This window comes from Mizuhopecten yessoensis, unplaced genomic scaffold (genome assembly GCF_002113885.1).
Source record: "Mizuhopecten yessoensis strain PY_sf001 unplaced genomic scaffold, ASM211388v2 scaffold6799, whole genome shotgun sequence".
Taxonomy (NCBI): Eukaryota; Metazoa; Mollusca; class Bivalvia; order Pectinida; family Pectinidae; genus Mizuhopecten; species Mizuhopecten yessoensis.
Window position 1 is genome coordinate 80504 of NW_018406730.1, and position 59471 is coordinate 139974.

Here is a 59471-nt window from a genome sequence, read left to right on the forward strand (position 1 = left end):
ATATACTTGTAGATGTATAAAGATACACGACATACATGTATATACTTGTAGATGTATAAAGACGAAATATATACTTATAGACTTAGAAAATGGAAATGGAGTCGATTATACTAGTCTTCGTGTTTTGTTTTATTTATATTTTTACTGTCACATGGACATTTAAAACTATTTATCGCTACTTATAGATGTATAAAGTTACACGAAATATATACTTGTAAATGTATTAAGATACATAAAGATACGTGTATGTATGTATGTACTTATACATGTCTACATATACTTGAAGATACATGATTTCTATCAAGAAACATATATGTGCAGGATTGTTGGTAAAAGTATTTTTATTATTGGTGGCATAAACTATTAGTTATATTTTATAAATAGGAAAATTCCATATTCTATTGAAAATACACATTCTAAATAATACATATGTTTAGATTATCAATTTTATGACACTTTTCTTATATCAGTGAAAAGTGAAAAAGTTATAACTTATATAAATAGATATATTCCATTAAATATTGTGAATACTTTTTTCCGGATTATATCTAATTAGGAGGCACGGTAGTCTAGTGGTAGGACGCCGGGCTCGTGACCGAAGGGTTGCGAATTCAAGTCACGGCACGACACTGTGTTGTATCTTTGATCAAGATACTTTACTCCGCTTGTTCCAGTCTACTCAGCTGTAAACGAGTACGTGGTTTGGCAGTGTTAAAATAGTTGAATGCTAGCTGTGAGCGCCGAAATGGCACCACTGGCTGCATTTTCCACAGGGAGTTGGAAAAAAACGGATAATAATTTGTGAACCGCTTTGAGACGACCTACGAATTGAACTAGGTTGTGATAAAGCGGTATATAAGAACTTCGAAATATTATTATTATTTTTTTTTACAGCTTTCTTATACATTGAAGATACAAGTTATGTACCTGTATTTGTAATGTATAGAAGCGATAAGTGTGTTCCGGAATTAAAAGCGTATCAATACTAACTTATGTACAATTTTTCGTTTCTACCGAATTTTGTGAGGTTCACCATGTGTTTCCTTCGATCATGTTGTCTTGTATTTTAGTCCTCTTTAGATTTTGATTGTTTTTCTTACACTTGGATATGTTTTTTTTTTATTGCACTACAACCACTTTTTCATTACCAGTCAGCAGAATTATTTCGGAAATCATCAAATTTCAGTTTCCTGTTTAATGACGTTCAAAAAGTTTATTTCGATATATATCCTGATTGTTATGTCACGTGGTTTTTGAGTGATATGGCACGATCACTTAAGTATTTTTGAGTATATCGCCATAGCGACGTTACAAGAAAAGTCAATGGCGTAACATGTAAACGGAAAATACAGTTCTGTTATGTTTTCCATTAATGTCTCTGGTCAAAATATTAAAAAATGTATAATTGATTATTCTTAACGTATAGCATGTTCAAAAACAATCTTAATTTCGCATCATAATTTTCTGACGTAATGGGAATACCGTCTCATGAGCACTTTTTTAGATCCTGTTTGTATATTATACAGTAAATAGGGTATACAATTGGTTGCTTGTTGAATACCATGTATACTCTACGAGAGAGTTAATGTACCTTCACACGAAATGCATGGAAATAAAGTAATCCTCCCACGGGGACCATGCATAAAGATAAAATGCGATGATCTACCGAATTTATTTCCCCCAACTTCTGATCCACGAGGGAGCCATTCTCTATCCACTAACTGTTACATATACAAGAGTATTTTTCTCCCACTATTTTCACTATTGGAAATTAGAATAGTACACCTCCTTATGCTGACTAAACGTGTTAACAACTTAATTTAATTTAATGTATGTTTTTTTTTTTTTTTTTTATAACATGATGTCAGACACTCAGGGTTGATACGGAACTTATCCCTCAGCTGCATTTGTGTATGGCGGCATGTATTCAATTTCTATTACAGTAAATAATATAATCAAAATACAAAATATATATATTAAATAAAATATTAAATTATAGGATATACTTTATCTTCCTGTATATTACATAATTTCTATTTCTATCAATTACCGGATATTATTTGAATAAAATGTATTGTATTATAGACAGAACTGAATACAGGCTTTAAGCCTGATGTTCAATCCAATTGATCATGGTTATCAATACCATTCATTAAAATTGAAATTGAAATTATAACATGACAGAGAATTGGTAGTACATGCGCAGAATGTATCTGGGTTGTTGAACCACGGAATTAGATTAGAGTCCGTGGTTGAACATATATTACATAATTTCTATTTCTATCAATTACCGGATATTATTTGAATAAAATGTATTGTATTATAGACAGAACTGAATACAGGCTTTAAGCCTGATGTTCAATTCAATTGATCATGGTTATCAATACCATTCATTAAAATTGAAATTGAAATTATAACATGACAGAATTGGTAGTACATGCGCAGAATGTATCTGGGTTGTTGAAGCACGGAATTAGATTAGAGTCCGTGGTTGAACATGTAACAGAGATGATAGGGGCGTAGAGTCTGCATCCATTGATGTGTTTGATAAAGAAACGAGCATCATAATAACTACAATAAATAAAATCGTTTGTATCACTGCGAACTAGTGTGAACAGTAAAGGGAGATAATACCATATATCCGGGGAGGTTGCGTCCCTTACATCGTTGATCGAACTAATAACCAAAGAAGTAAAAACGACATTGCAGACAAAGGATTATGTCAAATTGTAAATAAACGTAGCTGATAAATCTATAAATCACTACGTTTTTTGACACTTGTTATCTATCTTGAATACACATTATCACGATTTTTCAAATTGCGTTCTACACCGTTAACAGTGTACAGGCGAATGGTTAATAATAACTGGTTTACTGTTAAGTAATTTGTGATGTTGAAGTCCTCGTGATGACTGTTTATCTCTGTATGTTACGTTGTGATATGTAATTGTTCATTTTTTGTCTTGATAAATGGTGGAATGCCTCGAAAATTAGACATTTTATTTCTGGTACTATCGCCTGTGTGGGTTTGTCACGTTCATCTTTGTCTGCCTTGTCGTTATAACTTCTTTGTTTATAAGTAATTCGCAACCAACGAACATTTGTTTGTTCGGATTCAGTGCCCACATTGGACCTTACTGCCGTTATTACTTATGCTACATCTTTATATATATTAGTTAATTTATATATTTGAATGCAGTCTTAAAGAATATCTGTATAGGCCTTGATTGGATCCGGGTCATTTTGATTCTCTTTAACAGAATTTTGTTGAAATTATATGAAATTATATGAAATTATATAAAATGAAAAAAATATGCATTATTTACTTATAGTTTTTTTCTTTTGGTGCTTTCCTGACTGTCCAGTCTATAGACTGTTGGGAAGTACCGAATTGACCTGTTCATTTTGCTTGTGTTTACATTCCAATTTCGATTTGCAAACACGTGAAAAAAAGAAACTTTGCTACAGACTCGTGCATGACCCCTCTTCCACATTTAACACAAACGCTACGTAACGGGGAGTTAACTTAGTGTATCTCCTTACTTGTGTATGAAATTTAGTCCTGGTGTATAATTCATCAAACCATTTTTTTAATATCAATTTTCTGGACATATTAATAAACGTAAACAATTAGGATTTTAAAGGCGAATTCACGTACGCAAAAAAAATATAAATTTTGATTCGCCTACAGAAAAAATGATAATATCTAGTCGACTGTCATCATCCTATCATTTCCCCGCAACCCACATACTTCATGAAGTTGAAGTTAAGTCCCGTATTTTACTTTGACCAGCCTACGTCATTAACAGGCTGACATATCACGACAAATGCGCCACACTGGTAATAGGTCATGATCTATAGAATAATCAATCCTCTGCTTATCGAATGAGAGGCTGATCAATATAGCGGCCCAAATCGCGCTATTATGTATATTTTCCTTCAGGTTCATCATCTACTTCTAATATTTGCCATTGCCTCGATCAAGTATTTATTATACTTAATGTAAACGTCGAATTTCTCTGTAGTTGGTTTATAACGAACGTCATCAACATTTTGTTTCGCAAAAAAATATATAACGTAAAATATTCAACCGAAAGATTTACAAACGGTCTTTTAGTGGGAAACTGTATGCACAAAAGCTGCACATTCTACCCTTAAAATAGAACAGAAAACGTCTTTCAGATTGCTGGTCGTCTTTATAATTGAAACCGTTAGGTAGTTGTCAGAATCTGTCGGTCATCCACAAAAATAATACAGTCAGCATATCAGTACTTTTTTACTTAGGAATGACCTTCAGTTGCTATTGAAAGGGAAAATACTGCGTATTTGTCTTTTTTTTCAAACCAGAATACAATCGTGGATCAGATTAACTACCACGACCTTAAAGTGATCGAGTGATGGTTGATGCTTACGATGAAGTCGAAGCAATGATCAGTTGATGTAAAATGTTTACCGTGAAGATTCAATCATGTCAATATATATATAAAAAAAACATACGTATGCCAAGACATCATTTGGTGGTAGAGACTTACCACGACATTTGAGGGTAGGAAGTTACTATGTAAATGAAAACATTTAATGAACTATACCTTTTAATGACGTTGAGGTGAATATTTGATGGTAGAAATGTTAGCGCAATTATTTCTATGTGCAATTTCACAAGGAAAACATTATTAGGGCTTTTGGGTATATTTAAAACATACCAAGTTTTTTCTCCAATATAGTTTTAATCAATTGCCATTTTCATTTACACATTGTTTATACAGGATTGTTTAAAAAAAAATCTCACAAAATCACGGCGTCCCATTTGAAAACGAGTTTGTCTTAAATGACGTCATTCAAATGTAAAGTCATAGCATAACATCAACCCTTATCCCTAGGAATAGCAGAAATGCAGTAAGCAATAATATGCCTTTTCTGGGAATTATAGTTTTAACAGAGTAATATTACACCATAAAGTGTTATAATTTTACAGAGGTGAAAGTTCTGCTAAATTATTCCTGGAGCAAGTTCGCTGATACCAAAAATCAGTTTAACCAGATTTTTCACAGATGTAATACATTTTGATGCCTGAACATACACAGTCAACCATGTTAAACTCCGAATCCCGACTGACACACCCACAATCATTTCTGGTCGTCTCATCCGGTTTGTTCCAGGACCGCAGTGAAAGATTAACTGGTTCCTCATTGGTCAGAAACACCCACATGTTGGAGTTTGACAGTTTCCTCCGGCCTACATACGCGTAGTGATACACGCCTAGATAAAACAAAAATAAGAGTAGCGCGGAGCGGATCAATATACGCCCGGTCGAATGCCATATAGTGTAATATACTTCATTACATTGAAATAAGATCTGCCTCATTCTAAGAGTACTTAGCTGACATGCTATAAAAAAATTAGGAGAAAATCTCCGGACAGAATATCAAATACTGAAACGAACAAAATAAAGGGCAATAACTTTTGGAAAAATCGTCAAATCAATTTGTTAAGGGGGACAAAACTTCATATCATGATTATAATGTATACCGTGTTTCAAAGAGATTGGTCGAAAAATGTAGGAGGAGATAGCCGGACAAACAAAAGTTTAGGCCAGCTGGACAGACGGACATCGCCATACCATAATACTCCCGTCAAATTTGACGGGCGTAAATAAACAATGATGAAGAGAGAGAAAGAGATGATCGTATATATATCTAGAACAAAGGAATAACTGCATCCGGCAGGGTTGATATTATTATTTTATTTACTGAGAGGGGAGATAACTGCATCCGGCAGAGTTGATCATTATTTGTTTACTTACTGAGAGGGGGGATAACTGCATCCGGCAGAGTTGATCATTATTTTTTTACTTACTGAGAGGGGGGATTACTGCATCCGGCAGAGTTGATATTATTAGTTTACTTACTGAGAGAGGGGATAACTGCATCCGGCAGAGTTGATATTATTAGTTTACTTACTGAGAGGGGAGATAACTGCATCCGGCGGAGTTGATCATTATTTGTTTACTTACTGAGAGGGGGGATAACTGCCTCCGGCAGAGTTGATCATTATTTGTTTACTTACTGATCATGAGAGGGGGGATTACTGCATCCGGCAGAGTTGATCATTATTTGTTTACTTACTAAGAGGGGGGATAACTGCATCCGACAGAGTTGATCATTATTTGTTTACTTACTGAGAGGGGGGATAACTGCATCCTTCAGTACTGCTGCTTCAGCATCTGTCTTTATTTCTACCAGTTTTCCTCCTTTTTTAAAGCAAGCGGCCTTTAACATTAAAAAAAAAATGAATCACCAATTTTTGTCAGTGAAATTGAGTCGGCTATGAACCAAAGTTATCTTGTTTATTAAGAGGAGAATGTTCCAATAATATTCCACGTGTATGTGATGATGGAAATAAAATCAACGGTGTTATTAACAATGTCCTCAATTTTGTAACAAACAAAAAATGAAAAAATCGTCAAAATATTATGAGGATATTCATCCGTACACATTTTTTGCGACCAGAAATAAATTTAGACTTCCACATACAAACGCAAACAGATGTTTTACAAACAAAGTCAATCTTTTGAAAGTTGATGGAACTACCTCACACACGTCTTTATATAAAACTACTGTGAAATCGCGAGGTAGACGTTTTTCGCGTTTGCAACGGTTTTGAAATCTATATAATTTGTAAAGATATATTAGCGAGTTGACTTTTAGGCGATTAATTTTTCAACATGAAAAACCCCAAGAATTTTCAATGAAAATTTCAACTTTTAAAGTAGTATTTAACAAACTGTTGTTTGTACGAATTTAAGATACTTGTAACTGTAAAGTCTTGTTCTATTAAATAGATCCAATATAGAAAAGGTTAACCGGAAACAAAACCCTTATTTGGTAAACCGTATAATTCTAATACATATAGATGGTTTGTCAATATTTCCTCTCAAACAAGTTGTTATAGGGATAAAAGCAGGATTTAATAAAAAGAATGTAATGTGTAGGCAGCTTACATTAAAATGTTCACAGAAAAACAACAATTGTCAGCTGGCTCATCCAGACACTTGTCATGGAGTTAAGATCCATACCTATGACATCAAAATCTCGATTTAAATTCTTATAAAATTTAGTTTTTCTTGAAAATACCTTGATAAAATACGTGTGCGTCGCCTGTTGACTGTTAGCGACATGTATAAAATATTCTTTGTATAATTTAGAAGATTGCTTTTTGTTTGGTTTTGTAATCATCTTTATGCATCAAAAGTACAGATTTAAGATTTTGGCTCTAAAACGCTGACGTCGCAAGTGAGAAAGCTTAAACGACGCAAAGAAACATATTTTTGTTTCAGAGAGAGGTCGCCCTGAGAGATCATATTTGAGATCATATACCCTGACAATCAGGCCAGACCAAGGCCTCTGTCAACGGAAGTATAACCATGTATAACCCCCTGGTAGTTCTGAAGTGCAACTTGTGACGTCAGCTGTGGTTGATATCAATATTTTGCCACATATCGTTAAAGTTGTATGTGTTTACTATGCTGACAGTACATATGTATGACACATTATACCTTTGCAGTGTTCCAGTTAGCTTTCTCGTTTCTCTTTGCGACGTAATAACATTTTGGGAAACCTTCGATCGTTATCCAGCCAGGAGGACAGCTAACTGCCACGCCGTCTGAAATTTGAATGAAAAATCAGACAGTGTCACATGAAGTCATACGATAGAAACTACATCAGAGCAATATCGCACTCTACACAGGAGAAACAACAAGTATATCATATATAGATACATTACAGGACGTAGAGCTACACAGGAGAAACCACAAGTATATCATATATAGATACATTACAGGACGTAGAGCTACACAGGAGAAACCACAAGTATATCATATATAGATACATTACAGGACGTAGAGCTACACAGGAGAAACCACAAGTATATCATATATAGATACATTACAGGACGTAGAGCTACACAGGAGAAACCACAAGTATATCATATATAGATACATTACAGGACGTAGAGCTACACAGGAGAAACCACAAGTATATCATATATAGATACATTACAGGACGTAGAGCTACACAGGAGAAACCACAAGTATATCATATATAGATACATTACAGGACGTAGAGCTACACAGGAGAAACCACAAGTATATCATATATAGATACATTACAGGACGTAGAGCTACACAGGAGAAACCACAAGTATATCATATATAGATACATTACAGGACGTAGAGCTACACAGGAGAAACCACAAGTATATCATATATAGATACATTACAGGACGTAGAGCTACACAGGAGAAACCACAAGTATATCATATATAGATACATTACAGGACGTAGAGCTACACAGGAGAAACCACAAGTATATCATATATAGATACATTACAGGACGTAGAGCTACACAGGAGAAACCACAAGTATATCATATATAGATACATTACAGGACGTAGAGCTACACAGGAGAAACCACAAGTATATCATATATAGATACATTACAGGACGTAGAGCTACACAGGAGAAACCACAAGTATATCATATATAGATACATTACAGGACGTAGAGCTACACAGGAGAAACCACAAGTATATCATATATAGATACATTACAGGACGTAGAGCTACACAGGAGAAACCACAAGTATATCATATATAGATACATTACAGGACGTAGAGCTACACAGGAGAAACCACAAGTATATCATATATAGATACATTACAGGACGTAGAGCTACACAGGAGAAACCACAAGTATATCATATATAGATACATTACAGGACGTAGAGCTACACAGGAGAAACCACAAGTATATCATATATAGATACATTACAGGACGTAGAGCTACACAGGAGAAACCACAAGTATATCATATATAGATACATTACAGGACGTAGAGCTACACAGGAGAAACCACAAGTATATCATATATAGATACATTACAGGACGTAGAGCTACACAGGAGAAACCACAAGTATATCATATATAGATACATTACAGGACGTAGAGCTACACAGGAGAAACCACAAGTATATCATATATAGATACATTACAGGACGTAGAGCTACACAGGAGAAACCACAAGTATATCATATATAGATACATTACAGGACGTAGAGCTACACAGGAGAAACCACAAGTATATCATATATAGATACATTACAGGACGTAGAGCTACACAGGAGAAACCACAAGTATATCATATATAGATACATTACAGGACGTAGAGCTACACAGGAGAAACCACAAGTATATCATATATAGATACATTACAGGACGTAGAGCTACACAGGAGAAACCACAAGTATATCATATATAGATACATTACAGGACGTAGAGCTACACAGGAGAAACCACAAGTATATCATATATAGATACATTACAGGACGTAGAGCTACACAGGAGAAACCACAAGTATATCATATATAGATACATTACAGGACGTAGAGCTACACAGGAGAAACCACAAGTATATCATATATAGATACATTACAGGACGTAGAGCTACACAGGAGAAACCACAAGTATATCATATATAGATACATTACAGGACGTAGAGCTACACAGGAGAAACCACAAGTATATCATATATAGATACATTACAGGACGTAGAGCTACACAGGAGAAACCACAAGTATATCATATATAGATACATTACAGGACGTAGAGCTACACAGGAGAAACCACAAGTATATCATATATAGATACATTACAGGACGTAGAGCTACACAGGAGAAACCACAAGTATATCATATATAGATACATTACAGGACGTAGAGCTACACAGGAGAAACCACAAGTATATCATATATAGATACATTACAGGACGTAGAGCTACACAGGAGAAACCACAAGTATATCATATATAGATACATTACAGGACGTAGAGCTACACAGGAGAAACCACAAGTATATCATATATAGATACATTACAGGACGTAGAGCTACACAGGAGAAACCACAAGTATATCATATATAGATACATTACAGGACGTAGAGCTACACAGGAGAAACCACAAGTATATCATATATAGATACATTACAGGACGTAGAGCTACACAGGAGAAACCACAAGTATATCATATATAGATACATTACAGGACGTAGAGCTACACAGGAGAAACCACAAGTATATCATATATAGATACATTACAGGACGTAGAGCTACACAGGAGAAACCACAAGTATATCATATATAGATACATTACAGGACGTAGAGCTACACAGGAGAAACCACAAGTATATCATATATAGATACATTACAGGACGTAGAGCTACACAGGAGAAACCACAAGTATATCATATATAGATACATTACAGGACGTAGAGCTACACAGGAGAAACCACAAGTATATCATATATAGATACATTACAGGACGTAGAGCTACACAGGAGAAACCACAAGTATATCATATATAGATACATTACAGGACGTAGAGCTACACAGGAGAAACCACAAGTATATCATATATAGATACATTACAGGACGTAGAGCTACACAGGAGAAACCACAAGTATATCATATATAGATACATTACAGGACGTAGAGCTACACAGGAGAAACCACAAGTATATCATATATAGATACATTACAGGACGTAGAGCTACACAGGAGAAACCACAAGTATATCATATATAGATACATTACAGGACGTAGAGCTACACAGGAGAAACCACAAGTATATCATATATAGATACATTACAGGACGTAGAGCTACACAGGAGAAACCACAAGTATATCATATATAGATACATTACAGGACGTAGAGCTACACAGGAGAAACCACAAGTATATCATATATAGATACATTACAGGACGTAGAGCTACACAGGAGAAACCACAAGTATATCATATATAGATACATTACAGGACGTAGAGCTACACAGGAGAAACCACAAGTATATCATATATAGATACATTACAGGACGTAGAGCTACACAGGAGAAACCACAAGTATATCATATATAGATACATTACAGGACGTAGAGCTACACAGGAGAAACCACAAGTATATCATATATAGATACATTACAGGACGTAGAGCTACACAGGAGAAACCACAAGTATATCATATATAGATACATTACAGGACGTAGAGCTACACAGGAGAAACCACAAGTATATCATATATAGATACATTACAGGACGTAGAGCTACACAGGAGAAACCACAAGTATATCATATATAGATACATTACAGGACGTAGAGCTACACAGGAGAAACCACAAGTATATCATATATAGATACATTACAGGACGTAGAGCTACACAGGAGAAACCACAAGTATATCATATATAGATACATTACAGGACGTAGAGCTACACAGGAGAAACCACAAGTATATCATATATAGATACATTACAGGACGTAGAGCTACACAGGAGAAACCACAAGTATATCATATATAGATACATTACAGGACGTAGAGCTACACCTGACGCCACACAGGAGAAACACAATTTCATCATCTATAAATATATTACAGGACGTAGAGCGACACCTGACGTCACACGGGAGAAACACAATTTCATCATCTATAAATATATTACAGGACGTAGAGCGACACCTGACGTCACACAGGAGAAACCACAGTTATATTCTATACATACATTACAGGACGTAGAGCGACACCTTACGATACACAGGAGAACCACAGTTATCTTCTATAAATACATTACAGGACGTAGAGCGACACCCGACGTCACACAGAAGAAACCACAACTATATCATCTATAGATACGTAGAGCGACACCTGTCGTCACACAGGAGAAACAACAACTACATTGTATATCATCTATAGATACGTAGAGCGACACCAGACGTCACACTGGAAAAACAAAAAGTTCAACGTAGAGCGACACCTGACGTCACACAGGACAAACAACAACTTTATCATCTATAGAATCGTAGAGCGACACCTGACGTCACACAGGAGAAACCACAAGTACATCCTATATATATATATATATATAAATATTACAGGACGTAGAGCGACACCTGACGTCACAACGGAGAAACCACAATTATCTTCTATAAATACATTGCATGACGTGAAACGACACCTTACGATACACAGGAGAAACCACATAGTTATCTTCTATAAATACATTACAGGACGTAGAACGACACCTGAGGTCACACAGGAAACACTTAACATCATCTATAAATATATTACAGGACATAGAGCGACACCTGACCTCACACAGGAGAAACCATAATAAATACATTTCAAGACGTAGAGCGGCACCCGACGTCACACCTGACGGCACACAGGGCATAGTTCAAGAGATCATATATATAACTCCACCTGCAATAAGACAAGAAGACAATCAATGATAAATGTTTTATAAATACAATGACAGACATATAGCGCCACCTACCATCACATAAGATGATAACAAAATGGTGTATCATATATAGATGCTATGTAAAATGCAGCGACACCTGGCGCCACACAGGATGATAATATATATATTTAAAGTTCCTAGGGTTTTCCTTTTCAAGAAGTACGGTAGTCTAATGGTAGAACGCGGGCTCGTGACCGAAGGGTTGCGGGTTCGAGTCACGGCACGGCACTGTGTTGTTTCATTGAGCAAGATACTTTACTCTGCTTGTTCCAGTCTTCTCAGCTGTAAATGAGCATGAAATTGGGCAGTGCTAGAATTGTAGAATGCTAGCTGTAAGCGCCGAAATGGCAGTACCGGCTGTATGCTCTGCAGGGTGTTGAGAAAGATATGGCTGGTTGCAAACGTCCTATAACCACGGATATTTATTTGTGAACCACTTTGAGACGACATTCGGACTAGGTGTGATAAAGCGGTATATAAGAACCTCGAATTATTATTATTAATATTAACAAACAAAAAATTGTCCATTATGTTGGAATCTAAAGGAAATTCGTCAAGTAAACGTAAGTGTAGTCATGAAAAATCAGCATTGAAGTTGTCAAACCGAATACAATGACATTTTTGAGGATTTTTGGGACTGAATAGGAACCATTGTGTAAGCACCATGTTTGAACCGCAATGCTCAATCTCTCTGTATTACGAGTACAATAGACTTAGAGAATATCTCACCTGTATAATCATCCTCATCTTGGACCGCATCCCCTTGCATAGCTGACCCCGAATCTTCCTCCTCCGGCACGGGTGTCGTCGGCGTCGGCTGTGGGGTAGTTCTGATAGCACGGTCCATTAGTTCGTCCTTCTTCACCCGTAGTTGGCGGAGTTCATTCGTAAACATTTCCAGTGTCTTATTTAATTCTTCCAGTCCTGTGTCCATTATGGTTTTAATCTCCAGCACACTTTCTGGTAGAGTGACATTCCAACAAGCTTCCCTATCCCCATCACATTCGGGAGATCTTAAGGACGATTCTATGACGTCACATGTCTCATCTATTACGGAGATTTTTCTGCCCATGTCATTAAACCAGATATTTAGTATCGACACAACACTCCCATGAAGACTAGAACTGACCGTGTGTGGACACAGAATGATGTATGCCACACACAAATTAACCACTACTATTTTGTACATTTCCATGCTGTCTATAACAGCTTGACCAGCCTCCGTCTAATCCCAACCGTACACTGATGACCTTAGAACATATTCTAGCACGGCATGGGAATATAATCATCAGTTGTAATTTTAACACGTACAAGTGTCAACGTCTTACCCCGTGACTTTGTGTTTAGCAACTTAATGGTCATGTTTGTACGGTCAGCATATCAAAATCGTTTACTTGAGATATGTTACATGTCAAAATAAGAAATAAATCTCTGCTCTCATATGGCTTGATTTTTACGTTTTTCTGTTTTGATCATGAGCAGATGTAGAAAACGCCAGCTAAAGTAATATGACCCCTATTCCAAACAATAACTCAAAATAGCGCAGTTTTAGCGTAGACTTTCTTTTAAATTTCGTGATTGCTTATATAAATAATATACGCACGGATTTAAATTATCAAAGTAACACCAAAAGCTATATTTAATTGTGCAATGACTTGATAATCAATAAGGGAAATAAGGCACAGTGTAGGCTTAACCACAATCTTGAACAAGAGAAGCCGTTTGGGTATTGCTAATCAACTCATAGGGTCTCTGGGTAATTACAATTTATACCTTTTGCATAGTTTTGATATAAAGTATGGGGGATGGTATGTGTATACATGGTGTATGGTAAATGATATATGTATACATGGTGTATGGTATGTGTTTCCATGGTGTATGGTAAATGGTATGTGTATATATGGTCTATGGTAAATGGTATGTGTATACATGGGGTATGGTAAATGGTATGTGTATACATGGAGTATGGTATGTGTATACATGGAGTATGGTAAATGGTATATGTATACATGGTGTATGGTAAATGGTATGTGGATACGTGGCGTATGGTAAATGGCATGTGTATACATGGTGTATGGTATGTGTCTACATGGTGTATGGTAAATGGTATGTGTACACATGGTGTATGGTAAATGATATATGTATACATGGTGTATGGTATGTGTATACATGTTGTATGGTATGTTTATACATGGTGTATGGTAAATGGTATGTTTATACATGGTGTATGGTAAATGGTATGGGTATACATGGTTTATGGTATGTGTTTACATGGTGTATGGTAAATGGTAGGTGTATACATGGTGTATGGTATTTGTATACATGGTGTATGGTATGTGTATCCATGGTGTATGGTAAATGGTATGTGTACACATGGTGTATGGTAAATGATATATGTATACATGGTGTATGGTATGTGTATACATGTTGTATGGTATGTTTATACATGGTGTATGGTATGTTTATACATGGTGTATGGTATGTTTATACATGGTGTATGGTATGTTTATACATGGTGTATGGTAAATGGTATGGGTATACATGGTTTATGGTATGTGTTTACATGGTGTATGGTGTGTGTTTACATGGTGTATGGTAAATGGAATGTGTATACATGGTGTATGGTAAATGTTATGTGTATACATGGTGTATGGTATGTTTATACATGGTGTATGGTAAATGGTATGGGTATACATGGTTTATGGTATGTGTTTACATGGTGTATGGTTAATGGTATGTGTATACATGGTGTATGGTAAATGGCATGTGTATATATGGTGTATGGTAAATGGTATGTGTATATATGGTCTATGGTAAATGGTATGTGTATACATGGGGTATGGTAAATGGTATGTGTATACATGGAGTATGGTATGTTTATACATGGTGTATGGTAAATGGTATGTGGATACGTGGCGTATGGTAAATGGCATGTGTATACATGGTGTATGGTAAATGGAATGTGTATACATGGTGTATGGTAAATGGAATGTGTATACATGGTGTATGGTATGTTTATACATGGTGTATGGTAAATGGTATGGGTATACATGGTTTATGGTATGTGTTTACATGGTGTATGGTATGTGTTTACATGGTGTATAGTAAATGGTATGTGTATACATGGTGTAGGGTATGTGTTTACATGGGGTATGGTAAATGGTATGTGTATACATGGGGTATGGTAAATGGTATGTGTATACATGGTGGATGGTATGTGTTTACATGGTGTATGGTGTGTGTTTACATGGTGTATGGTAAATGGAATGTGTATACATGGTGTATGGTATGTTTATACATGGTGTATGGTATGTTTATACATGGTGTATGGTAAATGGTATGGGTATACATGGTTTATGGTATGTGTTTACATGGTGTATGGTATGTGTTTACATGGTGTATGTTAAATGGTATGTGAATACATGGTGTATGGTATGTGTATATACATGGTGTATGGTAAATGGAATGTTTTGTTTTTGATAACATCACTGAACTTGAATTGATTGGTGAAACATATATTTTTTGTGTCATTTTCTTCGTATATTGTAAATGAAATGTCCAAAAGATATCTAAAATGCTTACATTGCTTTATAACACTGACCTATCACAGCAGACCTAATATTATGAGTGAAAATGCTAAAATTATTTTTTTTTCTCTTCACGACTAAAACGGGTTTAAACGCTGCGTCTAGCAACGTTATCACTGTTGACGTCATGACCTAATTAGACCCTATTGGTCAATGGCTCAACATTCTCAAATTCGATGGCCTGTTGGACGTTGACAAATAATGTGTGACAATAAAGGTTATCTACAATAATAGGACACACATGCTCAACAAACTTCCGTCATACATTCCATACCATTCCAACTGTAACGAACGTTACCTAGTCACTCGGGTTCGACTGCGCTTCCGCTTGCAGATTCCATGAATGTTATTTGAATAATGAGATGATAAAGATGAAGCAGGGATTGGTGACAAAAACAAATTAGGCAGATATAGATTGAGCCGTTTATTGTACGTCTACAGTATCAAACTTAACAAAGCACGAGGCGTTAAGTGGGTTTCCGAATTTACACCAAAATTCGGTAAAATAAAGAGTAAAATTGCCCTTACACATATACACTATCAAACTTCATAAATTCATGTGTTTTGCACTAAAATAAACTAAAATACACTACACTCAGCCATTCGCATTAGTAACAGTATTTTATACTTTTATTACATACTGACTAATAAATACGGGTTATTTGTATATGCGATACGACACAATTGCTCTAACCCATATCAGCCATCGCCGTATCACACCCCAAAATCCATATTAGCCCGCAAAACCCGTATCACACCCCATTTGGAAAATTTTCGTTTTTCAATATATAAAAAGAAAAATAGATCATAAGCTTTTTTTAGTAAGTATGTAATAAACAGAATAAAACGTGCCTTTTTCCGTATCACACCCAGAATCAATCCTCGACCAATATCAGCCCTCGGGCTGATACTGCAGTCTCGGGTTGATCCTGGTTGGATATGGAAAAAAGCATGTATTATTATCTATATAACCAGGGACAGTATATAGAGTATACGTCCCTGATATAACACATACATAATACATATTAAAAATTACGGTGATTTGCACTTATATCATATGTACGCCATATTCAGTATCGGCAAAAGTGAGTAGAAAGCGCGGTACACTATTTTGCAAAGTGTTAATTTACAGCAACAACAGTGACTTAAATCTGATAAATACTTGATAAAGATGTTCAAAGAAACCTCACGAAGCAACGACCCAAAGCTCAATATTCAAAATACATCACTTACATTGAAAACTCACAAAATTACCCCACGGTAGGACGACGACCAGTCTATCTCATCTATGACGTCACTATACATGTTCCCTATATCTGATTAATTAATTTCAGTGATTTGCGCTAATAAGACACGAAGAACAATTAAGAATTAGCCATCGTTGTTTCATCTTTTCGCCCGAAAAAACAAGAATTAAAATTCACGAAGTTTCATTCTATTCGACGTAAAAAGACCAAACAACGAAATGCCTCAAATTAACCACCATGAATTATACTTTAAAACTGATTTACAATAACCATACAATGTATTGCATACATTTAACAATGATTTCATTGAAGTGAAAGTTTTTCGTATTACAAAAAACAAGAATAAACGAATTCTGCTATATCCGTGGCCTGGAAAAAGTGCTAAATTCATATTTTGAAATCAAATCTTATATGGCATGTTTATTTTCGTAATATTAAACCCGGAACTAAATTTGTTTCCGCCGATTTTTTTTTAATAATACAAACCATAAGGGGCGTGTTATCTTGATATCCCAATAAACTTCACGGCAAGGGCCGTGCGACTAAACCCGTGTAAACAGTGCAGGGAGGCCACATACGGGTCAAAGGTAAACACGGTTTCTTTTAGGTTGTGGTATTTTCAGAACTATTCTTATACTTTTGTAAAAAAATGATGTATATGGCCCTTTGCGTGCGAAATGGAGGCACGGTAGTCTAGTGGTAGGACGCTAGGCTCGTGACCGAAGGGTTGAGTGTTCGGGTCACGTCACTGTGTTGTATCTTTGAACAAGGTACTTTACTCCGCTTGTTCTAGTATACTCAGCTGTAAATGAGTATGCGGTTGGGCAGTGCTAGAATTGTTGAATGCTAACTGTGAGTGCCGAAATGGCAACACTAGCTGTATGCTCCCAAGGGAGTTGAGAAAGATACTGACTGGTTGCAAGGGCCCGATAACCTCGGATAATAACGTATGAGCCGCTTTGAGACGACCTACGAACTAGATTTTGATTTATTTATTTATTATCAAAATGTCCAGGAAATACTATGTCAATATGGCGCAAAAACTACTAAAGCATTCGGGCTAGAAGAACATCACAAAGGCGTTGTGACAGCTAATTTGTGATTTGAGTGAGGATGGTTATGTACAAAAGATACGGTCTCATTGACTTTGCTTTGATTTTAAGTTTTAGTTTTCTTTTTCTGAGGTTTCAATTACCTAATTTCCTAAGAGGTACAGAATTACAAAACAGGTAAGTCAAAAGGATAAACTTTATACCGAGAATATTTCCCTCAGTCAAACGTTCACCCTTCACCAGTAAAACCAACTTTCGCCCAGTGTTAATTTCGCCCATCACAATGAATACCGATGTGTACTATGATGTATATTCTTCTTCATTAAGATTGGCGGAAAAGGCAAAAGTTAAACTGCGGCGAAAACCAATTTCCCGTTATACAGTATATATATAAATATACATGAAATGGTAGGGCAAGTTATTTTAACAGTAGTACACATACTTTGTAAGGAAGTATTTACCTTAACTCTAACACAAATCACAGTTAACGTGTGTAACGTATCATAAAGCCCTTACCCTAGCACAAATCAGGGGTGTAATGTGTAAGGTAGATAATAACCTTAATCTAAACACAAATCACAGGTATCATGTGTAAGGTAGATAATACCTTAATCTAACCACAAATTACAGGTAAAATGCTTAAGGTATCATATTAACTTAACCTTTACATCAATCAAAAGTATAAAATGTTTGGTAATATTTCACCTGACATGTACCTCTAACACAAATCACATGAAAAATGTGTAAGGAAGAGTATAGCCTTAATCCTAACACAAATCACAGGTATCATGTGTAAGATATCATATTAGTTAACTCTTACACAAATCAAAAGTTTGAAATATAAGTTTCACCTTTACTCTAACACAAATCACAGGTATAATGCGTAAGGTATCTTATAACCTTAACCCGAGCACAAATAACAGGTCTAATGCGTATTATTATTCCTCATCGATTTTACACCGTGTCTAAATGGTCTAAACACATCACATGACGGGGTTATAAAACATCGAGTCTCCCTCACGCGATCCATTTTCCCTGTCGAGTATCCCTCTCGGAACCCCTCACACATTATCGGACGAGTTGTCTCTCTTTGTTAGACTCTCTAACGCCCGATGTGTTCCGGACGACACCATTAACAATGACTGCGAACGGGAGATTCCACCTTCCAACAGCTGAAGAACTTGAAGGACTGTTATTGTTGTTTAATTTGATATAAATATATGCTACAAGACCTAATGAATTAAGGGCGAACAGGTCAGTCACAACAGTGACAACACAAGGGCTCGTTACATTGCCTAATGCTGGTGTATATATACCACAGACTCCACCGATGGAATTTTGGAATAATAAAACAGTTATTGCCCTGGTGTGATGGAAACCTGAAGAGTTGTTCCATCTCGACAAATCATGTTTCCCTTGGGCTTCGCCCTCGGGAAACATGATTTATCTCGGGGGAAACAACTCTTCAGGTCTCCCTCACACCAGGGCAATACGTGTATAAGGTGGCTTATAACCTTTACCCTAACACAACTCACAGGTATAATGTGTAAGGCAAATTATAACCTTAAATCTTACACAGTTCACAGGTATCATGTGTAAAGTAACTTATAACCTAACTCTTACACAAATCACAGGTATAATGTGTAAGGTAGCTTATAATCTTAACCCGAACACAAATCACAGGCATAATGTGTAAGGTAGGTTATAATCTTAACCCGAACACAAATCACAGGTATCATGTGTAAGGTAGGTTATAATCTTAACCCGAACACAAATCACAGGTATAATATGTAAGGTAGCTTATAACCTTAACCCGAACACAAATCACAGGCATAATGTGTAAGGTAACTTATAACCTATAGCTAACTCTTACACAAATCACAGGTACCATGTGTAAGGTATCAAGACCTTACAAGACCTGTTTATCCAAAAATGGTTTAACGATATCGAGAGTTCAAGTTCTTTATTCACCAAAAGTCTTAAGACTTATAGGTACAAACTAGTCATGACACATTGTACATGTATATATGTTATAGGAGAATGACTATAAGCATACAAGTGCAAACTAAACAAAGAACATAATGCAAAAGCACAAAAATTATAAATACGTGTAGCTAATTAATCAATTTCGCCGCTTAGTGGCTAGATATAAATATTTACCTAGATTTGACAACTCTTTGACATTATTTACAGATAAAAGTTGAACAAGTTTGAGAGCTCTTCAGGAGGATCTACCTATTCCAATTTTAAAACAAATTTTGAACTTGAAAATTACTTTGTGAAACTAAAGCAAACAGAAAGACAAATTATTGTAAAGTTTAGAACTTCAAATATGCACTTACCTATAGAAACTGGAAGATGGATTGGAATACCCAAAGAAAACAGAAATTGTAATCTATATTTTAATGAAATTGGTGATGAATATCATTATCTATTTAAGTGCGAACATGTATCTGTTAAACAAATAAGACAACTATTTATTCCAAATTACTACTATACTTACCCTAGCCTTATTAAAATGCGTGGACTATTTACTATATGCAATGTAAACGTTTTAAAAAATGTTTCTAGAAAAACTTGAAAAGCTATTGAATGTACGTAATTAGTTTGGAGCCTTTATGCCTTTGTTATCCGCCATGTATGTATAAATATGATAAATATTGACTTCTTGTTACATACTTTGTATGTCTGAGACAAATAAAAATCTGAAATCTGAAATCTATCATATTAACTTAACTCTTACACAAATCACAGGTATCATGTGTAAGGTATCATATTAACTTAACCCTTACATAAATCACAGGTATCATGTGTAAGATATCATATTATTTTAACCTTACACAAATAGCATTTTCATCTTCACCCTACCGAAAATATTGCTGTACATTTAATGTTTCGTTGTAAAAAAAAATACTGATAAATTAATGCAAAGTGGTAGCGAGGGTATTTTCAGAGCTTTGCTAAGTGTTTCGTTTGACTTTTATCTAACAGTTAAAATGTTTTGTCCCTAAAGCATTACTGATATGACTTTATGATAGACACGTATATATCTAGTTTACTAAAGGTATTGTATGTGCCTTTATCGGAATACGTGTTTCTTGAACGTTACGTTCCCTCGCCGCCAATCTGCAGTGTTGGGCATTTAGTTGTATCAATCTCCATTATACGAAAGATACGTTAAGCATGATTTAAAATTAATGTTGCGATTGAATTTGGTAACAAATAGGTTGTTGTTTTGCATCTGGAGGGAATTCCTTAGAATTCAATGAAAGGCATGTTTTTTTGTAGGACTAGGTAAACAATGAAACAATAAAGTCATGTAACAGGTTAATAAATGACAATTTTTTTAATAATCCTTAATGTATTTATAGTTTATCCTTAGCAACTAATTTATCTATACTACATATAACTTTGTAATGAAAACAATGTTTTCAATATTATGATACATATTTGTTATATGATCCTTACCGATCTCTTACAGTGAAGAGCATGCCTTTACCCTCTACTCACTGTCTGCAAAACAATGTCCTAATAATACGATACATATTTGTGATCTGATCCTACCCGAGATACCGAGCACCAAAATATCACTGTGAGCATGTTTCTACAATTTACTGACTGTCTGATGAACCCATATATCTAAATATTATGAAACATATTTTTGATCTGATCCTACCGTTAATACCGGGCACCATAATACCACGGTGTAAGCATGTTTTAAATATTTTTCTTAAAGTTTGTTGAAAACATTGTTTCAATATTACGATACACTTTTGTGATCTGTTCCTACCCAAAATACCGGGCACCATAATACCACGGTGTAAGCATGTTTTAAATATTTTACTTAACGTTTGTTGAAAACATTGTTTCAATATTACGATACAATTTTGTGATCTGTTCCTACCCAAAAAACCGGGCACCATAATACCACGGTGTAAGCATGTTTTAAATATTTTACTTAACGTTTGTTGAAAACATTATTTCAATATTACGATACACTTTTGTGATCTGTTCCTACCCGAGATACCGAGCACCATAACACCGCTGTGGGAGCACGTTGTTTCAGTTTACCAATGTCTTAAAAAGTCAATGTTTCAATATAACATTAAATTGTGTTAGCTTGACCCTTCTGATATATTTACCATTTTAAATGTTTCTATTGGTGTTATTAACTATATCCACTATAGCTCTGTTTATCGGTGATAATGATCACATTTTTTAAGATAGGACCTACTGATACATAATATAACTATATTATCTAAATATGCGTCTTATCTGGGTTTTGCAGACCGGAGTGCTATATTTTATTGAATTGTGCTACTTATATATCTTTATCTTGGATATTGTACCACTGACATCTAAGTCCGTGATTGTACTAAATTATTTTCAATTTTACTGACTCAATTTGTTATCGCTACTTTTTCCGTCTTACAAACGTCTTCCTGATCCTGATGACTGATATGTTGTTTGTTTACATCAATATTCTGGTTCTAGTACAGTATAACTTGGCGTTGTTTAGCCATTGTCTTATCGTTTCATTTCTTTCCCTGAGTAATTACTCTTTAATAATCTTTAACTGATGATTAATTATTTCGTAAGGTTGAGATTGTTTAATCTTAACATTAATATATCATAAAAAATTGCCGTTCGTGTCAATTTGTTAGCTATGTAACTTTCATGTTCTTGTATATTAATGTTTGTGTATCCTAGTGTTGATCGTCAGTGTGTGTGGTTCGAATGAGTGTCCTTACTAAGCTTTTAAATTTATTTTTTCCTAGTAGGAAATGACATATTTCTATTATATATTATGTTACTTTTACTGTTAAGAGCAGGTGATTTGCATGTCAACCCATGACCCAATCACAATAGCAGTGATAAGTATATATCAGTATACGTCTATTCTTCATTTAAATACCCGATCTATACGTAACAAATTTGATCTTATTGAAAGAGAATGTTTTGACACTGATACTCTCTGTTTCACAGAAACTCATCTTAACGACTCAATCGATGATAATGATCTACATCTTAATTCTCATCCCACCCTTTTTTAGGAAAAATAGAACAAATAAACCAGGCGGCGGAAATATTATATACACTAAAAACAATATTCATGCAGTTCGTGGATCTGATCTGGAATCTCATGTAGAAAATTTGGTATTGGAGTTAAATACTGCTAATAAGAAATTTCTGCTGTGCTGTATTTATAGGTCGGATAATTCTTTATCTGAATACTGGAATCACTTCGATCAATTATTAGATATTCTATCAAATAAAAGCTGTAACTTAATCATTACTGGTGAGATAAATCAAGATATGCTTACCTTGTCTCCTAATTCTCATCTTGTTAGAATGCTGACCAAATATAATTTATATACCATTATAAATTCTGCAACTAGAATAAATACCTGCTACCTGCATCAATGCTTTTGAGGCCGCCCGGTTGTGGAACAGTCTCCCAAATGACTTCCGAAGAGTTGAAAACGTCAAAGAATTCAGGAGGCTGGTCCATTCCTGAGATTGCCCCATCTGCCTTTGCAATATCTGCAAAGAGTGATACTTCATACTGTGCCCTGGTTACCTCTGCCACCTGACATTTTGGATTGTGTAATACTTTCATTTCTTATATGTTTTAATTCTATTCTTTATTTTGCAGTATTCATTCACTATTAACAATGTCTTATTCTGAATACTACTTATCTGTGATCACATTTATTGCTTTTCATATATTAACACTATTTTTATATATTAATTGTTCAAAAAGGGTCATATCCCGGGGGCCTTTGTAGGTAGGGGACTCCCAATCACTTAGAAACCTGGGATATGTATACTTTCTTTTGCTGTGATGATTATTACTGTGTGTTTTTTTATATTAATATATGTGATTATCTCCCTTTTACTTGTTATATAATATGTTATCGTTATTTTACATATGTTTGTCGCAATAATAGCTCTCAAGAGTTAATGCTCCTTGTTTACCTGTATGCGACGTTGAATAAAGTTTGTTGTATCTTGTATCTTGTATCTTGAAATGTTTTTTTATGTTAATAATCATAATATCATTCAAAGCTCTGCAATTCTGTCACCATTGTGTACCAACCATTGTCCTATTGCTATTACTGTATGCTTTAAGACTATTAAAGAAAAATCATTTAAACGTACTATTTATAAATTTAACGAAGCTAACTGGCAGGAAATGAATAACACTCTTTCGTTAACAGACTGGAATACTCTATTTGGTCAGAATGATAATGTTGATTACATTAATATCATAGTTGACAAAATTAATTGTCTAGCTACTAAACATATACCCATCAAAACAATAAGAATCAGACCTAATGACAAGCCATGGATTACCCAAGAAATATGGACAGAGCTAAGTATAAAAAATAGAATAGCAATATCTACTATAATAGAGAAAATGACTGGCTAAAATTCAGAGTCTCACGCAATAATATTATTGATTTGATCAGGCAGGAAACCAATAACTACTTAAATAAATTACAAAATACCTTATCTGACAAATCCATTCCTCATGTTAAATGGTGGCGTAATGCCAAATCCAAAAGCATTTTTTCTAACAAGTCTTCCTCTCATCCTTTAAGTTGGCAACAATATAATAATCCATCCTATAGATAAAGCTGAAGCATTAAATTACTCCTTCTGTTATATTTCTAACCCTACTGCAGATGATGACTCTGAATTTGACTTACCTCCCATTAGTCACCTACAAGTTTCTGAGATCACTATAAGTGATCAAGTAAAGTCAATAAACCTGCTAGATCTGACAATGTTTCCCCAAAAATAATTAAAAGTCTTCTGCCTTCTTTAGAAACATCTCTAAAAATACAGTTTCAGAAAACTATCATATCTGGTGAGATTTCATAGTCTTGGAAATCCTCCAATGGTACTGCTTTGATCCTAGTAACTACAGACCTATTGCTATCACTTCCTGTGTAAGTAAAATTTTAGAAAACATAGTTTTTAATTTTTTAACAAAGCACCATATCAATAGTGAAAACCAGTCTGGGTTTAGTAAAGTAAAGATATAAGATTAATTTTCTGTGATGTTAGTAAAGCATTCGATAGGGTATGGCATTTCAACAAATTTTATTCATGATGTTGTATGAATTGGGTCGAACAACAGGCTATGCCTATATCAGTTCTCTCCTGCATGCATTTGTATCAATCGGCATATAAATATATTATAATTTTTAGTGAAATGAAAAATTAAAAAAAGACAACTTATATACAAAACAGATATCAATGTGCAAGTCATTTGGTAAAAAGGCGATAACTCAAACTGCTTATGAAAGTTCACAAGTCAAGCTGTGCTACTTCTTGACCTCACCAGAGTAATGAGTGAGTTTTAGACATATTCCTTCACTAGATCCTCCCTGGGAGTTAAAAATGCACACAGAGTGACTCAAAGATAGTTGAATATTAGGCTTATATGCATTGAATTTTATGAATAAGCTATGTCAATATTGTATGATATATTGATATTCACATTATAATATGTTAAGAATATAATTATACAATTACTTATTAATTTCAAAATACAAGTCCCTGTTGATGTATGGGATGAGTATATCATATTTACGCTGTGTTTGTAGTAAGTGCTTAATGATACTGACAACCATAAGCTTGTTTGATGTTCATGTTTACAATATTAGCACATTATAATATAAGTTGATATAGATAATTCTAGTTATATAAATCTTTTGAGTTCACGATAAAGGTTGAGACACTCTCTAGGATATTTTTATTAGTTTCATTGTCACATTGGTTACAACCATTTAGTTAAGTATGTAGAGTATAGTGCGTGTGATTATCATTGAATAGAGTAGCTGAGAGTAATTATCTGTGATTGTTGTATCTGGCACAGTCAAAGAAGTAATGATAACTTGTTTTCTGTATATAACCAGACACACATGAAGCAGATTCTAATAGATGGTCATTAAAGAGATCAAAGTTTAAGTTGCTAGCATTATTTCTAACTTAACATAGTATAATATTGATTTTTCTATCAACAATTTTTTTTACCACTGTCTGAGTATCATTAGTTGGTATACTATTAGTTAAGTTAATTAGTTTCTTGAACTGGGGAAGAGATTGAGCATTTAAATTATCTGGGTCTAACTGATTTTAAAGCCGAAAGGTTGAGGGAAAGAAACTTTTAAAGTAGCTCTCAGTTCTACATACCGGGGTTTAAATGCTCTATTTAGTCTAAGCTGATACCTCACATTTGTTAAATCAGTTAAAAAAGGATCAACTACATGTATATCATTAAGGTACTTTGGTGATGTATTATGCAATATTGTATACATTAGAATTCATTATGTTTTTCCCTCCTATCAGCTAAGGTTACCCATCCCAATTATATGTACAATTTTTGGTGTGATGTACCTCTACGAATCATAAAGGACTTCTATATAATCTTAAAAGATATGGTGTTTCTGGCAATCTCTTTAAATGGTTTGAAAGTTAATTTATCTGACAGGAAACAACGTGTTATTTTTAAAGGTTATGCTTCTAATTTTAAATCAATTTCTGCTGGTGTCCCACTTGGTTCTGCTCTTGGTCCCTTTTTATTTATTTCATTCATTAATGATGCTACTCTTGAAATTAACACCAATGTAAACCTTTCTGCTGATGATACGTCTCTTTATGTAATTGTTAACAAAGATGTGACTTATCCAGCTGAAGAACTTAACGACGGTCTTGAATCCATTAAGAATTGGGCTAAATATTGGAAAATTAGTTTCCATCCCCAAAACAATATTGCATTAACTGTAACGAGGATAAAATACATGTTTAGCCAATCTCCCACATGGCCCTCTAATGTCTTGGAAAATGAATGGTTAACTATTCGTTTTGGTTTGTATAAATAAGTGGCAAGCGGATGTCACATCTGAGTCTTTGTTTCCCATTTGCGATAGGAGATCGTCAAACCTTAGCCATTGCTGTAGTTATTGAATGGCAGTTTGATAGCATATAAGTATATGCCTGGGTTCTGTCTCTGAATACTTATGGGATGCGGGGTCAGCTAAGGCGTTTCCTTAGCTGAAACCCAGCTATGCTACAATCAAATTATCTCAATTATCTTCCATGTTTAAGAAGGTCCTTAGATTCTTTATCAAAAATTCAAATTTCATTTACTCAAGGCAATTTCACTTTCAGGTATGTTTTATAAATTTGTAGGAAAGCATGCGCATTATCGTTGAATTGCATTTTAATGGTATGAACATTAATACTCTGGGCCCCATTCCTATGTGATGGTGACGGGGTCAAAAGGGGGAAATATTTATACTCTTCTTTGCTGAAAATGGATGATGGCTAAATGTGTTTTATCTCACTTAGCTGCATAGACTCAAAAAATGTCGTACGTAATGATAACCAGGGCCCATATTAAAAAACGTTATCGCGCTCAAGCATGGATTCTATGCTCAAACCTTATTTTTTGTAACTGGCTTAAAATCATGTCATATGGTTAAAAAGCCAAGTTAAATTATCGAATATGTTGTTCGGGCCTCCAAATTCTGAAATTCATAGGTGACCAATCTAGTAATCTTTGAAATAAACGTGTGACATTGTTCGTTTTGTAACTTGAACTATAGACACAATATGGATGGATTATTCTGTATACGACTGTGCCTGTACCCTGGGCCATGCATTAAGATGAAGTATACCGTATTTACATCAGTCATTAACATAAGCGCCCGAAGCAATTTGGTAGTGTCGGTCTCCAAATCACAAATGACTTCGGGTTACAATGCCATTTGACGAAAACTGTCTTTGAGCGAAAAGTGTTCATTAAAATAGATAAAAATGTTGCTAATTCACAATTTAAAAGTATAGCTAAACATCAAAGATATTTATTGCAAAATGTAAATCGTTAATTACCATTTGTTATGTGCGAAACAAATATGGCGTGGCAAACAGGGTGATACACGTGTAACTCAATCATTTGCTGTTCGGTACGAGGCTCTTGGCGTAACTGGCGGTTTAAATGTCATTACTATAAAACCTGTTTGTTAATATCTCGCCTGTCTAATACCGGACGTAACTAGGATGCTGTGAAATATCCTGCCATCTTCATACAGTTCATGATAACCACGAATATGTCTCGGTTGATGGTGATTTTAGTCCTTGGACTGGTGGCTAGTGTTATTGTCGCCAGGAATGGTAAATACCATCATTACTCAAGACAACTCAACTGGGCAAGGCTTGCAGGTTTTTATTAGTGCAAAATGCATCTATGTTAACTGGGCAAGGTTTTTCATGTTTTTATAAGTGACAAACGTATATAAGTTAATTTGGCAGGGCTTGCATGTTTCAATATAAGTGACAAATGTATCTATATTAACTAGACAATGCGTGCAGGTTTGTATAAGTGAAAAACGTTAATATGTTCAGTGGACAAGGCATGCAGGATTTTATAAGTGAAAAACGTAAATATGTTCACTGGACAAGACGTGCAGGATTTTATAAGTGAAAAACGTAAATATGTTCACTGGACAAGACGTGCAGGATTTTATAAGTGAAAAACGTAAATATGTTCACTGGACAAGGCGTGCGGGTTTTTATAAGTACCAATTATATCACGGTATACTGGGCAAGGCGTGCGGGTTTTTATAAGTACCAATTATATCTCTGTATACTGGACAAGGCGTGCGGGTTTGTATAAGTACCAATTATATCTCTGTATACTGGTCAAGGCGTGCGGGTTTTTATAAGTACCAATTATATCTCTGTATACTAGGCAAGGCGTGCGGGTTTTTATACGTACCAATTATATCTCTGTATACTGTGCAAGGCGTGCAGGATTTTATAAGTGTCAATTATATCTCTGTATACTGGGCCAGGCGTGCGGGGTTTTATAAGTACCAATTATATCTCAGTATACTGGACAAGGCGTGCGGGTTTGTATAAGTTCCAATTATATCTCTGTATACTGGGCCAGGCGTGCGGGGTTTTATAAGTACCAATTATTAATCTGTATACTGGGCAAGGCGTGCAGGATTTTATAAAGTACCAATTATATCTCTGTATTCTGGGCAGGGCGTGCGGGTTTTTATAAGTACCAATTATTAATCTGTATACTGGGCAAGGCGTGCAGGATTTTATAAAGTACCAATTATATCTCTGTATACTGTGCAAGGCGTGCAGGATTTTATAAAGTACCAATTATATCTCTGTATGTATACTGGACAAGGCGTGCGGGGTTGTATAAGTACCAATTATATCTCTGTATACTAGGCAAGGCGTGCGGGTTTTTATACGTACCAATTATATCTCTGTATACTCGGCAAGGCGTGTGGGGTTTTATAAGAGGTTTGTATAAGTGAAAAACGTTAATATGTTCGGTGGACAAGGCATGCAGGATTTTATGAGTGAAAAACGTAAATATGTTCACTGGACAAGGCGTGCGGGTTTTTATAAGGACCAATTATATCTCTGTATACTGGTCAAGGCGTGCGGGGTTTTATAAGTACCAATTATTAATCTGTATACTGGGCAAGGCGTGCGGGTTTGTATAAGGACCAATTATATCTCTGTATACTGGGCCAGGCGTGCGGGGTTTTATAAGTACCAATTATATCTCTGTATCCTGGGCAAGGCGTGTGGGGTTTTCTTGCAGGTTTTTATAAGTGAAACACGTATCTATGTTAACTGGGCAAAGCGTGCGTGTTGTTATAAGTGACAATTATATCTATGTTAACTGGGCAAGGCGTGCGGGTTTTTATACGTACCAATTATATCTCTGTATACTGGTCAAGGCGTGCGGGGTTTTATAAGTGACAATTATATCTCTGTATACTGGACAAGGCGTGCGGGTTTTTATAAGGACCAATTATATCTCTGTATACTGTGCAAGGCGTGCAGGATTTTATAAGTTACAATTATATCTCTGTATACTGGGCAAGGCGGGCGGGTTTTTAGAAGTACCAATTATATCTCTGTATTAAGTGACAATTATATCTCTGTATACTGGACCAGGCGTGCAGGATTTTATAAGTGACAATTATATCTCTGTATACTGGACGAGGCGTGTGGGGTTTTATAAGTACTGTATAAGTACCAATTATATCTCTGTATTAAGTGACAATTATATCTCTGTATACTGGGCCAGGCGTGCGGGGTTTTATAAGTACCAATTATATCTCTTTATACTGGACAAGGCGTGCGGGTTTTTATAAGTCCCAATTATATCTCTGTATTCTGGGCAGGGCGTGCGGGTTTTTATAAGTACGAATTATATCTCTGTATACTGGGCAAGGCGGGCGGGTTTTTAGAAGTACCAATTATATCTCTGTATCCTGGGCAAGGCGTGTGGGGTTTTATAAGTACCAATCATATCTCTGTATACTGGGCAAGGGGTGCGGGTTTTTATAAGTACCAATTATTAATCTGTATACTGGGCAAGGCGTGCAGGATTTTATAAAGTACCAATTATATCTCTGTATGTATACTGGACAAGGCGTGCGGGTTTGTATAAGTTCCAATTATATCTCTGTATACTGGTCAAGGCGTGCGGGTTTTTATAAGGACCAATTATATCTCTGTATACTGGACGAGGCGTGCGGGTTTTTATAAGTACCAATTATATTTCTGTATACTGGGCAAGGCGTGCGCCTTTTTTATAAGTACCAATTATATCTCTGTATACTGGGCAAGGCGTGCGGGTTTTTATAAGTACCAATTATATCTCTGTATACTGGGCAAGGCGTGTGGGGTTTTATAAGTACCAATTATATCTCTGTATACTGGGCAAGGCGTGCAGGATTTTATAAGTGACAATTATATCTCTGTATTCTGGGCAAGGCGTGCGGGTTTTTATATGGGACAATGAATATATGCTAACTGGATAATGCTTGCAGGTTTTTATAAGTGAAACACGTATCAATGTTAACTGGGCTTATCGCTAGGCGTGCGGGTTTTATAAGTGACAATTATATCTATGTTAACTGGGCAAGGCGTGCGGGTTTTTATAAATGACAATTATATTTATGTTAACTGGCCAAGGAGTGCAGGGTTTTATAAGTAACACTACTATATGTTAACTGGGCAAGACTAGCAGGTTTTTAAATTTGACAAGCGTATATATGTTCACTGGTCAAAGCTTGTGACAATTATACCTATGTTCCCTGGGCAAGCTTGCATGGTTTTTATAAGTGACAAACGTTTATATGTTATCGGGCAAGCGTGCAGGTTTATATTAGTGACAAATGTGTATATGTTAATTGGGCAAGGCTTGCAGGGTTTTTTAAGTAACATATGTATATATGTTTCTATGCCAACAAGGCATAAACGAATACAACAATATAAATAAACAAACAAACAAAAATAATCAAGCTGAACTCCTGCCTATAAACAGTGCTGAAAGCCATATCTCCAGTTCATACTATTTTTCTTGTACCAGTAAGTTTTCTGTATTTTCCTCTTAGTCGAGTCAGAAAAGGAGAAGAAGGTTGATGACGTCAAGGAAGAGGACGGGCAGGAGGAAAAGAAGACAATGAATAAGCGGGAGGCAAATGACCTTCTGGAGCAGCAGTGGAAAGAATTAATGAATCAACAAAAGTTTGATAAAACTATGAAGTAAGACAGCAAAACAAGTTTTATCATATGCATTGATACAACTTTAATTATTTATTGTTCTTTACATTATCGTAACTTTTAGACATCTAAACTGGTAATTAATGTTATCAGAAGGAGCCTTAAAATGTTCAGTTTGTCTGTCTATACATGTATACTACACATTGCCTAAAACCCGTTTCTATTCCTTTAACCACCTCTTTTTATTCTGAACTGTCTTCTTGCTCATGCTTCAAACATCTTAGTACAACCCTTCTTTATATTACTTCCCTTTATCTATTCCGTCTTTGCGTATTGCAGAGTTATCTTCTCTTGGGAGCAGGTATTTATTGTTACGTCAATGGTTTGTGTGAGAAAATTCCGTCGTTTTCTCAAAAATTGATGACGTTACTCTCACAAACAAGTGACGTAACAATCAATACCTGCTCCCAAGAGAAGATTACTCTGCAATACGCAAAGACGGGATAGATGTTATCTAACATAACTGGATTTCATTACTATATAAGCAATCCTTATTCTGGTTTAAATTGCCATTGAAGTCATGCTTGCTTATTGTATAATTATCTAATAGCACTTTATTCTAGTACTATATATACAATAACAATTAATGTGAGTTTTTTTGTGTTATAAAATGGTGTGATGGAAACACATTATGTTATAGGTTTAAGAATCTTCGTGCTACTGCCGAAGACTCTAACTAATTGTGGGAAACTGTTTTTTTCCGGCATGCCTATAGATTTGATAAATACTTTTTGAAAAGAAAACCGATACCTTACGAGACAGCATTGTGATTTTTTCATATTTCAATCGGTTAGAGCGATAGTATAACAGTCTGAACTCCTCTAAAAACGATATTGTTGCTTATAGTGTGTCTTTCATCTTTATTATTTTTCATAAAAGCTCTCAAAGATAAGCTTTTCTTTTCAGGAATGATTTATCAAAGCTATAGTATTGCCGGGAAAAACCCATTTTCCAACACTTAAATAGTTACAATATTTGGCAGTGGTACAGGGATTCTTAAAGAACACAGAACCACAAAATATTAGTATTAATTAGTATTATATACATCAATAAACCGCTAACTCCAACGATAAAAGTATCATTTAGGAAGTGCGCTCAGGTAGACCATGTGTGATATAAAGCTTCAATACAGTTTGCACTAAAAAACGATAAATCAATTAACAAGTGAACATTTCAAAATAAATTCATTACCGATGATTTTAAAAACAACATGGTCGCCCAGTTTGCAAAGTGATGAAAGACTGTGTAGGCAACGATTCCTCTTTAGCTGTATCGGAACACTGAAGACTTCGATTCGATTCATGTGACCTTAACTCATTTCCCCCTGAAAATACATTTGAACTCTTCCAGTTCAAAGATTGTGATAGAGTATTATGGAATCTCGGGGGTAAATGAGTTAAGGTCACATTAACTCATTTAACCCCTGAAAACACATCTGCACTCACCAAATTCAAAGGTTGTAATAGTTCATTATAAAATTTCAGGGGTGAATGAGTAAAGAGTCACAAATCAGTAATGAGTCTGCGTGGTATATGAATGTTACTCCATACGGCGTACTTTCAGTGGAGCTTTGCCAATACACATGTATTGATGGAGAGAGCATGACAGAGACTAACATTAATCTGCTGCCCCTATTGATTCTTTTCGTTTCCTGTCTTGCCTGCTTCCTTCCTTTCTATCTTCATTCTCTTTCTCCCGGGCTACCGTCCCCGTGTGACGGCTTTTAATACCAAACTAACAAACAAGTTTGAAGATGATCGTTTGGTGGAACAACTGAAATAGCGGTGGCTTGATTTACAAAGATCGATCGTATGACGACAAAAATGCACCTATAATGACAAATGTTCGTAACCGCAGGTCGATGGTATTTCTCCGGGCATTCCGGTTTTCCTCGCACCACCAAAACCTTGCACGTCCTTAAAAGACCATAATTGTTAATAGGACGTAAAACACAATTGAACCAACTAACCTGAAGGGGAGAAATAGCGAAATGTTCACTTTGTTCGGCTTTCCACGCTGACATATCGATTTTTTTAAATTTTAATTTTTATATCTGAGGATTATAATTATGGTTATGGTGTTTCACGAAAATAGCAAATGACATCACTGAACGAGAAAGAACGATCCTCAACTTGGGATTTGGCGAAATATTCTTGTCAGAAGAAAATATGAAATTCAGATACACGCATGAGCTTTAAGTACATTTTTAAATAACATCATGGACATTCAACTTATTTTCATTTAATCAGGGAACGGAAAAAGGAGGCTGTTGCTGAATACTTTGCTGAGAAAAAAAAGAAGTTTGAAAACGAATTCCAAACCTTTGAGAAGATCTGTACTTGCCACACCTTTAAGAAGAACGGAGTTAGTGAGGAGAAGTGTTCTCCTGAAGGCTGTAAGGTTGGAGAGGAACTATCAAAAGCTACAACCGAAGGCTATGCGGCATAATTACCCTACCCTCCTCCGACTGGCAAAATGGCTCGGCATCACAGCGAAGTTGTTCAGATAAGCGTTACCAACTTTATGTTGGTGATGATGTTTGTACAGCATTCACAATCATGATATTAATTATTTTTATTACAAAGCATTTTCATTGTTTTCTGAATAATTCTAAATTCTAAATTTAACTGATGTTATAACTTAAACTACACAACTCTATTCTGTATTTGTGTGCTAATAACTTCATTTCTGTTAACAACCTACTTTCGTGATCTATTTCCGGTTCAAGCGGTGTGTTGGTGAAAATTGGCAAACTCAAAGGTTATTATTAAATTTTTCGAAATTCATTTTCGCAATATATCCTTTTTAATTTGCAACAAAACTGAACTGATGTACGGCATGATTACCAAGTTATTAGTCGGCTGAAAGTGATGTCGAAAGGAAATATCTAAATTAATATACCTTTACTGTAAAATGGAACATTTTCTTACACGTTTTATTTTCGCCCTTCTCCCTCTTGAATGATATGTTGAAAAGCACGAGTGTCTATTTCATACGAAATTTATCAAACGATTGAATATCTTTTTCATCACATGATCAAGAATTTCTGCGAATATTGCGAAAACTCTTCATTTCATATCTTTTATTTTATGTGACGTCATAATATAATCTTGAAGTCTAAAACACCATTTTTAGTATCATTTGGTGACGTCACAAAATATCATATAATATAAGTTTAAAATATGCAAAAAAAGACATTTTTTAACGAGAATTATAATAACATGATTTATAAATTTAGTTTTTTGTTATCATTACCAGTATATACATGGGAAGGAGTTCTATACAGGGCGATATTAAAAAACTATAGGGCGAAAATCTTGACAGATTGAAAATATTTCAAATTACAGCTTACAGTAAGCAATGAAAAATGTACTCTTCAGAATCATGAACATTTAAGAGGTGAACTCGGGCTGCCTGTGAACACATTTGAGTATGCTATAGTATAATTCAGAGCAGTTCAGACACCCCTCTCACAAGACCAGGACACGATGAAGCAATTACAATAAACAGATATAGCACTGTATTTCTGCGTTGTCGTTGTTTTCTAATCGGAGCTGACAGCTACCCACAATGCACCGTTTAACCGCTGGTTAGAAATTCGAGGAACCTAAGGAATGCTATCGCTACACGCTTACTTCAATGTCTGTAAGATACATGTAGCCTGGTATTCATACTTCGTTATGGCGTAGGAAGTGTATAAGACAACTTATCGCCTGGTACAATATAGATTTACATCAGTACGGAGTTTAAAGCGCATTGATTTTGCCATGTGAAGGAAATATGCCTCCTTGATAAGCAATGCTTTGTTGTAAGAGAGTTTGTTATAAGAGTACATCCTTAAGAGATATGCAGTGAGCAGCAAGTTTGTAGTAGGCGTGTTTTTTATAGCTATACTTATACAATTGCATCTGAATCCTTATTGTAGTTATTATGCCCTCCAAAGCGTTCAGCATTTTTGGAAATTACAACAAGTGGTTGACCCGTTCTCAGTATAATGTAACCGGTTAAAATACGATGCAGTGGCCGAATTGGGCGAGGGTTTAGGATTTGCGGTTTTGGGTGTGGGGGTTCTGAATAAAATCTTCTATCAGGTTCTATTGAATGTAATCTTTTATCAGGACCTACTGAATGAATTCTTTTATCCGGATCAACTGAATGTAATCTCCTACCAGACCTACTGAATGTAATCACCTATCCGGACCTACTGAATGAAATCTCCTATCCGGACCTACTGAATGTAGTCTTTTATCCGGACCTACTGAATGTAATTTCCTATACGGACCTATTGAATGTAATCTTCTATCCGGGCCTATTGAATGTAATCTCCTATCCGGAACTACTGAATGTAGTCTTTTATCCGGACCTACTGAATGTAGTCTTTTATCCGGACCTACTAAATGTAATTTCCTATCCGGACCTAGTGAATGTAATCTTTGATCCGGACATACTGAATGTAACCTCCTATCCGGACCTTCTGAATGTAATCTCCTATCCGGACCTACTGAATGTAATCTCCTATCTGGACCTAGTGAATGTAATCTTCTATCCAGACCTACCGAATATAATCTCCTATCCGGACCTACTGAATGTAATCTTCTATCCAGACCTACAAAATGTACCGAATGTAATCTCCTATCCAGATCTACCGAATTTAATCTCCTATCCGGACCTACTGAATGTAATCTATCCAGACCTACTGAATGAAATCTCCTATCCGGACCTAGTGAATGTAATCTTCTATCCAGACCTACCGAATGTAATCTCCTACCGGACCTACTGAATGTAATCTATCCAGACCTACTGAATGAAATCTCCTATCCGGACCTACTGAATGTAATCTCCTATCCGGACCTATTGAATGTAATCTTCTATCCGGACCTACTGAATTTACTCTCTTATCCGGACCTACTGACTGTAATCACATATCTGGTCCTACCGAACGTAATCTCCTATCCGGACCTACATGTACTTAATAGTATCTCCTATCCAGACCTACTGCATAAAAACTTCTATCCGGACCTACTGAATGTTATCTCCTATCCGGACCTACTGAATGAAATCTCCTATCCGGACACACTGAATGTAATCTCCTATCCGGACCTACTGAATGTAATATTTTATCCGGACCTTCTGAATGTTATCTCCTAAACAGACCTTCTGAAAATAATGTTTTATCCGGATCTACTGAATTTTATATCTTTTCCAGATCTACTGAATTTTAATTCCTATCTGGACCTACTGAATGCTATATTTATTCTGATCTACTGAATGTCATCTCCTATACAGATCCACTGAATTTAATTTTCTATCCGGATCTTCTGATTGTTATCATCTATCCGGATCTATTGAATGTAATCTCCTATACGGATCTAATGAATTTAATTTACTATCCGGATTTACTGCTTGTTATCACATATCCGGATCTACTGAATGTAATCTCCTATCCAGACCTACTGAATAAAAACTTCTATCCAGACCTACTGAGTGTTATCTCCTATCCAGACCTACCGAATGTAATCTCTTACCGGACCTACTGAATGTAATCTTCTATCCGGACCTACTGAATGTAATCTCCTACCGGACCTACTGAATGTAATCTCATATCCGGACCAACATGTAATTAATAGTATCTCCTATCCAGACCTACCGAATGTAATCTCTTACCCGACCTACTGAATGTAATCTTCTATCTAGACCTACCGAATGTAATCTCCTACCGGACGTACTGAATGTAATCTTCTATCCAGACCTACTGAATGTTATCTCCTATCCGGACGTACTGACTGTAATCTCCTATCCGGACCTACTTAATGTAATCTTCTATCCGGACCTACTGAATGTAATCTCCTACCGGACCTACTGAATGTAATCTCCTAATCAGTCCTACCGAATGTAATCTCCTATCCGGACCTACTGAATGTAATCTTCTATCCGGACTTACTGAATGTAATCTCCTACTGGACATACTGAATGTAATCTCCTAATCAGACCTACCGAATGTAATCTCCTATCCAGACCTACTGAATAAAAACTTCTATCCGGACCTACTGAATGTTATCTCCTATCCGGACCTACTGAATGAAATTTCCTATCCGGACCTTCTGAAAATAATGTTTTATCCGGATCTACTGAATGTTATTTCTTTTCCAGATCTACTGAATTGAAATTCCTATCTGGACCTACTGAATGCTATATTTATCCGGATCTACTGAATGTAATCTCCTATACAGATCCACTGAATTTAATTTTCTATCCGGATCTTCTGATTGTTATCACCTATCCGGATCTATTGAATGTAATCACCTATACGGATCTACTGGATTTAATTTACTATCCGGATCTTCTGCTTGTTATCACCTATCCGGATCTACTGAATTTCATCTCTTATCCACATCTACTGAAAATAATTTACTATCCCGACCTACTGAATGTAATGTCGGAGTGTCAGTGAGTGTGTCCCCTGGAGTATCGAGGATGGCTTATGTGGTACATGTATACATTATATATACAACAAGTGCTAATAACCGTAAAAAAGCAAAGTCATTATATATTATTATCACTCTGACAAATCAAATGTATATACAGGTAGATTTTGTCAGATATGAAACGTGCCATGCATAATAGGTTTTCGTGAATCATTTCCATGAAGATGTAAGCATATAAAAGCACTGGTGCCCACTTCAATGTACCACTGGACCACAACCGATAAGCATTAATTTTTGTTTGGAGAAATAAAGTTTACGGTTAGGCCATTATGAAATGGGGTTTCGTTTTTAGTATCAATCGGTATGTACACAGTAAAATGAGGTGGTGAAGTTAGAGAAGGAGCGAAATATGGTAGTTTGTTTGGGTGATTACAGAAATACTGGAGCTCAGAACAACTAAGTGTATTCCATTTGTTAAAAAACATTGTGTAACCCACATTTTAAACGTGAGTCACTGCTGCGTAGTTGACCAAAAACAGACGTTTTCAAATTTTTTCGACACAATTAAAAATATTATTTTGCGCCTGTATCAATTTTTCTCATAGGTTCCAGTACATAACATTGGACACATACAAGCATTAAACCATTGATCAGTTAAAGGAATATGGCCGGGAAGTGATGCAGGTAGACTGACAGAGTCAAGCCAACTCACAGTACTGCAGGTTGTCCTCGGGGGAAATTCAAAGAGACTGGATTCGTCCAGTGTTTCCCAAACAACCTCTTTTTTGTCAAGTCGTTCATTCTCTATTTTTTTCTGCGATATATTAGGGCTACTGGCAAGAGTCATCACTCTCTCAGCAATAATACCATCGTTTTTGAGAGTCAGAGGTAAGTGGGGGTCGGAATGCGTTACATAGCGCGCAGACGATTTGAACAAAATCACCAATAAATGGAATTTGGCATTACCTAAGTCTTTCTAACGCTTTATGCATTTGCTGATTTAACCACCCACCTCACTTTTGTCACTGGCCTAGACTAATTTGCTTCTTGATCAGAACGTTTCTTCTGTCCTTTGGGAAGAAAATAGAGCATTTCCCTTTTCCGGAAACCAATCTGCAATGTCTTCTTTGTTTGTTTGATATGCGTTTTATAATGTTAGCATAATTATCATGTCCATCAGCTAAATATGGTCCCAGAACCGACAGAATGTAGCCATCTGTAGCAACAAGCATCATAGGGTTCAGAAGAGGGCTCCATTTGTGCATTTAAAAGGAACGTGTTGAAACGAATAGGTTCCACTTTTTTCAATGTAAATATATGAAACATGCAAAAGCAGCTGCAGAATCAATGCTTCGGGCAAATTACACAAATTTGGTTATGTGCATGTCAATATCAGTCTCTCTACTGATATGCTGTAGGCGGAGGAAGGACTTCCGAACAGAGTGGATGAACTTCCTGCATACCCATTTAGTCATACCAAAAAGAGATGTCAATTCTAATAATAAACGACTCGTGCGAAGATTCACTAACGAAGTAGCTATTACAGTTCGAGCACTACGGCCTGGCCAAGATTTGGAACCCTCTGATACATGTACAGGTCGTTAAATTGTGTCCTATCGAGATCAGTTAAATGATGATAGTCTTGATCTGACAGACCCTCCGGTGAATAAAATCTAAACCTTTTGTCTTGATGCAGCAGTGCGTAATTCTCTAACTAGGTCTGTTATCTCGCTGGAATTCATTTCCACATAGCGCTGGGCCGGGATAATGATTTACAGTGCATCTTGTATGCACGCACCATTTGTGTGATGAACAACTCCGTGAACCAGCTTGTATTAGAAGACCTGTCCTCGCGAGCAGTGCAGTGCGCAGTTTTGGAGAGAGTCTCATAAACTTTCCTTTTACATAAATCCTTATTGTTCTCCAGATAAAGCAGTGATTTCTGATAAAAATGAAGTTTAATTTTCTGGCTTGTGATCTGCTAAGCGCTGTAATATCTACCTCTGCATTATTTGCAGTCTCTACCCCAAGATACCAGTAAGACTTTGATTATGCCGCCTAAAATTTTCTTGTGGTAGTCCGGGATACCTGTCAAGTGGAAGGAGCTTTACATAGAACAAGGCGCCTGATGTCAAACCAATTCCAAAGTGTATTACAAAGTTCTTTACATAAAATAGCATTTCTACTAATTTCTTTTTCAATTTAAATCGTTAAAAATAAATCAAATAAGTTAAAAAAACAGAATAACTTTACAGCCTCTAACATTTAGTATTAACTCTTAACTTCAAATAAAACAAGGCGCCTGATGTCAAACCCATCCCAGAGTTCTTAAAATGGAAGATATTATTCCCTGCTTATCGTTTAGCACTTAGGTAAATGGCAACTGGTTCACCCGTTGTCAGTATAATGCGACCGGCCGGAGTGCTGGAAGCATTCGGCATAGTATTTCAGTGAGATAGCACTAAAATGTCGGCATACGATCTGCGCTATCACAAGGAGGCAAATACACCAACATACCCTGTCTCCGACATACATACACACAAGCAAGCATGCACAACACACATGGAGGCAAGTCCTAAAAACACCTCAGCTGTTGACATTAAACCCTGATAACCAATCAACCAACTAACCAATCCAAACTGAGGAACTCAGGATGCTCTTTGGTGATTATCCCGTTGCCGGACCGTTCACCAATATTACCAAACAGATGCTTTCACATTACCGTTGGTTAGTTACATGTGTTGTTAATGTAACTACGTGGTCGACATGTACTGGACACCACGGGTCATCGTGGCCTTAGTGTTATGATGTTAGCGAATTCACATTTGGTTTTAAGGTTCATTATGGAACTTTTATTTACCCTTAATAATCCTTGGTACAACCCTCTCTTTACGTTTCTATAAGGTCAGTGAATGCCTTCATTACCCCTTCCTTTGCGCTGAGACCTAGTTTCTAAACTGTTTTTATCCGCTGACACTTGACATTGTTATTGGCTTTATAATTCAATATATTAGATCGATAGCACGTACGCTATACTTAACTTACAACCATAGCAGAACATCCAGATACATATGTTCTGTTTAGTGCATACTCCGTGAAATTGTTATCATACACCTATTACAGAAAATATCAACAACATCGTGATGGATGACCAGCTGCTTGTAAGACCTTGTCCCAAAGTCAATTGAGTTGATGCAACTAGAGAGTCATTCACAAGAAACATGCGACGACTTTGTTCCTTGTTAGTCCTTTACAAAAAAACAGGACATGATACATTCTCAAATTCATTCGGATTGGGAGTTTTGCTATTATAGCCTTAATGGCTATGTAAACAGTAATAAAAATACAAAGAAAAATCACTGTTCACTCGATACAATGCTATTGTACACTTGTAAAATATAACAATCTTGTTCTCATAAACATGACATTTTCAGACGTGATACAACAAATGTATAATACATCGTAATACCAGCTTGGAATTAGCGTGTTCCTTCGGATACAATAATATATCATTCTTTGATAAACTACTACACATATATAAGCTAGGGAAATCTCACAGATTACTGACGTTATCCTTCCAGGAGAGAACTGTCTCCCCTTGTCCAAGGATAACTGCCGATATATCCCCCCAGGAGCGAAACGGTCGCCCCTGGTCCCAACGGCTGGATGAGATTTCCCATTAGCAAAAACGGACCCTAATGAGAGGATATTCTGACAATCCTGGATCCAGACATGATGAGTAGCTCATATACCTGGATCCCATGAGAGGATATCTGATCAGGAATTTCCTGGGTCCGCATGATGTCTAGGTCTAATTTCCTGGATATAGATCCCATGAGAGCATATTTCCTGAATCCTCGATTGGCCACATGGGCCCCGTTAGCCCATGTTTGTAGCAATCCCATGAGAGGATTCATCATTGTTGGAAATTCCTGGATCTATAGGATACCTAATTATAACTTATAGGCACCTTATTATGTAGGTATAACTGTATATTAACATGGGGGCTGAACACAACAACATATGTGTTGTGTACCTCCCAAATTGAAGCTGTATACCTCTCGTATTGCGATATGTGTGCAGCTGAAAAGCCCCCAAGTAGTATGTTTCTTATAAAATTATATAGTATCATATATCGTGTCTCTTATTGCATTCTTTGATAAACTACATAAAGAAACTTTATAGTTTGCCTTACAGCAGGCACGCTTTGTTACTCTTGTCATCACCACCAAACAACAGAAATGTTATATGCAATATTAAAAAAATGATTCAATATCTAGTTTTGTAATAAGACATTTTTTCTGAGCTCAAAACATATAGTGACGGTTTAATAAGATAGCGACCCAAACAGCGGTACAGAAGTTCCACACTCCAAGGTACTCCAGTGTCTATTATTTAGTGAGGTAAGATGCATACTGTTAGGTAAGGTGCTACAATGTCAGTCTTTTCATACTGCTTTCATTATTTCAAATGTTGTTAAGAATTTCAGCAATAGAGGTTGCAATGCTAAGCCACTGCGGAAAACCGTTATATTATTCGGAAAATACCACTCTAAGAATGGTACAACATTCTAAACACTTGCACTGATTAACTTCTCAAGTTATCCAGGTAGTGGTTCCCATATTGTCTGTGTCTACATAACAATTATGAGTTGAAATAACAATATCTTCCAAACTACTAGATGTCATTGAGATATAAAATAAATGAAAGTGTATGTAAAATATTCCGTACTTTATATAAGCTGTTTATATGACTATTGCGAAATGTGCGCTGATATGACCTATTGCATTGCCCTGTCATGTGAATTAAACCGATCAAACCCACAATTTTGATGCTTGTGTGTGTCAATGGGATGGCCTTAAACATAACTAGCGGGGGAAAATGTGATACAGATGCATACCACTAGGACTAGGTTTTAACTGTGTCGCAAAAAGTGAAAATATCTGTCAACTACGCAGCAGTGACATAATTTGAAAATGTGAGTTACACCATGTATTATATCAAATAGAATACACTTAGTGTAACTAAGATATCAATATACTGAAAATCTTAGCTCCAGTGTTTCTGTAATCACCTACAGAAAGAAAACATATTTCGGCCCTTCCTCAAATTTTTTTTTATTGCTTAGCAGTTATGGCCCACTGACGCATTAAAGTGGTCGGCCATCCTTAGTAAATTAACCTTTTCATAATTATGTATTAATGATTTATATTGAAATTATATATTCTCTTGTATTGGAACATTGACCTTTTTACGGGATTGCAGGCATATATGACACATCGTTTTCATTTTATAGCCAAAGGATCTACTTATTTTTGTTTATAAAAAACATTTTTGGACCGGTCCTATCCTGCCAATAAATGTTACCTCGTCCCTAATGCCTGGAATTGTATGAATAAAAGTATTTCTGAGTCTGAAATAAGTCCGGTTGTCTGAACTAGAAGACATATAGTCCTCGGCCACGCGTAGTTTTTACATCGTTAACAAATGACTTTTACAGTTTTTATTTTCATTTGAACTCGTAAAATAATCATCTTCAAATATGACAAAGCAAAGATGTTAAAGTACTTTGTTACGTGTGAGGTCCGATTTGGGTCTGTCCTCCTCCGAAATAATCATTCCAGACCGTCATTTTGATATTCTTACATCTTTCATGTGAATAGAATTTGCTTCGTTTTCAAGAATATAATAAAATCATATAAATTTTCTGAACCGGATATAATACAACATAATGTTTGATATACGTCAGGGCTGTATTGTATAACCAAATATTAAAATTGATCATCTAACTTCCGTCATATAACATCACAACAATCTCCCCTTGAGGACCTCATCACAAAAACAAAGTAACCAGTACAATAGCCTAACTGATCTCTTTCCCTTGCATCAATTGTGTGAAAATACATTGTAAAATCCATCCGGTACATGCCTATTTACATTTAAGAATTGGTTGTCATATTTTTGACGTTCATTGGCGTGTAAACTACATCGGGCTTGCGATATATTGAATGGTGCGCGGTAGCGCACCATGCTAAATATATCGCAAACCCGATGTAGTTTCCACGCCAATAAACGTCAAAAATATGACAACCAATCCTTATATTTATATTTCAAACCAACAAAATTAGTTGTGCAATGTTGCGAGTATTGTTAATAGCTGTTTTAAAACTCTTATACACACCGACTGGGTCAGCGGTAAATTGTTCGGAACAGCCGGGTAGTTTCGGATTCCACAGTCGTTGTCATGGGCAACCAGGCCGACAAAAACAATAAACAAGAAAGTTCCACAGTAAACACATCAATTTAATAATTGATTTTTTTTTTATTTAAATGCATATATGTCAATTACCAATTTGTAAACTAACATGTGACCATTTTAATATATGCTGTGGTGATTTAGCGATTTAACTGTCATACAATAACATTTTAAGACACAACACAGCGGAACATCGCCACTTGGCGGTAATAAGGTCAGTGTATCACAACACTGACCTAATCCCCGTTGTAGTTCATTGGAAAATATGTTACAATGGGACCAGTAGAGTTATCTAGGCACTATGCAGTGCAAATGTAAATATAACAAAATAACTGTTCCAAAGGCGTACATACTAGCTATGTAAATGCTTTAAATACTTATTCATAACATAAATAACACTGCGCTGGTGCACCCAGGATAATACGTGTATCGATCTGATTGCTCGGGTACTTGTATACTAATTTTGACAACTCTTCACCTCTTCCTTGTCTCACCAATAGTCAACAACGTGTTATCGTCACGTCAACACTGAATTTACCTGTGACGTTAACATTACATTTTGAATATGTTACATCATTTATTCATAGAATCATTGATTCCCTTGAGGTGAAATTAGGAATATCAACCCTCGGGGAAAGAATCCCCTATCTCATCCCAAAGGGGCTTGAGCTATTCTATTACTCTCGTTGCTGACAACAATACAGATAGAGCCCGTCGTCACTACATTCCTGATAGTCAATTGTCGGACAGGTTCGTCCCAGTCGCTAGTAACCGATTGCCCCTTGGCTATGCACTAATTACTTGCAAGTGTTGCCTTGGCCAACATGCACCTGATTTGAAGGATCCGTCCTTAAATGACCATAGATGTTAAACAATACTAAACCAATCATTATTTTATGTCCCTTTTGACAGGTATGGAACCTGACTGATATGTCATGACATCACTCAACACTCTTGACCAAATAACACAAATCTTTAAATACTCCAGTCCTATGGTTATCTCCCCTTTTTGGTAAACTTACTGAGTTACATTCGTCCTTATTATCAAAATGTCTAATTATTTACAATGCGGGTTCTATAAATGTAATTAAATTATCTCACCAACACGTTTTATTTAAGTTTTGAAATGCTTACTCCACGACAGGTCATTTTGTTTACAATGAAATGGTGTGTTATGCGTTATCAGAAATGACGCAAATATATCTCGTTTAAATCATATGGTCATACATTTTTGTAATTTTGTAATCTCGTAATCTATCATTAATTATACATTTTTATGAATATATGGCAATCATTTTCTATGAGGAGATGCTATTGAAATATTTATACATTATTTGAAAAAGAAGATATGAATATGTTCACCGTGATGTCGCTTTAACCAGGTAGTCATATGAGTTGGATTCATAGACCCATGATATATATTCTTTCCTGTTATTCTTACTAGTTGAGATCCATAGGCCTATGACAAGCATGCTTTCCTTTCGGTGATATGTGCCAATATTACGATAAACACGTCTGTAGTGTTCAGGGTTGTGGAGTCTTTCACATAATCTGCAAAATGCAAAGGTATTTTCCCGGTACATATCTTCAGAATGATAATGCTGTTTCCATTGAAAATATTCCAAATACGCAGTCTTATTATCAGCCAACATTTTGAGGCGCTGAGCTAGCTCCTTCACAGATCCGTTATTGTCAATGTGGAGGTAAAAATGAGGGGGATGAAATATGGAGGCGTTGCTCCCATCTTGTATCACTGGTATGATAGGGTGTTGCATAACTCGATGAAGAGGCTTTTCTGTCGTGTAATCGAAGCAAAATTAATTTTCTAAAGAAAGGAAAAAATTGGGAAAGAACAGTTCCAAAACAATCCGGTTTTAAATTTCCAGACACGTTTAAGCATGCCTGTAAGAGAGCTTCAATTTTACATTGAGTCAGTTGAGATCCACATGAACCAAATATGTCTACTTGTATACCTTGTGACCGTAACAGTTTGATAAATTGCATCCGTTTACCAACAGTCGGACAATGGCTTATGCAAACCACAGCTGTTTTGTTCTTCTTCGCAAAAATATCGTCGAGATCTTTCTGACTGTATTTGGGTTTGTCGCTTTTTATTAAATAAATATGTGCAATAGGGAAATCTGCATCAAGGCGATATGTCAATGTCCAGTTTACCTTATTTTTAAATTCATAAAAACATTTTTGCTGATAAAAATAGTTAAGACTCTCAAATTCAGCAAATATCCATACTTGTCCTTGGGGCTTTATTGACGGACAGGAGCCCATATCTCTTGGCTTAAAAATCAATGCGTCCATTTTGTCCATAGGCACTTTTCCTTTTGTAACAACGCAATCAGATACGCGACATTCTTCAAAGTTCTCCAAGTATCTAAAATCCAGTAAAAATAAGTATCAAGGTTTGAATCAAAAAAGTTGTAAATAAGTTATATTTAGATAGTATCGAAAAAGGACTTTGATTCAAGGGAAACAGATGTGTATTAATTCAATCTGAGAAATATTGTGACTTGAAAAATGATTCAAAAATGTTTGTTGTTTTTTTTTAAACGCAGACAGAAAATCATCTTTTACATTCGGATCCCTTGCATTTCATAAATACCATAGTACGTTAATAAGTCATGGAGTAAAACGTTGTTGACATTTTACGTTGACCGTACTTCAAGTGTGAAGGCACACATGTACATCACAGTCATTAAAACTGTCACTGTGGATGGTATTGTTAATGTTCCTTATCTTAGTTCGTACTGTTTCATGTTTTTCATCGATTCTGCAGAAGATTCACGCTTGAAATCCACAATTGTTGGAAAATTGCCCAAAAATGTTTTCAATATCCAACAATAAAGGTAACCCAATTCTTCCACTCAAACATAATAATTCATTTATTCAGCATTCATTTGAGAAAGCATAATGTTTCGATACGTATTTTATGTCAATATGCATAACTTCGGTAGATACAGAACGAATAACCGAAACAGTAAATACTTCTATCCATTTAATACAAAATATTATCAAGATTAACTGTTCCTCTTAGAAACTAAACAATCTGCTGGACATGATGGTATGATACCAAAATAGTTCAACAACTACAATTATCTGTTCTCCAACTTAAATTTACATTGAAATACTTGTAACAGGTACTATTCCTCTAAGTGAAATTTATAAAGGAAAAGATTTAGCTAATGATGTAAGCAAGTGTAGGCCTTTTGTCACCATTCTAATAGACCCCGCTCTGCCGGGGTCTATCAGGGCACGTGTGAGGGGTGATAACTCAAACTAGAATCGCTCTTCATAACAACAAAGATGGCGTAAGACACACACAAGCGTTCGAGGTTTGCCAATCATTTACATGATGAAATAGCCTACAAGCAATCTAAAACGACAGCAAATTCAACGAAACAGGCAATGAGGAGGCCGCTAGGGTGCTAAATGTAAAGATGGTTGTTTTTCGTCCGAAATATTGACGAAAACTATTCAAAAGATGTCCGATACTCTGGGATGTAACCTGTTAAAGTCTTCCAACTAACACATGTAGCATGGTGTATCAGCGCGTTTATTTTTGTCCCCAATGTTGAGAGAAAAGATGTTGAAAGGGTTGTACTTAATTTCAACAGAATTTAACTGTATTACACATGCGATATTACCTTAGGCTAGTAACCTGACTACTGACGATGTTAATAAGGTAAAAATGTATGTGTATCATATACTATATTAATGTTTTTATTAATTCTGAATTACTTTTGTAGTTTGTTAATTCCATGATTTCGTGATGAGTTGCGGCACACTATTTGCAGAATAAACCTTCCAATTTTATCATAAACATGTCAACTCGGACCGCCAATAATCCAAACTAATCCAGTTCCTGTTTATAAACATTGTGTTTTTAACAAACGCAAAACCAATGTAGTGAAGCCTGGATGAATTAAAAATCACCAACTAGAGCGAGGCAGAATTCTGTTCTTTTTCGAGTTTGAATTCCACGTATAATTTAGCAATGAGTGGAGATTTGGGAACCTGTTTTGAAGAAATGTTTGTCTGTGCTTGAGTTTTGGCAGAGGCATATATACTACATTTATATGTCTCTGGTTTTGGGTAATTACTTCAAGCCACAACTGAATAACGACTGGGGAAGCTGTTTACTTATTTGTAAACGCTTATTTTAATCACTGTTGAACAGAGTAGGCAAAGGGTGTCTCAGAACAGTACACTTTTCCATAAAATTTAATACACGTTAGAGAAGATAAAAAAAGAATATATTTCCTTATTTCACACAGAAAGATTTGCATGTTAGTGGTTTGAAGAGAAAGAGAAAAAAAACAATCATGAAGTGGGGAAATGCTATTTTCATTTGCGTATCCGTATTTCAGCCGACATCTAAAGCAATATGTCAATGAAACAAATATTTCAAACCCCAACATGATATTCACATTTGTTCGTGAGAGTGACAGTTTAATTAGCTTTTGACATGATCTGGTTGTCCACATACACATGTGGGTATACAATAACAATATGATGTCCAACGTTTTCCCTTTTCATGTGATCTACGTTCGCGATTATGACAAAACCAAATGGACTGAAGGTATATGCGTTCCATGCGTTTAAAAATGTTGATATGTAATGTCACATGGGGTATTAAGTAGGGGGAATACAAGCGATTTGTCAGCAGATTTCAGAACATTCCAGTTAATTATTTACGTCCCTGCCATATCAGGATCGTCCACCGATGTCGGTCTTAAATTGGTAGAAAATTGTTTTAAGTATGTGATTTATACAAATCACAAATATAGTTCGGTTAACCGCACTCGGTAGTGAAGCGGAAGTAAAACCACTCAACCAGTCCGGAGCTATACCTCTTTTATATTTCTGTAGTTCCTGAACACTAGCTACTGCTATATGGACCAGTGGCCCAAGCCTGCTCCTTTGACGTCATAAGAACCACGTGACCGGCTAGCTCATTTAAAGTCTCACCAGTAAGGAACGGTTTCCTTTGATTGCCTTTATCCAGGTAACTGGACACTTATGAACGCTCGTTGATGGATGATTCGGTATTTACTTGAATGTATATTCTTATGATTAAAAGCGTGTTCATACATTTACATTCACGAATCGGAAGATGAGTTTGTTTTCTCTGTCTCTGCATACCTAAAAAGCTACACCCTACAGAGCAGAACTTCTCTGAAGAGTTTAGGTCATTATCCATTTCTTGCATTCATTCCTTCAAATCTAGTCAAACTAGAGAAATGTTTCTACATACATGTTCAGCATATCAGTGTCAAATTAAAATCAACGTAACAATATATATCAGCCTCCATTTTCAGGTAGATATACAAGATTACATGTATGTTCCGGTTTTATCATCACGTTTAGCAACCCATACATATATGTAAGATCTACCGCGAGGCTTTTCTGTCTTTTAGGGCTTTTTCAGTTCGCCTGAAGAAGCCCGAGAAAGCAGAAAGGCTTAGCGGTAGATCTTACATATCTATGTTTTTATTCTATATTTTCCTTCGGAAGGACTTGTTTATTTAAAGGGAAATCAGTGTGATTTTGTTTTTGATTTTTTTTTAAATACTACATAGACATATCAAGTGAGTCTTCTTATGGAAAATAACGATCGGATTTGGCTGATATATATTCATAAAAATAAATAATTTTAAGATAGCTATCGGAATTTCTATCTGTTTTACCAACGTTTTGATCAAGGATTTCGTTGTTACAACGCATGCGCATAGTACGCCATTAAAATTTAAACAAAATGACTAGCCGCGGGAGGTGTTAGTGAGTGAAAACAGTTACCGCGTCAGCTTCGAAGCAAAAAGTTGCCAAATGCTCAAAAGGTAGCGCAAGGATTATTTTACAGAATCATTAATGCAAGTGGGAAACATTCAAAGGAGAAAATAACTGCCCTAGCAGTTAGTACGGTGCATGTATTCTTCACTATAACATCTCTTGGAGATCTGAAAAAGGAATGTTTACGTTCATCCGATATGGATGTTCACCCAATATCTAGTAACATTTGTGAATATCACGGTGATAGAAAAATTAACATAACATTATGATAGTTGAGAAATTCTGCATATAATTTAAATTCAGATTTATTTAATGCACATCTTAATGATAGCCCCGCTTGTATATGTGGTTCCCCATTCGAAGATCGTGATCATTTTTTTCCTGCACTGTCCTTTTTATACTAACCAAAGACTTAATTTACTTAACTCTCTGTCAGCGATGAGTGATGCTATTCCACTCAATACCATAACTTTTATTTATGATTTTCAATAACGAGACGTAAATATGAATATAAATATTGTTGAGACGGTTCAGAATTACATTAGAGACACCAGACGTTTTTATTAGATTCTCAAATAGCTTTGTAAAATAATCTCTCTTACAACAATTGAGATACTTGAAATATGTATTGTCAAATCAAATTCAAAGTACAAATAATCTCTTATTTTAATCTTAAAGAAACATCTGTAAAAGTAACATATATCTGATATGTATATACTGTTATGTTGTGTAAGGAGAGGGCTTATATAGGCTATGCCTGTTGCCCAATTCCTTTTGTACATAAGATCAGTACAATAAAATATTCTGAATTGAAATGAAAGATATTCTTCCGGATAGCCGGTTAAAGCTGTAATGTAATCGACAGAAATACTGTTTATGTTAAGAATATATATATAAAACTATTACCCTCGCTAGTATCTTTGTCACAGTTGGAACACAGATGAATTTATTTTGTTGTGTTAATGGGCATGTATCGGAGAGAGTTTACTTTGTGTTTCTAAATACAGCAGTTTATGCGAAAGGAAGGGATAAGTGACTGGTTAGTTTGATTTTGCTATGAGGCCCTCCAAAGGATAACTGTTGTGATGGGCACGGCGTGTTCAGTTCTGTCCTCTGTCGGTACTCGGGGTGAAATGAGATACGTGCGCTATTAGATTACATAACTTATAATAGTCCCGGATTCAGTGAAATGGTATGGTTTAATTATATTGCTGAAATAAACCTTTTTTTTTATTTACATGCAAGATTTAAATTTTGTCAAAATGACGGTTCAGGATGAATAACTGAGGAAGGAGAACCTACTTATAGTTATTAGGATCGCATAACACAAATATATTTTAAATCGTAATGTTTCAACAGTTCATGTTTTCACAAGATGTTGACTTAGAATGTATGGTCATATAACAACTTTTTTCAATAAATAATTAATTTTCGACTTCAATAAGAATCGGAATACGCATTGAAAACGGAAAAAAATCATTTGTTTACGTTGTGCTGCCGATAACTACGGTTTCTGTTTCGGACAAGAACTGATTAAAGAAAAGTTGGCCAACATAAAAAGGGTCGCTTTATAAGTATGCTTTAATCTATGTAAAGTATTAAAAAAATATAATTATCAAGTATCTCAACAAGTTCCATATATGACACATATTCTACATGTACACGTAGTGGTTTTGCCAGAAATGTTTATTGTGTGTGATGGCTAATATGACTTACTAAGCGTTAGCGTATGAAGACAGTGAAAGTGGGAAAGAGAGTATACATGAATATATATAATACATGGACAGAAAAAGGTGGCCAATGACATTGAGTTGTAAAATGTTATAAAAAAATCACAAACGTTTCTTTTTTTATATTTGTCAATGCATATATACACTTTATGAAAACGTTTGAAAAGGGATATTCGTCTCGTGAATATTCCTTTTTACAGAAAGGTTTGTCCCATGGTTGAGGGAAGGTGTTTAGCCCCGTACCCATACATTTGTACCGGTCACATTCCGGTAATAGATATTACCTGATGTCTATAAATAATGCCGAGATGCCAACAAATATTTCGTCATTTAAGTTTTGAATATTTGCATGTGTGCAATTAACTTTTGATGATGAATACTTACTGATTCAATACGTTTCAGCACTGACTTTAAAAATCTTATTCCTTGGTTTCATAGTGCGGTAAGAACTGCAGTTGCCTGGGGGGCCCTTTGGAAACTTTGCATCTCGGTCAGACCACCTGTGTTTACTGCCTCGCTTCAAAACCGTCAGATGACATTTTAACAGGGTCTTCCCGAACTATTCAAATGGTCAAACTGGACATTTGGAACGGACTATGAATATGGCGATAGCAAGGTAACATAAGAGGAATGCATACAACACATACATTCATTAAAAAATATGGCTCTTCACGTCATGTCCCTTTAATATCTACCGCGTATATATGTATACTCATCTTGATTATATCTGCTTTATATGTCTTTATACTTTTTTTGTTATCGCCCTTTGCCATGATTTTTCTTCCATTCTTTCTTTCGGGGGTTCTCGAATGATACCATTCACACTCTTCATTGCACCCGTCCTCCTTTGCAAAACAATTTCATCATGTTATTAAGTTATTCGGTACTGTTGTGCCAATGCAATGCTTTCCATCCACCTTCGAGAATAAACTTAGAGGATCTACTGACCTACACGTGGCTACACCTGCGTTGATATCTTAAAATATCGTGCGACTGCTAGTTGAGCCTCGAAGCTGTACATGTGTAGCTCACTTGCCCCTTACTCAAATTGGGTTACCAAGCGACCATGACCATTGACCATTCGGCCAGTCACACATCCTGTCTTGTCCCACGGCTCGTCACTCATACGATACGCAAAAGTCGAGTCGGTGTTGACATCAAGCTTTTCAGTTCACTCTTCGGGCATCTCGAACTTCTATTGATTTCGTTAGGTTATTCTTCTTCTTATTAAAATCTTTACTGCTAAACATAATCTTGCAAATCGTATTGAAATGAAGAACACGTCAGTAAAAGGGCTAAAAGTATTGAAAAAAAATAATGTTGTACATCTTGAAAGTGCCATTGTCGACATTTGAATCGGTGTAGTAGTAGAGATAAATAAAGGATCTTGTCATCCGTTTGCGGAAAGTAAGTGGACATCGTTGGGTATACAACAGAGCATTTATTGAAGACGCACAAAAGCAGAGGCGTAAAATGGATGACGTTTTGACAATTCCAGCAGCATAAAGTATTATGAAAGGAGATGGTCAGTTATTCCGGACTACTAGTCATAGTTATACAGGGTTTAAGGATGTACTCCTCTGAGAAGAAAAAATCATTCCTGTATTAAACCTTTTTTCTTGTAATGCATTTTTGGAAAATGAGTTCATGGCATAGTAGAAAATGTAAAAAGAATTTTATGTTCGTGTGTTTGTTTTTGTGCTGATACCAATTTAACATAATATGTGATTTTAGGTGATGTTTTGGTTTTGGTCATTTGCAGAATAAATTCATACAATATCTTCTAAGTGTGTTATCAGATATGTATAATTGTTTGCAAAATTGATAAAGATAGTATTTTCTGTTACATTATGAAACTAATGTTTCTTAAACTTATTATTTTAACTCAGAAAAACGATTACCCGTAACCCTTATTTTTCAATGATAAAATATTCATTTTTTCCCTTTTTTTGCAGATTTAACGTTCGATATTAAAAGTTTTGCTATGATTGAACTTGTTTTGATATTAAATGGATCAAACGAAAATGTTAAAAAAAACTACAAAATTGGGGAGTTCGTTTGCTTTTTTTGTCCCATTATTATTTGTGTTATTTTTCATCTTTTTCAAGGTCAACAATCGCAAGTCCTTCGGTTTCACTAAATGTAAAAATCATACGTAGAATGTTTCACTTTGTTTCATATTATTGTCATCAAATGAATATTATAAAGTTGTATAGCAGGAAATAAACATGCTTCAATTAAAAATGGCGAAACAATTACGATTTTAGTGACCAATTTAGTATCAAAAACGGTTTAATTTTCACCTTTCGCGAAGCGCATGAAATACAATTTTTCAAAATGACCAGCGAATTGGTCAATACAGAACAAGTTGTTAAAAATCGTAACAATATTACTAGTCGGCTTTGTGTCAGAAGTAGTTGTTTTCCGTAATGATAAAAAAGCGGCAATAAGCGGGCAGAAAACTATACTAATAACTATACAGATGAGAAGAAGAAAAATACATAGACCTGAATGTATTCGTGTTACATTTTTTACATTTGGTGTTTTGAGGTATTCCGACATTTCTATTTCTATTTTCTAATTTAATATGATTGCTAATAAATTACTTTCTTTTGAATATTTTCATTCGTTTGCACAGATTTAAAAGGACATAAAACATACTGTGACGCTTATTATTGTTTCGCTACATGTACCTTTAAAAATACTTTTTTTTATTCAAAAGACAACTGACAGAAAAATGGCGTTAAAATACACTCTGGTTTTCTTACTGAACCTGCTATGGATGAGCCTAAGGAGGATCAAAAAGTCAATTAAAACCTACAAAACAAAGGTTTGAAAGGAATGAAATCCATTAGCTAGACATATTGTTTGCGGCAATTGTGAACTTAATTGTCAGAAAAATAAATACTATTAACTATTTTTGCTTTATACCACAAAAAAGCATTCGTGTTCAAACACAACCATATCATGCCTAGAAGTAAATGTAATCTAAACACCATCAGTAAATGGAAATCTGTAAATAGAAATAACTAGATCTACGCGGGATGTATAATATTACCACTGGGACCTGATTATGTGTTACAGCTATATTTGGACCTATACTAAGGTGTTCAGAGCATTTTCACATGTTTTAGGGGTTGGATCGACTTTCGGTAAAAATGACATCCCGTTTATGTAATCATTGGGGTGTCGTTCCTACCGAAAGTCGATCTAAGTGTAACGATCAGAGTATTACCCGATAACTGGTGACACCCGGCGATCAGAGTGTTACCCGAAAATGGGCGAAAGCGCTAGCGAATTATAGTTATTGTGGTGGTTTTTTTTTACATATTTTACCGTCACATGGACATTTAAAACTATTTATCACTAATAATACATATGTACATAAATGGAAGGAAACTGCTACGAATGTAGTGATTATACAGTAACGACGCGAGTGGCTACCAAAGGATTCCAAGTGGTTGGGCCGCTCCCCTCCACCACCGACCCNATTTGCCTACACTTATTTGTCAGTGGTAATATACCTCTTTTTCCCCCTAATTGGACCCGCCCCTTAGACCCAAAATGGGGCCACAGCTCAAGTTTATACAAAATTGAGTCCTCTTTCCCTAAGGATGATCCAGTTCACATTTAATTTAAATCCCTTCTTTTGTGCAGAATGGGTAAAATGTTCCTCTTTATCCCCCATTGGGTCCGGCCCCTCTGCAAAACAGTTGACTCAACTTTGTCCAAAGATGCATTAGAACAAATTGGGTTACTATCCTTTATTCGGTCAAAAGGAGAAGGTCAAATTAATCTGATTTAGGTAGGAATAAATAAAAATGAATGGATACAAATGAATTTTAACTGCCATTGTACAATACAAGAAAGCTAATGATATTACATGTTAGATCTATATATATTGGAAATTAAAAGTAGTGTCTTGTTATGACAGATAGAATTAAACTATCTTAGGTAGGTATCAATTACAATGTATGGGTATTTTTAAATTAATTTTAAGTGTCATTGTACAATTCCAGAAAACTAATAATATCACATGTAAGATCTTTACTCTTAACAATATTAAATAACTTAACATTTTTAAAGGAAAATTTGCTACCAAGAGATTATACACCCCTATGTGGGAATATGTAGTATCCACAGACAAAGTGTATTAAACATGTACATTGAATCACTGTGCCTACATGTATGTACACATGCAACGAAATCATGGATAAACTTATTTATGAAACTGTCTGTCAGATTTTAAAGCCTAGTTTTGTACAGTGCATATTACGAATCAAAAGCAAAGCAGCTGCAAACTTCCTGCTGTGTATAAAACAGACATGAAAAACCCTAAATTATATTCGAGAAGTATAAAGCCAGAAGTTGGCATCGTTAATCAGCCGCGATATTTGGGATGCGACTGCGCATATATTGGTGATAGGTTTTTGTCTACGGATCGCAACAATTAAACTACGGACTTCTCTTACATTCTACGAGTCCATCATCGGCATGAGAATGATAAAAATATGTATATAAAGCAATAAATGGGTACAAATTGTACATCGGGACAAAGACGAATACAACCAGTATATATGCAGTACGTCTCTAATCGTGATAATTACTTATGATGACGGCGACTAGGATTGCTGAGCTAATGTCTGGATATGTGTGGTACTTCTGCGAAAGTACGATTGTCCCATAGGTCTCATGTAGATGTTTTCATTCTTTAAAATGTTATGCATCCGACACAGTTGGAATTTTGAAAATATCTCATTTGATATTTATTTAATAAATATAATTTATATGAGTTTTAATTATACTGCCCAGATCACATGAATAAATATTAAAAACTGTTAATATGCTTTACGATACAAGAAAACGACTACAGAACGAAGAACGCAGCCCTCGACAAGGACCTTAACACATTAATAATAAATCTACATGATGATAGCGACGATGAAACATATAGCTGTGGGAAGGTTATGGCCGGATTCGGCCATGAAGATAATTCAATAGAACGAAAAAGGATGAAAAAATAAAAAGGTGTATAATATTTCATCACAAGAATAATGTACAAATAAAAGAAACAAAAATAAAAATAACATACAAACAACTACTGAAAAATACAAAACAGTCGAGAAAATGAATTAATGTATTCGATCGAACATAAACCATATCGTCACATAACACGTACCTCGTGCTCAGCAATGACAACCGATTACATGTAGTCATAACGACTGTTTTCGGCTTATAACTCGGTTTTGAGTTCTAGCATACCTGTTATAATTGCCTGTAATTCCTTATCTTATTATTAACTTACCTTTAATCAATATGGAAATCAAAGGTCAACACGTAAGGTCATCATTGTCAGATTATACGCAATCGGACACAAGGAAGGTCCGTTGTCACCTGAAGTCTTTCATGAACTCACCATTACAGCAATGTTAATCTAAAACCAGCTACAAACAATAATGGCATGTCATTGATCTATTTACAAAACCTTAATTCGGTGACGTTGTTTTATTTATAAGTGTTTTAAAAGTTAGGGCTGCAGATTCAAATACATGTTCATAAAACCTTTTATTGATGACAAATGGTTTATTCCACTTACTACCTTCAAATAGTACTTCATTCATGTTCTGGTAATCAGTTGTTGTTGACTTACAGAATTGTTCAGTCTTTATTCTTGTTTTTCGGAAGTATGCAACTTCCTCATAAAAGTCTGGAGGTTGATGCTTTAGAATTTCTTTCATTTTGTGAAGAAAAAAATCATATAGAGCATAATCTAGGTAGGACCTTTCTTTATAAAGTTTTTCCTCTTTTGATCCAAACTGCAATCGAGATTTTGTTTTGCGCTTGTACCCTCTGACATGAGTTTTACAATATAGAATATCTTTGAGATCCCAGTTCAGGAGTCGCCGCATCAGTACAATGGATTCATCAAAATATTCCACCACTAACACTATATTCATCTCTTTATCAAGTTTACGTAAATAACTCTGTATCTTAGTTTGATTCCTGTCCCAAAATAATTCCTCAGGGAATCCAAACTCAATTGCCATCATATTAAACTCGTGTGCCATCTGTTGGAGATCAATGTAGCCTTGGTATTTTATATGATGTTCTGTATGAGATAAATAATCCAACACTGGATTGTTTCCTGGTATATCCAAAACATTTTTTGGATAAAAACAATTAATAAAGGATTGGAACAGGCTGAACGGCTCTCTCACGACTTCTATATACATAGTATCGTTAGGTAGCACTCTACTAAATTCATCTCTATTGTATCTGACGTGCCCACAGGAAATATCATAAGTTTCATTTCTTGGAGGCGGGAAGAAGTAGCGTGATGTCAATGAAGGACCGCCCCCGCCTTTGCCTCTTGGCAGAGCAAACACGAGATTCCTTTCAATGCCGTAGCGTAGAAATATATTAGCAATCGTTGTACTGGCGGCCTTGTGTATCTTAAGGAAGGCTATGTGATTGACAGGATCGCCTTTTTGAATGTATTGTCTTTGATAGGCGTGAAGTTTTCGGTCAGTGTCATTTTCGTTTGATGAGTCTCCATGTTGGTAAGAAAGCACGTCCTGGTTTGATTGCCACACAGAATTGGTTGTCTTGCTAGAGTTGAAGATGTCGTAATCCATTAAACCGTATAAAGCCACCGATACACACAATCCCACAAAACACCACCTGTAAAATAGCAATCTTCTGTGAATATGATTAGGATTCTATTGAGTATAATTCGTTTGTTTAGTTAAGGAATAACCAAGATTTTGTTAAGGGTTGCATCGAAAAGCGGTTTAGGCTAAAAAATGCATTGTGTTATGCTCAAACGTGCACAGTGTTTTTTCGGTATTTACCTTAATACCCATACAATAATCATAGGGTTTCCTTATCATTCAATTCAAAAACACATCCAAGAGTTTGGTGTATAGCTAATGATTATATATCAATTTCTAATCAACTATTTAAACCAAAAAGCATTGCACAGTAATTTCATCGCAGAACAACTTCATTCAATCAGAATTTAGAATNAAAAATATTTTTATTTATGTATAGGCCCGTCCTGTAAATGTCACAATGTATAGCCAAGAGAAGCTGTCGACGTATGATATTATTTTTAAAGGTGAAAATGTTTGTCATTTCATCAGAAAGGGAAAAAATGACTTTTTTTACTCGATAAAGTCACATTTTACGGCCCCTTTACAGAACGGATAGATCTTATCATTTAAGAGTCTTAAAAATGCTTTTGTACGAATTTCTATGATTTTTCTTCAGATTGTTAGAGTTAAAACTGACACCAGCACGGATTCCTAGGTTTTTAACAGAATTTATTCTGCCAGATTTCATCTTGTCTAGAAATGAAATAACTTGAAACAGTGAACAACTTTATATACACATTAATACATGCACATC

General features: G+C 35.5%; 3 protein-coding genes across 3 annotated transcripts in view; 1 reads left to right on the plus strand and 2 right to left on the minus strand.

The window, feature by feature from the left end:
* Nucleotides 1–4192: 4192 nt before the first annotated feature.
* LOC110452681 lies at nucleotides 4193–13572 on the minus strand. The gene is made up of 4 exons (XM_021501332.1): nucleotides 13072–13572; nucleotides 7556–7662; nucleotides 6179–6269; nucleotides 4193–5259 (listed from the first exon to the last, which is right to left on the minus strand). The coding sequence occupies exons 1-4, from the start codon at nucleotides 13535–13537 to the stop codon at nucleotides 5033–5035; spliced, it is 891 nt and encodes a 296-aa protein (XP_021357007.1). The 5' UTR covers nucleotides 13538–13572; the 3' UTR covers nucleotides 4193–5032.
* Nucleotides 13573–28255: 14683 nt separating this feature from the next.
* On the plus strand, nucleotides 28256–35371 carry LOC110452678. The gene is made up of 3 exons (XM_021501328.1): nucleotides 28256–28416; nucleotides 31680–31830; nucleotides 34098–35371. Exons 1-3 carry the CDS (start codon nucleotides 28338–28340, stop codon nucleotides 34294–34296), a joined length of 429 nt encoding a protein of 142 aa, XP_021357003.1. The 5' UTR covers nucleotides 28256–28337; the 3' UTR covers nucleotides 34297–35371.
* Nucleotides 35372–57114: 21743 nt separating this feature from the next.
* The window catches only part of LOC110452680 (galactose-3-O-sulfotransferase 2-like), a 4872-nt gene continuing 2515 nt past the window's right edge, over nucleotides 57115–59471 (minus strand). Inside the window, exon 2 of the mRNA XM_021501330.1 lies at nucleotides 57115–58745. Coding sequence (XP_021357005.1) covers nucleotides 57551–58745 — 1195 coding nt within the window. The 3' untranslated portion in view covers nucleotides 57115–57550. The remainder of the gene's footprint in view (nucleotides 58746–59471) is intronic.

Coding starts and splice junctions, on each gene's coding strand:
- LOC110452681 (XM_021501332.1), bottom strand. CDS start 13,537: ATGGAAATGTACAAAATAGTAGTGGTTAATTTGTGTGTGGCATACATC. Junction 6,270..7,555: donor CTAACTGGAACACTGCAAAG/GTATAATGTGTC, acceptor TTAATGTTAAAG/GCCGCTTGCTTTAAAAAAGG. Junction 5,260..6,178: donor TGCAGTTATCCCCCCTCTCA/GTAAGTAAACAA, acceptor TGTTTTATCTAG/GCGTGTATCACTACGCGTAT.
- LOC110452678 (XM_021501328.1), top strand. CDS start 28,338: ATGATAACCACGAATATGTCTCGGTTGATGGTGATTTTAGTCCTTGGA. Junction 28,417..31,679: donor TGTTATTGTCGCCAGGAATG/GTAAATACCATC, acceptor TTTTCCTCTTAG/TCGAGTCAGAAAAGGAGAAG. Junction 31,831..34,097: donor AAGTTTGATAAAACTATGAA/GTAAGACAGCAA, acceptor TCATTTAATCAG/GGAACGGAAAAAGGAGGCTG.